Genomic DNA, 71268 nt, shown 5'->3' on the forward strand with positions numbered 1-71268 from the left:
TGGATGGGACATTGGTCTGATGTTTTCAGCCCTAAATTGTGCAGCTTTTGTCATGGGGCTTAGTGCTGTGTTCCAAATCTGAGTCTATACTGCTCGGTCCCTGTTACATTTAGGAATGTGATTGTGCTTTTTTAAGAGGCAACGAAAGACCAATGACTGAAACTCCGAAAGCGAAAAGGGAAGCAGCCCTCCTAGATCTTGCCAGGTTGATTTCCTCCAGAGCTTTCATCTGCATTCCATTCACCTTGTGGAGTTTATTATTTTAGCCTCCAAACATCGCTGTTTCTGCTCTTGCCTCAAAACGCTCCTTCATCAATTATACGGTATTTTGAAAAACAAGGTTTCTGAGGCTGCCGAGCCAGTTAAAACAGGAGCGGAATTCAGATCCAGAAACACACCCTGGGACAGATGTGATATTATCTGTGACTCCTTATCCTTGAGTTACCCTCCGGCAAGAGAAGGTGGGTTACCTGGGAGTAAACAGCAACTGCTGAGCCTGGTTTGGATGAAAGGAACTCTTGATGATGAAGGTGCCAGGTAAAGGGAAAAGGGCACAGGGGGCAGATCCTATACAAATAGGTGTGGACGAATCCAAGAAGTTTGGTTTCTTCCAGTTTCTCTCCCCCCCCCCCCCCATTCTTAAGTTCAGTCCCTCACATTTCTATATCAGATTGCTTTTTACATTGCAAAATTCAGAGAAGCACAAATTTCAAAGGACAGCAGTGATTTGGTTCGCTCGTTGTTCTGTAAGGTGCAAATTACACAGGCTCCTATTAAAATCTGAGCCGAACCAAATTTCTGCATCTCTACACAAAAGCAACTTCTACAGGGGACCCTTGAAAAGTGGGGTGAGGTAGAAGGCAGCTATGGGAAGACATAATCTCTCCACCCAACCTTCCACAGCCTCCAGAGTTTCCAGAGTTAACACTAAATACATTGATGATGATGATGATGATGATGATGATGATGATGATTAATTGAATTTATATACTGACCTATACCCAGAGGTCTCATGGCGATTCCCAGAAAAGAGCAACACAAAAACCAAAATATAAATAATCAAAATACAAAGAACAACCCAATAACACCCCTCAACACATATTCTAAGGGCATAGGATGTCAATCAAATCAAACAAGGCCTGGTTAAAGAGGAACGTTTTTCCCTGGCGCCTAAAGCTGTACGATGAAGGTGGCAGTCGAACTTCCCTGGGGAGAGCATTCCACAGATGAGGAGCCACTGCAGAGAAGGCCCCGTTCTCGTGTTGCCACCCTCCGGACCTCTTGAAGAGAAGGCACACGAAGAAAGTAAATGGGCCATCATAGCCTAGGGCTGCCATGTTTGTGTGGCAACTTTGTAAATAAAAGCTCAGCAACTTTGGGGTTTTCCTTCAAAAAAAGCTCAACAGCTTTTGGAGTGTCCTGGTAACCCTACCATAGCTGCTAGAGGGTCGTGAAAATTTGTGTCCTGGGCTTTTTAGAGTCATCTACCCATGTAGTCGAGGGACGCAGGTAGTGCTGTGGGTTAAACCACAGAGCCTAGGGCTTGCCGATCAGAAGGTCGGCGGTTCGAATCCCCGCGATGGGGTGAGCTCCCATTGCTCGGTCCCTGCTCCTGCCAACCTAGCAGTTCCAAAGCATGTCAAAGTGCAAGTAGATAAATAGGTACTGCTCTGGTGGGAAGGTAAACGCCGTTTCCATGCGCTGCTCTGGTTCGCCAGAAGCGGCTTAGTCATGCTAGCCACATGACACGGAAAAACTGTCTCCGGACAAACGCCGGCTCCCTCGGCCAGCAAAGCGAGATGAGCGCCGCAACCCCAGAGTCAGACACGACTGGACCTAATGGTCTTGTTGTTGTTCAGTCGTTCAGTCGTGTCCGACTCTTCGTGACCCCATGGACCAGAGCACGCCAGGCACGCCTATCCTTCACTGCCTCTCGCAGTTTGGCCAAACTCATGTTAGTAGCTTCGAGAACACTGTCCAACCATCTCATCCTCTGTCGTCCCCTTCTCCTTGTGCCCTCCATCTTTCCCAACATCAGGGTCTTTTCTAGGGAGTCTTCTCTTCTCATGAGGTGGCCAAAGTACTGGAGCCTCAACTTCAGGATCTGTCCTTCTAGTGAGCATTCAGGGCTGATTTCTTTGAGAATGGATAGGTTTGATCTTCTTGCAGTCCATGGGACTCTCAAGAGTCTCCTCCAGCACCATAATTCAAAAGCATCAATTCTTCGGCGATCAGCCTTCTTGATGGTCCAGCTCTCACTTCCGTACATTACTACTGGGACCTAATGGTCAGGGGTCCCTTTACCCTTTACCCATGTACTATCTGAAACCAAGGGGGTGCTTTGGTTGCCAGAGGTGCCCCCCCAGCTCTCCAACCCCATTAGTGCTTCCACAGATGGAGACAGCAATGCTTCCAAATGCCAGTTTCTGGAACCCACAGGAGGGGAAAGTTGCTCTTGGGCCCAAATCCAGCTTGCAGGATCCCCAAATTGGGGCATCTGGTTGGCCACTGTGTGAAGAGGATGCTGGGACCAGATGGGCCCCTGGCCTGATCCAGCGGGTTCTTCTCATGTTCCTGCTTTCCCAAAGGTTGCAGGATGAGAAAGGCCAAACAGAGCTAGAGCATTCATTCACTCCATAGTCCTTTATACCAGGATTACTCATTGGCGCACAGTCTAATAAAGTGGTCAGTCCACCACATTAGAGTAAATAAAATACGGCAACAATGTTCAAAGACGGCTGTGATGTGCTAGTCATCTGGCCTTCTGACTTCCTACAGCAGCAAAATTAATCTGAGGTACGTGGAAGATTTATTTTCAGCAGCTAAAGGGACAGTGTTTCTTTTCTGGAAGCTGTTTCTGTTGAATGAATCGCCCTTCATTGCCCCCCCCCCCCCCGCCCTTTATGGGGTTGTTTAATACTTGGTTAGCATCAGATGCTGAGAGATGTCTTTCTTTTGCTTCTGTGGTGCAAAGTTTGGAGAAAGGTGAACTTCAACAGACTTCCGGGTTTCAGCTTGTGTCTTGTTATATACATACTACCCAATGTGGAGAAGCTCACAGCATTAACAGCCCAGAAGATCTTGCTTCTCCCATAGTCACAGCCTTGGAATCCAGCTTGGCTCTGTGTCTGCGGCTCAACACACACAAAACTCCTGGCTTCTAGATTCAGATAAGTAGCCGTGTTGGACTGAAGCAGTTGATATATGTATATATATGTATACAGTGGTACCTCAGCTTAAGAACTTAATTCATTCCAGAGGTCCGTTCTTAACCTGAAACGGTTCTTAACCTGAGGCGTGCTTTCGCTAATGAGGTTTCCTGTTGCCACTGCGCAACTGGCGCGCAATTTCCGTTCTTATCCTGGGGAAAGTTCTTCACCTGGAGCAACCACTTCCCGGTTAGCAGAGTTTGTAACGCAAAACGTCTGTGTCAGGAGTACGTGCAGGAGCCAGGCCCTGGGACCAGCAGGTCTTTGCAGGACTGGGGCCTTCTTCGGCTTGTTCTGGACAGGCAGGGCGTGGCCCCACAGGTGAGGCTGCTTGGTAACTCACTGCACCTGGTGGCAAGAGCTGGCAGGGGATATAAGGCCAGTTTTTCCCCTCAGCTCTTTGCCACAGTAATGCATTCCCTCCCTCGCTGTGTGCCGCCTTGCTTCTTGACGTGACTTCGTGCTTCTGGTGCCTTGATCCTCGGACTGTGGCTTCGTGCTTCTTGTTTCTTGACCCTTGGACTGTGACTTCGTGCTTTTTGCGCTTCGACACTCGGACTGTGACTTCGTACCGCTTGATGCTCGACCCTCGGACCCCTGCTCTTCGGACTCTCGTTCCTGCCATCTTGCCCCTGGTCCTGATGTGCCTTGCTGGGAATTGTTCGCTAACAGCCAGGATTGTGACAGTCTGTAACCTGAAGTGTCTTTAACCCAAGGTACCTCTGTGTGTGTGTGTGTGTGTGTGTATCCAGTAGCACCTTAGAGACCAACTAAGCTTGTTATTGGTATGAGCTTTCTTTTTTCTTTTTAATAATATTTTTTATTATTTTATACTATACTACAACAAAAAAATCAAACATACATTCACATTCATTATCCAGTTTTGGCTAACATAGCCGTGACTTCCCTCAGACCTTCCATATGGCTTTCAAAATTATCTTAGTATTATACTTCTTTAATCAACCATTGCTTACATTATCATAAATCTCATGCATACTCTAACTACCATACTTACAATAATATTTCTACACATTAACTACAAAACTTCTTGAAGTCCTATTAGCGTATTCAATTGTAAATTATTTTTCAAATAGTTTGTAAACTTTAACCAGTCTTTGATGAATTTCTGGTCCCGCTGTTCCCGGATTCTTCCCGTCATTTTGTCCAGTTCTGCATATTCCATCAATTTCACTGTCCATTCTTCTTTCGTCGGTAATTCTTCTTGTTTCCATCTTTGTGCTAGCAAAATCCTAGCTGCAGTCACTGCGTATTGGAAAAGCTTAATGTCATTTTTTTCAATGTCTGTACCTACAATACCTAGTAAAAAAGCTTCAGGTTTTTTAACGAAGTTATATTTCAACATTTTTCTTAACTCATGATATATCATATCCCAATATATTCTCACCTTCTTGCACTCCCACCACATGTGATAAAAGGTACCAACATTTTCCTTACATTTCCAACACTTATTATCAGACTTATACATCTTTGCTAGTTTAAGTTATTGGTATGAGCTTTCGTGTGCATGCACATTTCTTCAGATACACTGAAAGAGAAGTCACCAGACCCTTATATATAGTGAGAGGGTGGGGAGGGGTATGACTCAGAAGGGTAGTAGGAGATGGGTGAGTGGCTCAATGGGTATGGTCAACCTGTTGATGACTGTTAACATCTGCAATTAGTCCTACAGGAAAAAGCAAGGGATAGTATGTGGATGATTAGCATATGTAATGAGACAGGAATCCAATATCTCTATTAAGACCAGGTCTCTCCATAGTTTTCAGTTTAGTGATAAGTTGCAATTCCCAAATTCAGAATTCAGTGTATCTGAAGAAGTGTGCATGCACACGAAAGCTTATACCAAGAACAAACTTAGTTGGTCTCTAAGGTGCTACTGGACACACACACACACACACACACACACACACACACACACACACCTCTTGACTGCTGTGTTTCTAGTATACTAGGCAAGTGAGAGTCCCATGGACTGCAAGAAGATCAAACCTATGCATTCTGAAGGAAATCAGCCCTGAGTGCTCACTGGAAGGACAGATCCTGAAGCTGAGGCTCCAAGACTATGGCCACCTCATGAGAAGAGAAGACTCCCCGGAAAAGAGCCTGATGTTGGGAAAGATGGAGGGCACAAGGAGAAGGGGTGACAGCGGATGAGATGGTTGGACAGGGTTCTCGAAGCAACCAGCATGAGTTTGGCTAAACTGCAGGAGGCAGTAGAAGACAGGAGGGCCTGGTGTGCTCTGGTCCATGGGGTCACGAAGAGGCGGACACGACTGAACGACTGAACAACAACAACAACAACAACAGGCAAGTGAGGTGGGTGGGGTGCCCACACCTTAGCCTGGAAGGCACCATCAGTCAGTTGTAGCCCTGGCAACCCAGCTCCTTCTCTTTGGATACTGATTGTGGTGCCAACTGCCTTTGTTTGGACAAAGGAACTAATGGCAGTGTTTAGGTGGCCAGTAGAAGCCAATGATTTTTCAACATCAACTTTGTTGGACTGGTCATGTTGTTTGGATGCCTGATTATTGCTCTTGAACTCGGGACACGAGGGAGAAACGTGTTAAGAGGAAGGCACACTTGACAAACCCTCACCGTGATCAACTTCTGCCCGGAAACCTATGCCCTTGCTGTGGAAGGATGTGAGGATCCAGAATTGGCCTCCACAGTCACTTATGGACTCACTGTTAATGGCGTGTTCATGGAAGACAATCTTGCTACGAGGGACCGCCAAAGAAGAAGATGATCACGAAGAAACTGGCCAGACCAGTTCTAGAATGGATTCCACCATTAGATTTTAACCCTTGCTGGACCCCAGGAATTAAAAGGGACTCCGGCATCTCACAACAGTATTGTTTTGAAGGCGCAGATTAGGGAGGTCAGCGCTGCAGGAACACAGCACAGGAATGAATTGCCTTGGGCTAAAGAGAGGAGGGGGCATCTCTTGGGTGGGCATGTTGACGGTAGAGGCAGGGGGCATGGAGAGCAGCTGTCTGAAGCTGAAATGAAAACAACCTGCCTTTGAAGCTGGCCTTGAGATGGGATTCCTTCTCCATCAGCCCCCGGGCAGTAAAACCCCTCGAAATGTCCCCCCCTCCCAAACCCCTGAGATCATCTCTCCTGTAGGCCCTGCGAGCTACCCTGCAAGGTACTTGTGCCCAAAGGAAAAGGTTATTGGACCTCAGAGCAGAGGTCTATAGGAAATAAATGAATACATTATATCCTGGAAGGAGAGTCTTCCTAATAAGAATGAGTTGAGCGCTGTCTATTTGACAGTAGAGCAGAGACCCTTGGAAGATGCCTGGCTCTCCTCCTTTGGGGGTTTCTAAAGTGAGGTTGGATGGCCGCCTGTTAGAGATTCTCGAGCTGTTATTCCTGCAGGGCAGGGGGCTGGACTAGATGACCCTTGGGGGTCCCTTCCAACTCTATAATTCTATCTTGGAATGCTATAAAAAAGTTTTCTGGAGCAGAAAAAGTCACCTTGCACAGATCTGCTTTTGTGCAGCACCCTGGTGTTCAGAGGTAGGAGCGTGCCTGCAACAATAACCATGAAGCTAGCAAGGGGGTCTCTCTGCCAGCATTTGGGCTGTGATGCTGGGATTTGGGGTGGGGGAGAGAGGCAATTCTTGGCACACAGAGCCATGTTGTATTGTTCTTGATATTCGGTTGAAAGCCGCCCAGAGTGGCTGGGGAGGCCCAGCCAGATGGGCAGGGTATAAATAATAAAAATTATTATTGATTGATTGATTGAAGTTTTTCAAAGCCCATAGCCAGAGGGAGACTGAGTAAGTCATTGCAAAGAACATTTCATCTGCTTTCATCCATCATCTGCTGATGGATGGAAGGAAGGTGTCATCTGACCGGAGTCTTGCACTGGGAGTGTGGAGCGAGGGGGCAGCCTGTGCATTATGAACGGCAGCAAAAGTGGAAACTGGTGACTTGGAAGCTTCTAAGCCTCAGCTGAGCACTCTCCGTAAGGGCCGCCTGGTTTGATTATTCAGTCGCTGAAAAGGATGGAGGAAAACTGCTCTTCCTCGGCTGATAAAAGAAAGGACTTCTTCGCACAGGGCATTGTTAAACTATGGAACTCATTCCTGCAGGAGGCAGTGAGGGCCACCAATTTGGATTTCTTGAATGGAGGATTGGCCACATCCATGGAGGAGGAGAGGGCTACTGATGGCCACCAGCCAGGATGCCTATGTTCTGCCTCTTCAGTCAGAGTTTCAGATTCTTCTGAATCCCAGGTGCTGGAAACCGCAGGAGGGGAGAGTTGCTCTTGTGCTCAGTTCCTGCTTGTGGGCTTCCCATAATGGGTACTGTATCTTGTTGGCCACTGGGAGAACAGGATGGTGGACTGGATGAGCTAGTGGCCTGATCATAGAATCCTAGAGTTGGAAGAGACCCCAAGGGCCATCCAGTCCAACCCCCTGCCAAGCAGGAAACACCATCAAAGCATTCCTGACAGATGGCTGTCAAGCCTCCGCTTCAAGACCTCCAAAGAAGGAGACTCCACCACACTCCTTGGCAGCAAATTCCACTGCCAAACAGCTCTTACTGTCAGGAAGTTCTTCCTAATGTTTAGGTGGAATCTTCTTTCTTGTAGTTTGAATCCATTGCTCCGTTTCCGCTTCTCTGGAGCAGCAGAAAACAACCTTTCTCCCTCCTCTATATGACATCCTTTGATATATTTGAACATGGCTATCATATCCCCCCTTAACCTTCTCTTCTCCAGGCTAAACATACCCAGCTCCCTAAGCCATTCCTCATAAGGCATCGTTTCCAGGCCTTGGACCATTTTGGTTGCCCTCCTCTGGACACGTTCCAGCTTGTCAGTATCATTCTTGCACTGGGGTGCCCAGAACTGGACACAGTATTCCAGGTGAGGTCTGACCAGAGCAGAATATAGTGGTACTATTACCTCCCTTGATCGAGACGCTATACTCCTATTGATGCAAGGTCTAATCCTAGATCTGGAAGGTCTAATCTTGTGTTCTTATGCATGTAAAATGAATGGGGCAGCTGCTTGTACTTTGATTCTTTCTTTCTTTCTTTCTTTCTTTCTTTCTTTCTTTCTTTCTTTCTTTCTTTCTCTCTCCTGAGCAGATCTCCCTCCAAGCGTTCCCCTCCTCCTCCACACACCCAAGAAAGCCCCTTTACTGCAATGCCGCATTGAGGGGTGGCGGAAAAAAACCGACCGAGCTGCTGCTCAGCATCCTCCAATAGATTATTTTGGGTCCTTTTCTTTTCCAAAAGGCGGTTGAGTCCCTTTGCACCCAGACGCCTGATTCCAGTTACGCTTCGGAAGATGTGACCTCATGGTGTTTGTATTTGTGCTTCTCGCTCCCCTCGCCCTCCAGCCTCCCCCACCCCCAGCATCACAAAGCGACTTGTTTCAGGAAAGCCCCCCCCCTCCGCCCCCTGCAATGTGGTCACCATGAGGTCATGCTTCTGGAACGCTGGCTACCTCTGAGCTGCTGGAGGAGATCAGCTTACTTCTCTCTCTCTCCCTCTTTCTGCATTTGAGAAGAAGCCCAAAGAAGGAGGTGCTGCTGGAGGAGACTCACCAAGAAAAAGAAAGCTGCTCTCTGCTCAAACACCATTCATTCATTGATTCATTCATTCATTCATTTATACCCCACTCAAGGCAGCTTAGAGATAAAAAATGAGAACAGCTAAGAACATTGGCAGGAGATCATTAAAAAACGCAAAAGAGTGATGGCAACCAACAAGGGATTGGACTAATTCGAGGAGAAGGAGGAGGCTTTTGGTGGCTCCTGGCAAGGGTCAGGATGCTCTGCCTCCAGAGTCAAAGGCAGGGTACTTGTGAGATGCTCTCCCCAGGGAGGTTTGCCTGGTGCCTTCATTATACTCCTTTAGGCGCCAGGCAAAAAAAACCATTCCTTTTCAAACCAGTCCTTCGGATGTTAATAATCTACAGTATCTCCCTTTAAAGTATGGTTGTGCGTGTGTTTTAATGTATTTCCCCCAACTTGGTTTTAATGACTACATGGGTTTTCGTTTCTTGGTTTTTTGGTTCATTTTGTCTCTCCAAACACCCTTAAAGTTGTCTGCGGCAAGATAAGGTAAAGGTAAAGGGACCCCTGACCATTAGGTCCAGTCGTGTCTGACTCTGGGGTTGCGGCACTCATCTCGCGTTACTGGCCGAGTAACTGTTCTTTTTTCTTTAAAAAAAAAATAATATTTATTAATTTTTCTGCTTTAACAATCCAATAAAAGACACATTAAAACATTCCAAATTAAAACACAATCAAAAGGACCAAACTTTATGCCAAATTGTATGTCTTTGGGTGACTTCCCCTGCTCTGAAGTTCAGGGAGTGATGATCTCACATTGTATTGCATTCCTTAATTAGTCCAGATAATATAATAAAACATTCCCGATGTCGATCCTTTGTTTATTTTTTACAGCCTCTGAATTTGTTTCGCAAGCGGATTACTCCTATGTAGTTCTGTGGGATATAAGTTTTTCTTCTTTAGTCATGATCCTTTTCAGCGCTGTGGTGACACCTGGTGTCCTTTCCAATTATTTCAGCATCCCCCAAAAAGTGCTCATATCGGATGGGCTTAATAACCGATGATATTCCCCAAAGACAAAAAGAACATATTCCTCTACGGCAGTGTTTTTCAACCACTGTTCCGCGGCACACTAGTGTGCCGCGAGATGTTGCCTGGTGTGCCGTGGGAAAAATTGAAAAATTCAAGAGAATTACTTTATATATAGTCAATATAGGCACAGAGTTATTTTTTTAAACATTTTCTAATGGTGGTGTGCCTCGTGATTTTTTTCATGAAACAAGTGTGCCTTTGCCCAAAAAAGGTTGAAAAACACTGCTCTACGGGACAGCAGCGGTGAGACGACTAGTGGCAAAGAATTGGAGAACAGGAAAAATATCAGGAATGTCAGAATGGAAAATCAAGATTTGCAAATTTATGGCAATGGCAAAATTAATGGCAAAAAGTTTTAAAAAGAGTGGGAGTGTGTAGAGGCATATATGTAAAAATATGGAAATTGAAATAAGTTTTAGTATAATTATAAAAGAAATCACTCGCAAGGGTACAGGATAATATTACAAAGGGTAGAATTATTAAGTACATACAATTGATAACACAACAAGAAATGACATGGTGGGTGGACTCTCCTTCCTTGGAGGTCTTTAAGCAGAGATTGGATGGCCATCTGCCAGGGCTTCTTTAGCTGTGATTCCTGCATTGCAGGGGGTTGGACTAGATGACCCCAGGGGGTCCCTTCCAACTCTACAATGCTGGTTTTTTTAATCAATTTATTTATTTGGTTTTTCAAATTGAAATTTTACAATCACATATCCAACATACAACATAAAAATAAGATTCCAAAGAATCTCCTGGACTTCCTTCCTCCCCTATGTGGGTCCTAATGTTAGTCATTTCCTCCTGCATCTTTTGTAACAATCCAGATCTTTTACATCTCCATTATATCCAAAATTCACCATTAAACTATTCCAATCCACAACTCTATCATTCTGATTTCCCGTGGAGTCTTGAGCCGAAGGTTCTCCATGAAGAGTTTTCTGATCGTCTTTTTAATAAGGAAGTTAAACAGAAGAATAAAAATATTCTCTCTCCCCCCCCCCTCTTTTCTGGTTTAGTGGGGTCTTTGTCACAAATATGGCTTTATTTGGTTTTCTAGCAAGACAAGAATTCAGGGCAGGTTACAACAGAACAGAGGGAGCTTGAAATGCCCCACAAGATTCAAGAAAAGCGACAGGTGAACCTGTTGGATTGGAACAAAAAATATAAAAATTCCTTCCAGTAGCACCTTAGAGACCAACTAAGTTTGTTCTGTTGGATTGGAGTTATGCAAGATCATTAGGAAATAAGGGGTGTGTGGGTTGGGTTTGGGTTATTTGTGAAAATGTCATGCTGAGGATATTTTCCCCCAGCAGAGGGCGCTGAAAGCACACGTTTTCTTTCTTTCTTTCCTGCCTCCCTTCTTCATTCAGGACTCAGTCAATGAAGGTGTGAAGCCAGGGGCATGAGAAAAGGGGTGGCGGGGGTGGGGTGCCCAATGTGTATTCTCTGAGAGTGGTGACAACCCCCCCTGGGCGGATCGGCGGTGCCCCCCTGGGCGCCCCCCCCCCCAACAGAGGTTGGATGGCCATCTGCCAGGGAATCTTGAGTTACAATTCCTGCAATTCAGAGGATTAGACTAGATGTCTCTTTGGACATCCCATCTGATTTTATTATCCAGTGGTACCTTGGTTCTCCAACTTAATCTGTTCCGTATGTCCGTTCCAAAACCAAAGCGTTCCAAAACCAAGGCACGCTTTCCCATAGGAAGTAATGCAAAACAGGTCAATCCGTTCCAGACTTTTTTTAAAAAAAAACAACCCCTAAAACAGCAATGTAACATGAATTTTACTTTCTAAGGAGACCACTGATCCATAAAATGAAAGCAAGAAACAATGTACTGCAGTCACACGACCCATCCTTCAGTTGCTGAACTGGGTTCCACACAGTCACAAAAGCAAAACGAAAAAGAGCCGCAGAAACAAAAACGTAAAATAAATAGCAAAAACAGACAGACATCGGCTTAACACTCAAAATGGAAGCGTGGCACTCAAATCAGAAGTGTAACTCTCAAAACGGAGCACATTAGGCTTCCAAAAAAGGTTCGCAAACCGGAACACTTCCTTCCGGGTTTGCAGTGTTTGGGTTCCAAGTTGTTTGCATACCAAGGCGTGGGAGAACCAAGGGACCACTGTACACAGTGATTTTTGCCATCTCACTCCTGGAAACAGGAGGTGTGAATCAGGAGCTCATCGAAACCCAGAACGAACCGCTTCACGCTTCAGATTGCCCAGCTGGTTGAGGCTCATTCGTAAGCAACCGAGTCGAAAGAGCGATTGGGATTCTGGACTGAGCCCAGGAAAATATGTGTCATGGACAGCGCCTCAGTTTCTGATGTGTCAAAATGTGCAAGATGCCCCAAGGGCAGGGCAGGGAACTCGGAAGGAAAGTGGGTCACACAAATGGGCATATTTGCCCCCTGAGAAGAGCACCTGGTTGGGCCACAGCATTTTCTTCTTCCAGCCAAATTATCACCCTTCAGATAGAGGCTTCCAAGACACACACACACACACCCTTGAATTGTCTGGTTTTTCTTCCAACCTTTCTCCGTCTCTCTCCTCTCTGGAATTTCAGGTCTGGAATGCGTTGCTTCATGCTAGGACTTGCTTAAGGAGCTGGGAAGCGACTGGGTTGGGTTCCCAGACATGCCAGTCAAGGAGACAGAAAGAGAGAGAGAGAGAGATTTTCTGCGGGAGCCAAACACACGGCGACGGCCTTCTTCTTGAGAGGGGGAAACACACAAACAGATCCCGACCTGGTTTAGATCCCGAACTGCTGGGAAGGTGTACTGAGGAACACAAAGGATTCCAATGCACTCCTGTGGAATATTTGCTGCTCATAAAAGGAGGCCACAGACCTCTGAAGGAAAAAGCACAACATGTTCTTACAGCCACAGCAGAACTCCAAACGGCTGCTGTCCTAGGTGGAACGGTGGAACTCACCGCCACAGGAGGCAGTGATGGTGCCAACCGGGATGCTTGTTGTGCTCCAAAGTAAAGCAGGGCAATGCATTACGCACCAGCTGGTCTGCAGGAGTTGCCCAAAGGAGAGGTACCAGGTGCCACCCAACCTTCTTAGGGACTCCACTCCAGATCTGTGTAGGGTTTGCTCTTCAGCCTTTGATTCTCCAGGAGATATCCCACAAGGCAGGAGAGGTTTAGGGTCAGAGTTTTCCTTCTCCTAGATGGGTTACTTTCCCAGGTGGACGAGCCCCATCTGCCTCTTACTCCCCTCTATGGCAGGCATCCCCCCAAACTCGGCCCTCCAGATGTTTTGGGACTACAGTTACCATCATCCCTGACCACTGGTCCTGTTAGCCAGGGATGATGGGAGCTGTAGTCCCAAAACTTCTGGAGGGCCGAGTTTGGGGGTGCCTGCTCTATGGCATGGGCAGAAACCACCTTCTTGACTGTTGGACCCACTCTTGGTCTTGCCACTCGATCTGCCAGAGCCTGCCTTCACATGCAGGGGAAATCACCCCCCCCCTAACACTGCATTAAAATAAAATAAAATAAAATAAAATAAAATAAAATAAAATAAAATAAAATAAAATAAAATAAAAAGTCTCATGGGACAAGCTTATAAAACCAGACATTCACAGAATTGTAGAGGGTCATCGAATGTAACCCCCTGCAATGCAGGAATCATTTTGCCCAACGTAGGACTCGAACCCATGACCCATGGCTCCTGGACATGTGATGTGATGTGGGTAGGGGCCAGATTCAGGTTGCAAGCCAGAAGTCTTGGTTTTAAAAGCCAGGAATCTGGCTGCTGTGTCTTGGACCTGCTGAAGTTTCTGCATCATCTTCTAGGGCAGCCCCAAGCAGAGCACATTGGATGTAGTTATGCTGTCTACCATAAGGAGAAGCTGCTAAATCACGTCCATCTGGTCAAGCAGCCTTTTTCCGGCACTGGTGAAAGAAATGCCCAGATGAGGAGTTCATGAGTTGGGCAAGCAGGGCGACACACTCCCAGGGCTGCCCCCTCCCCAAAGCGTGTGGTCACTTATACAATGCTGGACTTTCCGGAGCATGAAATGTTTCCTTGGAGCAGGAAGAAACCTTTGGGGTGCATCTCCTGGTTTCCCTTTTGCTCCTCGCTGCAAGATCCACACCCATCCAAGCTGCTGGAAAAGTCTTGGTGTGGCGCCAGGAAATATCAAGTACCAGGGTAGTCTTCTTTGATGGTTTGGAATAACAAACACTGCAAACCATAAGGGACAGAGCTATGCAACACTTCTGGGTCACACAGGAAGAAGGCAGCGTGCTCTTTCTCGGGGGTAGGGACCTCACTGTCCGCAAGCAAAGGGGAGGCACGGCTGGAGATCGGAGGCATCGGGGCAGCCTTCAGGTCACGGGGGAGGAGGAAGAGAGGCTCAACAAATACCATTCTGCCATGAGAATTGCTGCGTTTGGTCACTTAGAAACATAGAAATCTAAGGTTGGAAGAAACAGCAAGGGTCAACAGGACTATTATCATTTTACTTATTACATTTATATACCACTGTTCATCTGAGGAACACAGGGTGACTGAAGGAGTGTTTACATCCCCATCGTTCAGCCCGGACACTGAGGTCCTGATCCGAGGGCCTTCTGGCAGTTCCCTCCCTGCGAGAAGCGAGGATACAGGGAACCAGGCAGAGGGCCTTCTCGGTGGTAGTGCCCGCCCTGTGGAACGCCCTCCCACCAGATGTCAAGGAAATAAACAACTCTCTGACTTTTAGAAGGCATCTGAAGGCAGCCCTGTTTAGGGAAGATTTTAATGTCTGATGTTTTATTGTATTTTTAATAATCTCTTGGGAGCTGCCCAAAGTTTTTGTTGTTGTTGTTGTTGTTGTTGTTGCTACTGCTGTTATTTTCACACACACACATCTTTAAAAGACCATAGAAGGCCTGTGAGAAGAGGAATGTTTTTGCCTGCCGCCTAAAGATATGCAAGGAAGGCACCAGGTGAGCCTCCCTGGGGAGAGCATCCCACAAACGGATGGGGTGCCACCACAGAAAAGGCCCCGTTCTTGTGTTATCACCTTCTGGGCCTCTGGGGGAGGAGGCACATGGAAAATGACCTCAGGTGATGGTTGTGGGGTCTAGGTCAGTTCATGTGGGGAGGTGTTGTGGCCCTCAGCCATTTAAGGCTTTATGGGCACTTTGAATTGGGTCCGGAAACCAATTGGCAGCCAGTGCAGTCGAGCCAGGATTGGTGCAATAGGCTCAAGCCATCTTGCCCCGAGGAGCAACCTGGCTGCTGAATTCTGTGCCAGCTGAAGTTTCCAAATCATCTTCAGAGGCAGCCCCATGTACAACGCTTTGCAGTAATCCAACACTGGGCATCCAGCCCCCTGCAATGCAGGAATCACAGCTAAAGCATCACTGACAGACGACCATCCAACCTCTGTTTTAAAAACCCCAAGGAAGGAGAGTCCACCAGCTTCCACAGGAGTTCATTCATTCTTGGAAGCTTCTTACCATCAGCAGATTTCCCCCCGAACGTTTAGTGAGAATCATCTTTCTTGACCTGCTCTGTGCCCAGACAACGAGAAGCCCTTCATCAAAGCAATAGTAAGTCCACTGTTACACCAACTGGTTTAAAGTAGAAATGTTTAGGAGAAATAAAAGATAGCCCTTCCTGCAGTGCTAGATAAACTGTGGAACTCCCTGCCACAGGAAGCTGTGATGGCCACCAAATGGCATGGATTTAAAAGAGGACTGGGCAGATTCATGGCAGAGAAAGGGACCGATGGCTTCTAGTCATGATTTCTATGGTCTGTTTCTGTGGTTCGAGGCTGTATGCCTCTGAATAACAATTCCTGGACACTACAGGAGGGGAGAGGGCTATGGGGGTCCAGTCTGGCTTGTGGGTTCCCCAGAGACATCTGGTTGGCCACCATGAGAACTTGATGCAGAACAATGTTTTTTAATAGTCATCATTTCTATATGATGTCTGTGACTATAAATAAGCACATGACGAATTGTACAATTAAGTCTCTTCCTCCTCCTCCTCCTCCTCCTCCTCCCCATCTTCTTCTTCTTCTTTTCCTTCTTCTTCCTCTTTTCTCCTAGGCATTTCCTCTTCCGAAAGGACAGTCCAGTAAGAAAGAACCTGATTCATCCAGACTTTCTCATGAGTAGACGGGTGGATGGCCGTCAGGAAGAACACCTCCATCCTTTCTTCACACAGCAGTGGATGCCGTGCACCCGGGGGGGGGGGAGCCGCCCAGGGGGGCGATTGGCGCGTCGATCAGCGCCCATTGGATATGCAGGAAATATTTAAAATAAATTTTTAGGAACTGCAGAAAGAGGGGGGAGGAAGTCAACTTTCGAAGCGTTAAAATGACTGTAAAATTACTTAAATTACTTAAAAAGTACCCCTGCTCACCCAGGTCTCGGTCTGACACTCTAACCACTAGACTACACAGCCTTTCAAAATTCTACAAATTGGTTTCAGCGGAGAGCGGGAGGGGGGCAAATCTTTTAAATGTTCTCAGGAAAAAAAATGTACACTCTGATTTCAGCTGACATCTGAATCGGCTATCAGGGGAGCAGAGAGCTTGAGTGCAGGAAGGTTAAGTTTCTCAACTGGGAATTCTGGGATGGATGTTCCTGTCCTCGGCCGCCCACGAAGCCTCCCTCAAGGAGCAGGAAGAGCCTGCTAAGCCAGACAGACAAGTTCCACACCTGCTGGAGCCCAGAAGCAGAGCTGCGTAGCCTCTTCCCAGATGTGTGTCTGTGTGCGCGCACACAAACACACCTTCAGACACATCAGCATCCCCCCCCCCCCGGCCGCCCCAAGAAACACCGGGTTTGGGAAGCTGAATAAAGCCTGTGAAAACCAGGAGATTTCCCCTTGTAATTGACGACCCAACCTGCCTGGAATGAAAATGAAAAATAAGAATAGGAAGGATAATGGGTGAGATATGTGACATTGCGCTATGATGGAACATTCTGTCTGCGGTAGCATTTCAACTTGCCAGATGGAGTGATCTGCCCTCTCCCCCAGTGCTGGATTTACATATAAGCTAAACAAGCTCTAGCTTAGGGCCCCACTCTCTTGGGGGGTCACCAAAAAATTTGAAGGGGGGGGGAAACTCCTGGATGTACATTTCCAAAATATAAAATAAAAAACTAATAAAATAAAACCTGCATAGAGCAACAGTGTTTTGTGTTGTGTAGGCTCCTATGATGTAAGTCATGGGCCCCGCCTGCTAGCCTGCTCCCTCAAATATCCCTGGTTTGCTCCTTTCTATATATAGGGTGCCTCCATTCTGCATGGACTGGTGGCATGGCCACATGCGCAAATGGCTTGAGATACCTATTAAGTCCATCAATTACCATTTAGCATATATTCAACACAAAAAACCAGCAAAGGACAGCTGGACATAGAAAGGGCCCCATTACCTTCAGGAGGTAGGGCCTCATCAAACCTAAATCCTGCCCTGCTCTCCCCCCGCCTTGTGTTATTCTGGGGGGCAGAAGCAATTGTGGGGGATATAAGAGGAGGGGGCATGGAAGCCCCATGACATTCATTAAATATCTAGAGGGAATCATAGAATTTTAGAGTTGGAAGGGACCCAAGGGTCATCTTGTCCAACCCCCTGCAATGCAGGAATTGCATCCATGACAGATGACTATCCAATCTCTGTTTAAAACCTTCCAATGAAGGAGAGTCCACCACCTTTCGAGGGAGTCTGTTCCACTGTCAAATATTTAGTTGGAATCTCCTTTCTTGTAAGGTGAATCCGTTGCTTTGGGTCCGACCCGCTGGAGCAGGAGAAAACAGACTTGCTCCCTCTTCCACGGGGCAGCCCTTGAGATATTTGAAGATGGCTCTCCTATCTCCTCTCAGTCTCCTCTTCTCCGGGCTAAACATACCCAGCTCCTTCAAGCAATCCTCATAAGGCTTGGTTTTCCAGACCTTTCCAGCCGCCCTCCTCTGCACACCTTCCGGACCATCAGTATCCTGTTTAAATCGCGGTGTCCAGAACTGGACACAGCTATTTATTTATTTGGGACATAGTGGAAGCAACATTTTGGATCATGTGAATTGGGTCAATTTAAATGCAAAGTGGATCAAAGGTCTCCCCTTCCCTCCTGAAAGGGGCTTGAGTTTGGGAGAATGAGCAGCCTTGGCACACACCTGGGCAACAAATGACCTTGGGGGACCCTGCTAGGCAGCTGCCATCACTGCCAAGCGGTAGAAGAGGAGGGAGGCTTTCTGGAGCCCCCGAAACGGGTGGGTCTGGTCTTGTGCAGATGAGGAGCCTCTTGCCAGGAAGGGCTGGGTGGAATCCCACTCTCCGCAGGTGTCTGCTCTGACTTGCTGTTCACCCCGACAAGGCAGGCCACTCCTCGAGACCCTTTGTGCTGTGCTGCATTCCCCAATTCCCACAAGCTGCGTTGAGGCTTGCCTGTGTGTGTGTGTGTGCAGATTGCAGAAGTGGGCTCGGCCAGCTCTTCTCCGAGAGGGAAGTCGGATGCGGCAGGAGGTCTTGGCGCTGCAGGGAAGATGAAACGCAGGCTTCTGTCCAATGGCAGGCTCCTGCGGAGAGAGGGGGAGCAGGGAGAGAGAGAGCCTGGCTCGGGGGAAGGCAACTGCATTCTCCAAAAAAAAGGGAAACACACAAGGAAGGTGGAGAACCTAAGAAGTGTTAAGATTTCCTACTCACGAGTAGGACCCTGGCAGAAACACATGCCCGAGTGGCATGTTCCCTCCTTCCTGGTCGATGGTTCGGGAGCTTCGAAAGCTTTCTTCAGCCTGAACATCACAGCGACTGATGCCAAGAAACATCAGCACACTTACGGACCCGCAGATTTTGCGCAGTTGCGTAACAGAACTGATCAACTCAGCGTTTTGGCTAATCTGCTTTTATTTACATATAAACACACACAGAGCACTGCAGCGTGGGTCCCTCTCTCTCTAGCATCAGAAAGCAAAGAGAAAGGACAAAGGACAACAGTCCCACTTCACAGAACACAGTAACACAAACATCCTGTCTCCGTCACTTCCCACTGTGGAATGAAAACATACACCGTCATGTGACAAACAACAATCCCATGACTACAGCCACGGGGAATGAATCTCCAACAAGAAGGTCCTGCTGCATCAGGTCAAAGGGGCCCCAGCTGGTCCAGCATCCTGTTCTCACAGTGGCCAACCAGTTGCCCATGCAAAACCCACAACCAGGATTTTATTTTATATTATTTTTATTTGTCCTGTTAGCTAGGGATGATGGGAGCTGTAGTCCCGAAACATCTGGAGGGCCGAGTTTGGGGATGCCTGCTCTATTACTTCAAACACACACACCCAACTCAGTTTGGTATCAGGAAAAGAACTTGAAGTGATGAGATAGAGGTTTCAGGGATAGCTTCAGAGGCCAGCTCTTCTGGGCATCTGCGAAGGTCGACACTTAAGCAGGAGCCCCAGCGCTGACCTCCAGAGCCCTAATTACTAAGAGCTCCAATTCCAGCTACGGCTGACCAAACCAAAGGAGAACTACAGGCCTTGTCTGGGCTAGAACATCTCATTCTGATCAGACACTCGTTTCGTGAATTTCCACGGGTGCTGCAAAGTGGCAGAAGAAGGGCAAGAGACTTTCTCAATAAGGAAGATATCTCTGGATAATTGTCTGCAGATATTTCTGGCCAATTGTTCTGGCCTTCTTGCCTGCAGCAAGGGAGCTCTCTGGGAAGCAGGGACTTTCCAGTCTGTTTCTGCAGCTTTCTAGACTTCTCCCTGTCTGGAAATCAGAATGCAGAAGTGTCTACTGCGGTGGGCAGATTGCAGAACTGGCTACTGCGGTGGTTGGTTTGGTTGCCAGCGTGGCACCAGAAGGGGGCTCAGGAAATGATGGAAGAAGCCTGGCTGAAGAGGGTGAGAAATAGAAGAATCAGGGGTGCCACACCACCCTTATTCCACCCCCTGCAACTTGAAATGGGGTTGAGGTTGGGGAGGAAATGCTTGCTGCACAGAGAAGGAGTCTCAGATCTCTGGGGACTGCAGCCCTGAGCCAAGCTATGAACTCAGATAGCTTTAAAAGAGGATTGGACAAATGTGCAGGGCTGTCTTAAGTATATGCAGCGGCCTGGCGCGAAGAACCCTCCAGCGCCCCTCGCGCTCTGCCGGGCAGGGTCAGGCTGCGGACATGGGGAGGCCATCGGCAAGCCTCCCATGAGCGTGGCAACCAGAGCTCCCTGTACGCGAGTTCGCCATCCCCACCTGCCGCACCTGGCCCTGCCCTGGCTGCTGCGCCGGCGGGAGGCTCACCGACAGCCTCCCCGCGTCCGCAGCCCGAGAAGCGGTGGGCGAGGACGGCGCTGCCGGCGGGGCTGGAGGGAGGAAGCACCCTCTAGGCCATGGTGCCCTGGCGCCTTGCAGCCAGTAGCCCCAATGGTTAAGATGCCTCTGTGTTGCCTCCACAGGGACCCTCATACCTACGGGACTGCCTCTCCTGGTATGTCCCACGGAGGACCCTATGGTCTGCTAATAACAACACCCTGATGATCCCGGGCCCCAGGGAGGTCACACTGGCCTCGACCACAGCCAGGGCCTTTTCGGTCATGGCCCCGGCCTGGTGGAACGCTCTCTCACAAGAGACCAGGGCCCTGCGAGATTTGACATCTTTTCACAGGGCCTGCAAGACGGAGCTGTTCCGCCAGGCCTTTGGCCAGGGTTCAGTCTGACTCATTTTCTCTTTGTATAAGAACAAGCACGAAGGAGGTTTCCCAGCCTGCTCACAGCTCCTTATAATATCAGTGGAAACAGTTGGTCCTGGCGAATATTAACTGCTTTCAATTTAACCTGAGGACTGCCATTTGTTTAGTTTAATTTTAATTTATTTGAATTAATTTTGGGATGCATTTTAATCGATTGATTGCTTGTTTTATGTATATTGTGTTATTAATATGATGTTAGCTCCGGCAGGGGAGGGTGGGATACAAATAAATTATTATTAGTAGTAGTAGTAGTAGTAGTAGTAGTAGTAGTAGTAGTATTCTGAATGCCAGTTGCTAGAAACCGCAGGAGGGGGGAGGGCTCTTGTCCTTGGGTCCTGCTGGCGGGTTTCCCAATAGAGTTTCCCAATAGAGTAATCTAGTTGGCTGCTGTGAGAACAGGATTCTGCATTTGATGGGCCATTGGCCTGATCCAGGAGGCTCTTCTCAGGTTCTTAAAGGAACCAGCATCTCTTCGTCACGCCCCCCCCCCCATCTTCCTTGCTAAGTCTGCTCATGGCCACAGAAAGGATGGCCATGGACGGACAGGCTCCAGACCAGAGGGTTGCCCCTTTAGTGATTTCTGCTCTCCTGGAAGGTGGGCAAGTCAGGCTGAAGAACTACGAAAGTGCTCAGTTGGCACCTGGCACAGTATATACTTCAATCTGATGTCCTCCAGATGTTTTGGATGGCAAGACCTCTGCTCCTCCCAGAGGGGAGGCGTTGTGAGCAGGAGCCGGTTCCCGCATCGGCAGGGGAGAGTTTCGGCCCCCTGCCCTGTTGTCCCAGCTGCCGCACCACGCCCCCTGCAGCCAGCCAATAGGGCTAGTTCGGGGGCGGGGTTTAGCCGCACTTAAGCAGCCGCGGCAGCCCACTGCCCACATTGTGCGCCGGTTTTTCTTCAGATCACCCTCCCTTTAGGTCCTTTCCACGCACTTGACATTGCTATGGACTTCAGTTGGTTGCCTTGGTTGCCCAAGGGGCCTGCTAAGAATTTTTATCCATTTGGCAAATTGGCTCCAGCCTCTTGGTTTTTTGCCTACCTCGTAGCAAATTGTCACAACTTTTCTGGTATTGGCGGTTAGGCATTGGAATATGTGTGGTGTATTGGAGGGCAAGGCCTCCATTTTGGGGGTATTTCGTTATTGGGATCCGGCGGTCGTGGATCCTGTCTGATGCCCTGCTGGTGGCTAGGGCCATGGCACGACCCCCGAACTCCCCGGTAACATCAGGGGGAGCTTCCAGTTGTATTTGCATCAACAGGCTCCACCTTCTGGTTGTTAACCCTTGAATGACTCCCCGCTGAGCGGGCTGGAGTAATGTATAGCTTGCTTGATCCAATGCCTGAGCCAATACCACTCACATGCTGCAACCAATAAAAGATGTGGCCTTTTTTCGCCCATTAACATTGTGTCCTCTTGTCTTTCTTTATTCAAGCGGGGGGCTGATCCTCGACTCACAACTCTCATTAGTGGGCTATGCTGGCTGGGCTGCACTAGCCCTTGTGTCTCTTCCCTGAGATCTGTCCAGGGTTCTGAAGGACCTGTCTTGGACTCCACTCTTTCCTCCAGACCAGTGGTCTTTGAGTCTTTGGTCTTCTGCTCCCTGCTCTGACTCTCTGCTTCCCTTCCATCCTGATCTGCTTCCTCCAGGCCTCACCTTGGCCTCAGCTTATCTTTCCCCCCAGGTTCAAACATTGGGTCAGCTCCTTCCACCCTGTTTTAGAACAAGCGCTGACTGGGACTAATGGACTGGGACTGGTCCAACCACATTGGATCACAAGCCATTGTAGGCTACGGCAGTAGTGCTCAGTACAGTTCCCTGTAGATGACCACTGGCCATGTCTGGTGAGGTAGGCTTCCTTTTTCCTGTCTTAATCTACTGCAAGGACATCTCATGGGCCAATTTCCTAGTCAGGCTACTTTGCAACTCTAGAGGAAGCCACCCAAAGAGTGATTTCCCAACAAAGTTTGATTTCTTTTTCTTTTTTTATTCCCTCTTCAGGTACAGGTATATATATATAAAAAAATAAGTAGCAAAACAGAGACATGGTTTCTTTTTTAAAAAAAGGGAAAAGGTTACATTTATTGAAAACAGTCAACACTTTATACAACATCCTCATAGATAAGCCCCCACCCCACCCTGCCAACACACAGGCAATGAAGTTCGGCCAATTAATACAGACAGTCGGGGAGAAATTTGGACTGAACCACAATCACAAACCGGGGAGGGTTAGGAGGCAGGCTTTGATCGAGAGAGAAGGGAAGCAAATCCCACTGGTGTCAAGGGGGTCTACTCCCAAGTAGGCGCACGTAGATCTTCCGTCTTTATCACGGTCACCCAGGGAGCTTTATGAGAGACATGGAAGTGTCTGAAAGGCTTTCACGTGGAAGATTATTATTTTTATATGATGGATTATATAGGTATTCTATAGCTGTGATTCCTGCATTGCTACATGACCCTTGAGGAGGGTCCCTCCCAACTCTACAATTCTATGATGCTGGACCTGAGACATCCATGCCCCCTTCTTGCCCTTGCCCTCAGACAGCAAAACCTCAGAGTCCACCCCCTTAGGGCCACTCCTTAGCCAAGTACCTTGGGGAAATTCAAACACGGTCAGGTTCTCTGACCAGAGGCCTTCTGCCTTACTTCTGTGCATGCAGGGAAAGCAGGAGGACCGGGGATGCTCTGGGACCCAGCTAATCCTTGGCAAAGGCTTGAGGGGTCGGGGAGAGCAACAGAAACCAAACGTATCCATTCATTCAAACGGATTCTTCAAGCAGAGCCTCATTCAAGGTTTTGAAACCTCTGGCCTCCTGCGCTAGACCTGTGCCCCTTCTGCCGCTTCAGCATCGAAATATATACAAAGGAAAAGCAGAATGAGGTGGCAGACCTATGCATGAGTGCCCTAACATAGGAAGGGAATAAAGAGGGGATACACAAACAATATTTGGGAGGAGCTGGTGGGGCTGCCTGTCTCATACCCTCAAGGAAAGGGAGATACATTTGGTGCCATTTCACAGCAGTTATGTACATGTTTTGGGGCCTCCTCATCTGTTGGAAGGATGGGGACGAATTTGCCCATGCAGGAGCAGAAATGGCTACACATAGATGGCATCGATATAAATATACGCATTTGTTTTACGCAAGGGAGAGCTGGGCGGGGGGCGAAGGCCCATGCCCTGCTTTCCGAAGGACAATGAGAAGTCAGCGTCCCTTTGGTTTCTTAAATGCCAAGGCAATTTTTCTCCGTCTCCATTCCGGGTTATACGTAATCTTTCCCGGAAGAGGGGGCACACTTGGGGTACGGCCGGCTCGGCGGGTAGGTGGTTTCGCGGCGGGGGCAGGAGCAGCACAGGAAGGCCCCTCCCAGGATGGTCAGGGACGCAGCTGCCCAGCCGATGAAGAGAGCGGGTCCAAATTCAAATCTGGGAGAAGAGGAGAAGGGGGAAAGGAAAACAACAATGAATCTCCACCAACAATAGCTAACCATTAATTGCATTTCCCTTTCCAGGCATTGGCCGTTCCCCACAGTCAGCTACTGAAATTGATGCAGCTTTGGTACTGAAAGAAACAAGGTCCCTGGACTCTCTTCCAGCTCTGCAGGAGGAATGTGCACGGAGATCCACACCACTACTTCATGGTTTGCCCAGCCTACAAGGGCTTAAGAGAAGCCTTGGTGAAAGGTTTAAATCTCTCAGTTGAGAGATCAAATGGGAATCTGATTAGCTTCTTATTGGGGGACAGGGCTCCCTTTACACTTCTGGAAAAGCGGCCTGTTTTAAGGGGGGCAGTTTTAAGGAGAAAAGTCAGAGGGAATGGTAAGTTAAATTCTTCAGGGGACCAAGCTCTTATCTCACAGAATGCCTGGTTTAAATACAGGTGGAACTTGAAGAATTAGAATATGGTGGAAAGGTTCATTTCTTTCACTTAAAAGGTGAATCTAATATATGAGATAGACTCACGACATGCAAAGCGAGATATGTCAAGCCTTTATTTGTTATAATTGTGATGATTAAGGCGTACAGCTGATGAGAACCCCAAATTAACAACTTTGGGGTTTTCATCAGTTGTATGCCATAACCATCACAATTATGACATGCAAAGGCTTGACATATCTCGCTTTGCATGTCATGAGTCTATCTCATATATTAAACTCCAGTAGCTAATGAAAACAATTGCTTACATAAATGGACTTTTCCACAATATTCTAATTTTTCGAGTTTCACCTGTAATTATTTTAACTGTGCAATGCGATTTGTTTTGTTTTGCGTATTATGGCTTTTTGGAACAGCTTCGGCTATACAAATAAATAATATTCCTATTCATAACTCCACATATGTTTGTGTGTGAGGTGGCATGGTCTCCTCGCTTCTGTCTGGGACAGCTGGATATGTACTTCTACGTATGATAGCCACTCGGGTCTTTCACAAGCGTCCTGAAAGAACCTGCAGTCGTTTCAGGGGCAGGTGTTGTGATTCAGTTACAAGGCATGGGTCTGATTCATCTGCTTTAATACTCTGATCCTAAATGATCGGCCATGTATGAGGGAAGGTATGAAAACTTGCTCCAGCATTTGTGCCAAGCGACATTCCCTTCGGTTTGGAATGCGGACTGGGTCACAATGAATCCCTTAGTTTGGGATGAATTGATCTTAACATGCAAGATGCAAGTTGCGAAGCCACACAACTCTCTTTGGCAGGCGGGATGTACAAAAGGAAGAGGAGGTTGTCCCTCCCTCTTGGTTGCAGTGTAATGTTTCGCCTGCCTACAATCCCTATTTCTCCCTCTCTCATAACACAAGGACTCATGGACATCCAATGAAGATGACGGTTGGAAGTTTCAGGACAGATAAAAAGAAGGACTTCTTCACTTGTTTTTCTCTAAACGGCCTCAGCCCAGTATGCCTGAAGGAGCGTCTCCACCCCCATTGTTCAGCCCGGACACTGAGGTCCAGCTCCGAGGGCCTTCTGGCAGTTCCCTCCCTGCAAGATGCGAAGTTACAGGGAACCAGGCAGAAGGCTTTCTCAGTAGTGGCGCCCGCCCTGTGGAATGCCCTCCCACCAGATGTCCAGGAGATAAACAACTACACAACTTTTAGAAGACATCTGAACAAAATTAAAAAATCCTTCCAGTAGCACCTTAGAGACCAACTAAGTTTGGCCAAACTGCGAGAGGCAGTGAAGGATAGGTGTGACTGGCGTACTCTGGTCCATGGGGTCACGAAGAGTCGGACACGACTGAACTACTGAACAACAACAACTTCTTCAGATACACCGAAACAGAAGCCACCAGACCCTTATATATAGTGAGAGGGTGGGGAGGGTCTGGTGACTTCTGTTTCAGTGTATCCGAAGAAGTGTGCATGCACACGGAAGCTCATAGCAAGAACAAACGTAGTTGGTCTCTAAGGTGCTACTGGAAGGATTTTAAAAAAATATATTTTGTTTTGACTACAGCAGACCAACACAGCTACCTACCTGTAACTAAGACATCTGAAGACAGCCCTGTATCAGGAGGTTTTTTAATGTTTGACGTTTTATGGTGTTTTTATATTTTATTTTTTAGAAGCCTCCCAGAATGGCTGGGGAAACCCAGTCAGATGGATGGGCTACAAGAAATAAATTTGTTGTTGTTGTTGTTGTTGTTGTTGCTGCTGCTGCTGCTGCTGCTGCTGTTACACAGAGCATAGTTAAACTATGGAACTCCCTCCCCCAGGAGGCAGTGATGGCCACCATCCAAAATGGATTTAAAAGAGAACCAGAAAAATTCATGCAGGAGAACGCTTGGGATGTCTGTTAGCCACAATGGCTTGGCTCTGCCTCCACAATCAGAGGCAGAAATGCTTCTGAATCCCAGTTGCTGGACACCACAAGAGGGAAGAGTTGCTCTTGTGCTTGCTGGTTTCCCATAGGAATGCTGGACTTCAGGGGCCACTGGCCTGATCCAGCCAGCTGTTCTTATGTTCTTATGATCCTCTCCTGTGGTTCCCAGCCCCTAGAATTCAGAAACATTGCTACCTCTTCACATGAGCTCAGCAAATCCTGGCAAGCTTAGATGGGGCAACACCTTTTTGCCACCCGAGTCCCGGAAGCAAACGAGAGACATCGGCACACCTTTAACCCAGCACGATTGCATGAGGGCAGCATTTACCTGGTGTTGACGGGCGTGTAAATGTCGAAGAACTGGCGTGCGACGTCGTTTCCATACCAAGAAGTCCCCACCAGGGCAGCAAATCCTGTGGATGGAGATGAGATTTAAAAAGGCAGGCAGTGAAGAAGAGTTTGAATTTGATATCCCACTTTATCACTACCCGAAGGAGTCTCAAAGCAGCTCACATTCTCCTTTTCCTTCCTCCCTCCCCCACAACAAACCCTCTGTGAGGTGAGTGGGGCTGAGAGACTTCAGAGAAGTGGGACTAGCCCAAGGTCACCCAGCAGCTGCATGTGGAGGAGCGGGGAAGCAAACCAGGTTCACCAGATTACTAGTCTACCGCTCTTAACCGCTACACCACACTGGCTCTCAACAATCTTGCAGTCTTCCCCTCTCTTTCCATCTCTGGTGACTTCCCCATCCAGTTCCCCCTTTCCCTCGAGAAAACAACTGTCCGAAGGGAGTGAGAGGTGCTACTGACCTGCAACCAGGAAGAAGATCCCTCCAATAACGGCCATCCTCATCTTCTGAACCTGGTCGTCCTCCATGCATTTCATGCACTTCATTCCGATTAAGGAGACGGAGAAGGCAATGAGCCCCAAGAGGATAGAGGCCACCATCAAAGCCCGAGTTCCCTGGAGGATAGCTGCAAAAGAAGACAGGGAACCACTTAATGCCGAGTCCTGCAGGACAGAGCTAAGGGTGGCCACCAGCCATGATGGCGATTGTTCTGCCTCCAACACTTGGAGGCAGCAACGCTTCTGAACACCCATTGCCAGAAGCCTCTGGAGGGAAGAGGGCTCCTCCAGGACCACCTCTCCTCATATGACTACCGACCTGGACCCTGATACCATCCTCTGAGGCCTTTCGCCATGTGCTTCCTCTGCAAGAGGTCCAGAGTGTGGCAATACCAAAACGGGGCCTTTTCTGTGGTGGCACCCATTTGTGGGATACTCTCCCCAGGGAAGCTCGCCCGGGACCTTCATTACATATCTTTAGGTGCCAGCCAAAAACATTCCTCTTCTCCCAGGCTAAAGAATCTGCGGCCTTTGAAACTGGGTGTGTGGTGGGTTATAGTTTTCACTGTTGCTGCAGCAGTATGCTCCGTTGTGTTTTTATATTGTAACCCGCCCTGTTATTCTCGGAGGAAAGGCAATATAGAAATTGAATAAATAATAAAATAATAATTGTGCTCGGATCCCGCTTGTGGTCTGGGTGGCGACTGGGAATGCAGGATGCTGGCCTAGATGCACCATTGGCCTGATCCAGAACAGGATCTTCTTATGAGTCAGACCGCTGATCCATTTATGCCATGCAGAATAGCATAAGAAAGTGGCAAAAACCCTGCATCTAGAGTCAACATTATGGCTTCGAGGCCCCATATTGGGCAAAGGATTCCTGCATTGCCGGGGAGGGCGGGGTTGGACCCCCTGGGATGACCCCCCCCCCCTTGGTCCCTTCCAGCTCTATGATTCTAGGATTCTATGCTTTTAAGGTCCCGTCTGCAAGCGCACCGAAATCCTTCATCCTATTTCGCAAGAATCTCAGCAACCGCCAGGTGACTTGCTGGAAACCGACTAGACGTAGATTCATAGAACTGCACAGTTGGCAGGGACCCAAAGGGCCATTTAGTCAAACCACTGGCAGTACAGGAATCACAGCCAAAGTCCTCCACCCAAGTGTCCCTGACCTGCCACCTCTCCACCCCCAGACTAAATTTATTACTGTGTGTCACGCTGCCCCGTCATGGTAGGACTTTCCTTATTATAGTAAAATATCCCCTGGATGAATCCCAAAATTCATCCCAAAATTGGCTGGGATGGATGAATCCCAAACCGGAATTAAAATTGCCGGAAAAAATATCAACAACCTCAGATATGCTGATGATACAACCTTGATGGCAGAAAGTGAGGAGGAATTGAAGAACCTTTTAATGAGGGTAAAAGAGGAGAGCGCAAAATATGGTCTGAAGCTCAACATAAAAAAACTAAGATCATGGCCACTGGTCCCATCACATCCTGGCAAATAGAAGGGGAAGAAATGGAGGCAGTGAGAGATTTCACTTTCTTGGGTTCCATGATCACTGCAGATGGTGACAGCAGTCACGAAATTAGAAGACGCCTGCTTCTTGGGAGAAAAGCAATGACAAACCTAGACAGCATCTTAAAAAGCAAAGACATCACCTTGCCAACAAAGGTCCGTATAGTTAAAGCTATGGTTTTCCCAGTAGTAATGTACGGAAGTGAGAGCTGGACCATCAAGAAGGCTGATCGCCGAAGAATTGATGCTTTTGAATTATGGTGCTGGAGGAGACTCTTGAGAGTCCCATGGACTGCAAGAAGATCAAACCTATCCATTCTCAAAGAAATCAGCCCTGAGTGCTCACTAGAAGGACAGATCCTGAAGTTGAGGCTCCAGTACTTTGGCCACCTCATGAGAAGAGAAGACTCCCTGGAAAAGACCCTGATGTTGGGAAAGATGGAGGGCACAAGGAGAAGGGGACGACAAAGGATGAGATGGTTGGACAGTATTCTCAAAGCTACTAACATGAGTTTGGCCAAACTGCGAGAGGCAGTGAAGGATAGGCGTGCCTGGCGTGCTCTGGTCCATGGGGTCACGAAGAGTCGGACACGACTGAACGACTGAACAACAACAACAATCCCCTGGATTTTCCTCCTGATGCCATTTTAGGCTGGCACAGATAAGAAACCAAATTCAGGCCGGCAGCTCCTGTGAGATTAGATAAGGCAGGAGGGGTGATACTGCAGGATGTGGACAATTGCCCAATGTTGGAACAGCGCGAGGGCAACAGGTGTTGCTCCAGACTCCGAGAGCACCTTTGAGATGCCTTCATCGTCCCATTTGTTCCACATGTTGATTCAGCATTCTGAAGGCAGATTCCCGATACCTGGGTGCTTGCTTCAAATGCACCCGAGGTCCCGAGCACGTAATAATTACTCAGAGAGGAAGTTGCATCTTCACAGATACTCATCCACGGTCATGCTTGCGGAAGGGGTAGCTATTAAAACAGGCCTTATATAAGTGAGTGATGTGCTCACGGCCATCCTAACCCTTAGGCACAGTACACCAGTGATGATGGCTTGTCAACTTAACAGCGCAATCCTTTTTATTATTATTTTTAATAATATTTATTAACAGGTAGGTAGCCGTGTTGGTCTAATATTTATTAAGTTTTCCATATTAACATATTTTCCATATTAACAATCCAATAAAAACCACTTTAAATACAATCCGAATTATAATACAAGACCAAATTTTATGCCAAATTTTATATCTTTGGGTGACTTCCCATGCTCTGAAGTTCGGGGTGTGATGATCTCACATTGTACTGCGTTCCTTGGTCGGTTCGAAAAGTCCCAATAGAACATTTCCGATGTTAATACTTCGTTTATTTTTAACAGCCTCTGAATTCGTTTAGCAAGTAGCTTAATCCTTCAACAGCGCAACCCTATCCACGTCGGCGTACAGGTAAGCCCCACTAAATTCAATGGGGTTCACACCTAGGTATGCGAATCTAGGACTGCAGCCACCGGCTGTATTCTGATATGAGCTGCCCTCTTTGAAGTTTCAGGAGCCAGGACAAATTTCCAAGTCAATGAGCTCATCACTAGTGGAGGTGGATCAACCACCTTCCCATTAGAACGAAGGAGAAACTGAGTCACTGTTTGCCTACGAAAGCCCTGCAATGATACAGACTATATCAACAGCAGTGCACCAGAAGCCATTCTCTCTCTCTCTCTCTCTCTCTCTCTCTCTCTCTCTCTCTCTCTCTCTCTCAGATTCAGACCTCCGCTTACAAAGGGTCTACTCGTATTCCCTCGTATTCCCATACTCTGCGACAGCAGGGGAAAGAGGGACCTTCTGGGATCAAATCAGAAACCAGGGTGGCTTTTGTAATTCCAGGAATATCCCTGGAAAACAGAGGCACTTGGAGGGTTATGGATGGCCTCTGGGGGTCCCTTTCAACTCTACCGTTCTATAATCCTAACACGTTAAGACAAATAAAATCCTGCCAGAATACAGCAGCAGTGAACTGGATAAAGCCAAAAGTTCTCTTTCGGCCTTCTTCCATTCCTCATTAAGAAAGTTCATGTGAGAGGGGCTTGTTAGCCCATCCTGCGGTTTAAGAAAAGTACTGACCTAGCTACTTGAGGGACTGGTCATCTTGACCTGGTCAGCCCAAACATTTAGGCAACCCAAGAGGTTTTTTTTTGGGAGAGGGACAGCAACCACCTTTGGGTGTGTGCCCCCCGTGAACTCTTGAACGACGGCTGTGAACCTGCCAAGGTACTCGGTCCCTCTCAACTCAGTGGGGCCCATTTCTGAGCAAACATGTTATGGGGGGTGGTGGTGTATGGGGAGCAATTTATTTATTTTTTAAAAAAGCAGGGAATGCCAAACTTGTATCTGGATTCCTTGAAGGCAGACACCACCCTTTCTGAGAACAAAATTCTGCCTCTGGCCTCTTCTGCAGCTTTGCCTATAAAGGGGTTTGGACTTGTTTGGTTCACAAGATCCGGTTCATCTTGTAAAAAAGTTTTATTTGCTATGAGTTTGTTTTTGTTTAGGGTGTTGGCTGTAAACTGCTCACTTCCAAAAGATGAAAAGGCGCAATGATCCAGAGGATTTCAGCAGCTCAGACTGAACCCAGTGGGAGTCTGTTTCTGCATGCACTCTGCATGCTGCTCTGAGACCTCCTTGCAGGAAGGATGGGGTGCAAATGAAATCACATACCCTCCATCGTCCTCATCATTTGCCAGCAGTGGGGCTTTTGACCCCAACAATGTCATCCCTGATTATACATACACACACACACACACACACACACACACACATATTATTAATATTTATTATTATTATTATTAATATACTGCCCTATACCCGGAAGTCTCAGGGCAGTTCACAGAATACATAATAAAAACTAAAAACTACAACCCAATAGCTCCCCTCTACAATTTTTTTTTTTTAATAAAAGTGCATAGGATATTAGCTGGGGGAGTGTGTTTGACCTCACACTGACCCTGGAAAGAAGCGTAGAATGGTAGAGTTGGAAGGGACCCCCCCCCCCCAAGGATCACCTATTCCAAGGGTAGGCAAGCTAAGGCCCGGGGGCCGGATCCGGCCCAATTGCCTTCTAAATCCAGCCCACCGACTGTCCGTGAATCAGTGTGTTTTTACATGAGTAGAACGTGTCCTTTTATTTAAAATGCGTCTCTGGGTTATTTGTGGGGCATAGGAATTAGTTCATTTCCCCCCTTCAAAATATAGTCTGGCCCCCACAAGGTCTGAGGGACAGTGGACCGGCCCCCTGCTAAAAAAGTTGCTGACCCCTGACCTATTCCAAATCCTTTCAATGCAGAGCCACAGTTGAAGAAGAAGAGCTGCTTCCGACCCTCCTGGATGGAAGAGTTAGGTGGATGCCCACGAGAGGCCAAAAGGAGAATCGGGGGGGGGGGGAGCTCAATTTATAAATTAACTCCTCTCCTGCCTCTTGCTTCTGTTTTATAGCACCTTCCCACCCTTCTTAGACTATGAAGTAGGAATTTTGTTGCAAGGGCAATTCCTTATTGACTTTAAAGTCCCTCTTTTTTTTCTTTTTCTTTTGCCTATCCCACACTGTAGGGACAAATGCAACTGGCGTTTAGGTAATTGTGTAGCGTGGCAGCTTACTGCTAGCCATAAATATGGGCAGGTAAGGATGCGGGAGGGGACCCAGGGGTGGCGCTGTGGGTTAAACCACAGAGCCTAGGGCTTGCCGATCAGAAGGTCAGTGGTTTGAATCCCAGCAACGGGTGAGCTCCTGTTGCTCAGTCCCAGCTCCTGCCCACCTAGCAGTTTCGAAAGCACGTCAAAGTGCAAGTAGATAATAGGTACCGCTCTGGTGGGAATGCTGTCAGAATGCTTTGATGTGTTTCCTGCTTGGCAGGGGGTTGGACTGGATGGCCCTTGTGTTGCTTCCAACTCTAGGATTCTATGATTCTAAACGGCGCTTCCTGTGCGCTGCTCTGGTTTGCCAGAGCGGCTTTGTCATGCTGGCCACATGACCCGAGCTGTACACCGGCCCCCTCGGCCTAGTAAAGCGAGATGAGCATCGCAACCCCAGAGTCGGACACGACTGGACCTAATGGTCAGGGTCCCTTTAACCTTTTTAAGGAAGCGGGAAGGAAAACAGCAGGTAAATGAGGCACGATTGGGTGGAGAGCACCCTTCAGCAATCAGGCATGCCTGGTGGACTGTGCAGTTGGCTCTTTACTGCCCTTGCCAGCTTCATCTTTGAGGTTCGCAGAGCAAAGAGGAAGTTATTTCTTCCCCGTCCTCAACGGGGAGCCACACCTGGTGGCTGCATTAGCTGTGATTCCTACAAAAGAATGTAATAAAAGCCCGCTGGGGTCAGACCATGGACCCATCCTCTTCTCACTGTAGCCAAAGAGTTGGCTGTGGGAAAGCAGGATCCGAGCACCAGAGCCACTCTCCTAGCCCGTGGTTTCCAGCAACTGGCATTCGGAACACTATTACCTCTGCCCGGGGTGGCAGAGCAGAGCCATCCTGGCTAGTAGCCCACCCATAGCCCTCTCCCCTCCATGGATTTGTCCATCCTCTTCAAAGCATCCGACTTGGGGCCATCACTGCCGCCATTGGGAGGGAGTTCCTGTTTCACTATGCGGTTAGACTAGATGACCCACCGGGTCCCTTCAACTCTACAATTCTCTGTTCTGTGCCAAGGTAGCTAGAGGGGTGTTTCCCTGCTGGAGTTAGCAAAGGCCTCGTCTGCTTGCAGCTCTCTTATTTGGTTAATTAAATTCTGTTAATTTGGTTAATTGCTTGCATGCAGTTCCTCCGACTTGTTATGGCTTAATGGAGGTAACCTTTTCTCCACTTACGTCTGAGAGTCTTTTTTTTTTGGCGATTTTTAACCCAAGTGATTTGCAATGCAGCAGGAGGAGAAGGAGGAAGGGGACGGATTTTAAAGTTATCATCACCCATCACCTCCTTATGGCAGAAATGGTGCTTTCCCCCTACCGATGCCACAAGAAACACCACTGATATCCAACTAATGGCAATTTTTGAATCCCAGATGTTCCACAGACCTAGAGGAACAAGAGTGAGAATGTGCAATTCTCATTGTTGTGTTTTTTTTAGAGCTGTGATGGGAACCGCCTTGAAAATCGTAGAGTTTTGGAATGTTTCATTGGGTTTTTTTAATTATTATTAAGAATTTATTGGATTTTCAAAATAAAATACACAAAATACAAACACTACACAAACTACACAAATACACACAAAAAAAAACCAATTAATTCCTCATCCTTATCTTCTTTATAATCCTAAACTTGGGACTTCCTCACTCCTCTCTTTTGCGTTATTTCTAATCTTCTTTAGTAACTTTGTAACATTGTAAAATCTACTTTCTTACATCTAATCTTAATCTTACAATTATAATCAATATACTTAACCTTAAGCCTTATTCTTATCAACATATCTCAATCTAAATCTTATTTTTGTCAAATAAAGCATCAAATTACACATCTCAACCTCTTTTATCCTCTCTTCACTTAACTTTGTTATGCTGTGGCCTATATTTCTTCTGATTCCAATTTCAAATATAAAAAAAAATCACATTTTAACAAGTACCTAAATATTTCTTCCATTCTCACAGTCGTTTTCCCTCTGGTGTCGGAGTACCGTGGTCAGCCTTTCATTCCCCAATAATTCATACTTTACCCACCCCTCTCCTGTCCATCATCACCCTTCCCTTTACCTTTCCCATCCCCCACCAGTCTCCCCCCAACATTCCACCAGTCCAGGTTCTCCTTCTTCTATATTTCTTCATGTTCAATTTTCCTTCTTTTCCTTCTGTTCTTTCCTTCAGATGTAGCTTCCTCTTCTCCAGAATGTAGCAATCTTCTTGATAAGTAGTTGCAATAAGTTTATCACAAAGTGTCTTTCCTCCACTCTCAACTTCTTGTTGCATTTTCCATGGTTGTTGTTCTCGAACCTCTGGGCTGCCACCCCAGGAGTTCATTATACTGTCCACACTGAGGGCTCCCCGCCTCTCACGTCAGGGAAGCCTTTCTTGTTTACCAGCTTGTGTATATTCCTCTTCAAAAAATTCCACTGGATCAGCATTCTTTCCATCCTTTCTATGAGTGGATATATAGTACAGTTTTTCAAAGTAGCTCCAATCTGGGTAAACTTATAACATTCTGCTGAAGTAATTGTAATTCAAACAATAGCCTTTCCTGGATTGGTGTCATTGTGAGTCTAAGGAGACTGTGGGATTTGAGTGGGCAGGAAGTGATGGGTTCAGTATTTTTCCAGCTGCGCCAGCCGGTCCACAGCCGCCATTCCCTGCCTGACCTAGACTCCTTGGCCAGAGGGTTAACAGTGTCTCTCTTTTACTTTATAATCCTCAAGAAGAAATCAATCAAGCTCTCAATCTTGCCCCCCAAACAGGGTTTTCTAAAGTATACAAAATCAGCGTTAAACTTTAAAGTAAGTCTTAAGCGGCTCCAGCTCCATTGACATACTTTGATCTTGCCGCTGTCAGAGAGAGACGGACTTCCTCATTTTAAGTCTCTCCGTAAGCCAAATTTCAGCCTTTTAGATTCAAATTAAGCTCCGTACTTACAGAGTCCTTGTTTTAGATCCAAATTGAGGAAAAGCGGAGCGCTCAAAATCGGCAGTCCCGCTGCTTCGTGCCTTCGGTTAGAGGTGGCTTCTCAGCGCCATCCTGGAGCCCCGGCTCAAGCCCCCCTTTTACAAGGGTTGCTTGAGAGGGGTCGGACATCTGGCACCCGCTAGAAACCCAGACGTGGACGCTCTTCCCGCGGTTTAACGGAGCGCAGCGCGGTTGCGGTAGCTCCAATCCCCGAAGACACGGAGCTGTCTCTAGGAGCCGAGACAGCTCCCGACTGCTCAGAATGGCGCTCACACCAGAAGTCCTGAATGTTTCATTTGGGGTCATCATATGCTGATGACACAACCTTGATGGCAGAAAGTGAGGAGGAATTAAAGAACCTTTTAATGAGGGTGAAAGAGAGAGTGCAAAATATGGTCTGAAGCTCAACATCAAAAAAACTAAGATCATGGCCACTGGTCCCATCACCTCCTGGCAAAGAGAAGGGGAAGAAATGGAGGCAGTGAGAGATTTCACTTTCTTGGGCTCCATGATCACTGCAGATGGTGACAGCAGTCACGAAATTAGAAGACGCCTGCTTCTTGGGAGAAAAGCAATGACAAACCTAGACAGCATCTTAAAAAGCAGAGACACCACCTTGCCGACAAAGGTCCGTATAGTTAAAGCTATGGTTTTCCCACTAGTGATGTATGGAAGTGAGAGCTGGACCATAAAGAAGTTGATCGGAGAATTGACTTTTGAATTATGGTGCTGGAGGAGACTCTTGAGAGTCCCATGGACTGCAAGAAGATCAAACCTCTCCATTCTGAGGGAAATCAGCCCTGAGTGCTCACTGGAAGGACAGATCCTGAAGTTAGGCTCCAAGACTTTGACCACCTCATGAGAAGAGAAGACTCCCTGGAAAAGACCCTGATGTTGGGAAAGATGAGAACACAAGGAGAACGGGACAATAAAGCATGAGATGGTTGGACAGTGTTCGAAGCGACTGGCATGAGTTTGACCAAACTGCGGGAGGCAGTGGAAGACAGGAGTGCCTGGCATGCTCTGGTCCATGGGGTCACAAAGAGCGGACTGACTGACTAAACGACTAAACAACAACAAGTCTAACCCCTGCAATGCAGGAATCTCAACTAAAACAGTTTTCTTATCTTTGAAGCTGAGCTTTATACTCCTTAGGAAAACAAAGAAGCAAAACACACAACCAAAATGCCTAAGAAAACCAGAACAACCACTTTTCGAGAAGGTAAGCATTATCAAAACAACAACCCCGGAAATGAGTTATGGGGCAAAAACTGTTAATTGTAGGCAAACCATCTTTTAGAAATGGCTTAAGGCCGAACCTAATACTTATCATACATACCTAAGTCCTTTGGGTGAGCAAATCGGGGACCAAATGGGCTGCTTCCTATAACACCTGGGTAAACAAGGATCTCCAACCCTCCAGATGCAAAGGAGGCTCAGGCTACCCTAAGGCCACACATGATGCTGTTGGTCAGTAGCAGAGATCTCTGGAATTCTGACTTCCTGGGAAGATGTGCAAAAATACCACCCACATAATAGCTACACTTTGGCAGAAGACACGGCTGAGGGATTAAAAGCAGATCTAAAGTTCTCCTGGAGTATAATAGAACTGCAGATTTGGAAAGTTATTCGAGGGGTCATCTAGTCCAAACCCCCCTGGAATGCAGCGATCACAGCTAAAGAACCCCTGACAGACAGTCTTCCAACCTCTGTTTACAAACCTCCAAGGAAGGAGAGTCCACCAGCTTCCAATGGGGTCCGTTCCACTGTCAAACAGTTGGAATCTCTTTTCTTGTCATTTAAATCCCTTGGGTCGGGTCCTCCCTCCCAGAGCAACAGAAAATGAACTTCCTCCATCTTCCATGTGCCAGCCCTTCAGATATTTGAAGATGGCTATCATATCACCTCTCAGTCTTCTCCAGGCTATATACGCTCAGTTCCCTCAACCGTTCCTCATATGGCTTGATTTCCCAAGCCCTCGATCATATTCCGTTGCCCTCCTCTGCAGCCATACGCAACCATGATCTTAAGAGGGATTGCCTTGGAGGTTAAAAAAAACACAACCACTACAAAAGGAAGCCTCTGTATGTGGGTGATATAGAACTCACAGGAAGATTCTTCAATGAATGTGCGAGGATTTTGAAGGAGCCATAGCTCTCCAGTCAACTCAACATGAGCCAATCATAGTCATAGATGTGTGAAGGCAGGTCAAAAACACCAGGGAAAGTGAGGGCACGAGTAGCGATGGAGGAAAAAAATCAGTTTGGTTGGCATTTAATATGAAACTAACGAATTGGAGAGCGAAACATTGTTCTCCTCTCCACGCTAGAACTTGGAGAAATCCAGCGAAGCTGAACTTTGGGAGATTCAAGATGAATAAAGGAAGGACTTCTTCAGGCTCTGCAGGAGGCAGTGATGGCCACCAAGAAAGGCAGGACTGGACAAATATGGCGGAGGAGAGGGCTATTGATGGCTCCTAGCCAGGATGGCTCTGCCCTGCCTCCACTGTTGGGGGTGGTAATGCTTCTGAATCCCAGTTGCTGGAAGCCAGGTGGGAGCCGCTCTTGTGTTCAAATCCTGATTACCACTGGAAGGACAGATCCTGAAGTTGAGGCTCAGTACTTTGGCCACCTCATGAGAAGAGAAGACTCCCTGGAGAAGACCCTGATGTTGGGAAAGATGGAGGGCACAAGGAGAAGGGGACGACAGAGGATGGGATGGTCTCGAAGCGACTGGCATGAGTTTGGCCAAACTGCGGGAGGCAGTGGAAGACAGGAGTGCCTGGCATGCTCTGGTCCGGGGTCACAAAGAGTCGGACACGACTGAACGACTGAACAACAACATCCGATGAGAGCAAGTTGCTGAACTAGATGGGCCACTGGCCTGATCCAGCAGACTCTTCTTATTCTCTTGGAAAGCCAAGGTGAGAACCTCCTAGAAGTGCTCCAGGTGGTCTTTCTGAGGTCTCCTTGAGGTTGCCAGGCGGCCACAGGTGCTTCTGCACCTGCAAGCTGCCACATCTCTAACCGCAAAGCCCGAGACTTCAGGAGGAGGGCTGGTATTGCCCCAGGGCAACACAGGACGGATGAAACCAGCCAGGGATATGGAGATGCAACTGATACTGCCAGGAACAGAGGCGAGGAGTCAGGATGAATCACGGCGCAGCCAGCTCATGTGGGAATCTCCAGCCAGAAATGTTTTTGGATGGCAACATCCATGGGGCTTTCCGAGGACTGAGCCAGATGATACTTGCAGGTGTGCATAACTAACTCCAGTCTTAAAGAAACACACACCTGAAACACAGGTGATTTTTTTTGGGGGGGGGAGTTCAATTGAGAGCCCAATGGTTGTGGAGGGAGCAGGAAGCGCTTAATGCTTTTGCCTGCCAGCGGTTTCTTCCACTAACCCCCCCCCCATTCAGGCATGCGTATCTTTCCCCCTGTAAGGAGAAAGCAGATTGGAAGAGGTTTCGTATTTTACTCTGGCCCTGCCAACCACTGGCCTGCAGCCCCTGGAAGGTTGCCTATGACAGAATGCGGGCATCAGATTGGCAAAGGTTGCCCACCCATGAACTAGACCAGGCATGGGCAAACTCGGCCCGCCAGATGTTTGGGGACTACAACTCCCATCATCCCTAGGTGACAGGACCAGTGGTCAGAGATGATGGGAGTTGTAGTCTGGAGGGCTGAGTTTGCCTATGCCTGGACTAGACGTTCCATTGTGTGTAGTCTATGCTGTAAATAACTTTAAACTGTGGAACTCACTCCCACAGGAGGAAGTGATGGCCAGCAGCCCAGAGGACCAGAGATGCCCATTGGCCAGGATGGGTCTGCTCTGCCTCCACAGTCAAGAGGCAGCAATGCCAGTTTCTGGATACTACGGGAGTGGAGAGGAAAGGGCTCTTGTGCTCAGCTCCTGCTTGTGGGTTTCTCATTGAGGCACCTGGGTGGTCACCGTTGAGAACAGGATGCTGGACTAGAGGGGCCTTTGGCCTGATCCAGGAGGCTCTTGATAGGGGGGTGGGAGCATCTCTTGAGCCAATAGCCCTATCCCAAACCCCAACAGGAAATCCAGTTCTGCATTTTACATTCCTCCAAGTGTTGCACTCAAAAGCCTTTTGTAACACGGCGTGTGACTCTTAAATCTGGAGCGCTGCACGCCCTCCTGGTTCATCAACACGCTTCCTGCCTTGCCCCAAACTTATTGTTGTCATCAGCCTGGATGTCCCAAAAAAATTATTTTTGATGTGGTAATTTTTCCTGCTGTTACCCACATCCTGCGTTACTCCCTCCTCTTCAATAGAGACTGAAGGCAGATTCCTGCTCAAAGGATAGCTGCTTGCAAAAGATCTCTTGCACAGGGCTGGCTCTGGAGAGTGGCCAAAGGGTGCAGCAAATTCTGCAAAAAATAAAAATGAACCCCCAGCCGCACCCTGCCTCTGTCCCGTCAATGTTTTCCAGGCACAATTCAAAGTCTTGGTTAGTGCTGAGAAAAGCCTAAATTTCTTGTTGTGCTACCATAAAGGAGAAAAAGCACACGGGGTGGCCTTTCCAGATCACACCTCCTTACCTAGGACTGTGTTTCCAGCTATGGGCAAAGAGGACCAAAATGGGGGGGGGGTCATTCTTCGCATTTGCCCCCTGCCTCTAATATCCAAAGGCCTCCTTCAGCCTTCCATTTAAGAAATGTGAAATGTTTCATAGCCAAGTTAATAGTGAGCAGCTTTCCTTCGCAACAGAGCATCCCTAAACAGCGCCTTCTGCTTCTACTGGAAGTAAGTCACGTCTGAACACATCCAGGTTGTTGCTTTTTGCGAGTGGGATTCAGCCACACACCAGCGATTTCACATGAAAGAAGAGTCTGCTGGATCAGGTCGGAGGGGGTCCATTTAATAACAACAACAACAACAACAACAACAACAACAACAAGAAGAAGAAGAAGAAGAAGAAGTATGTAGCCTTGTTGGTCTGCCATAGTCGAAACAAAATAAAATAAAAAATCCTTCCAGTAGCACCTTAGAGACCAACTAAGTTTGTTCTTGGTATGAGTGCATGCACACATCTTCAGATATAATTTATTATTTCTACCCTGCCCATCTGGTTGGGTTTCCCCAGCCACTCTGGGCGGCTTCCAACAAAGATTAAAAATACATTAAAAACCCGGCATCCTGTTCTCACGGTGGCCAACCACATGCATGTGGGAAACCGGCAAGCGCAAGACCATTTCCCCCATTGTGGGATTCAGAACCATTTCCTTCTCTGAACTCAGAGGCAGTTGTGCAAGGCTGAACAATTAAAGTGGATCGCTCCCTTCACCAAAACATACTAATCAGACTTTTTTTGATCAGGAAAGCAATGGCACAGGAAAGTGTGGGGTGGCAATTGCTGGATGTTGTATGACCTGAAAGCAAACAAGGCAGAACTGATGCTCAAGAAATGGTGGCATATATAATAATAATAATAATAATAATAATAATAATAATAATAATAATAATAATTTATTTATACCCTGCCCATGTGGCTGGGTTTCCCCAGCCACTCTGGGCAGCTCCCAACAGAATATTAAAAAGACGATGAAACAAAAGGTGTTGCTTCCCTGAACAACTTATGCGAACAAATTGGGATAAATGCTCAAGAATGTGGTCATCTGGAAGTAGAGTGAGGGAGGAATTCATGAACCACAGCATTGTTGAGTTGGACAGGACCCAAACGATCATTCACTCTAACCCCTGCAGTGAAGGTATCACAGCTGAATTAAATTCTGTTCACAATTAAGCTATGGTTTTCCCAGTAGTGACGTACGGAAGTGAGAGCTGGACCATAAAGAAGACTGATCGCCGAAGAATTGACGCTTTTGAATTATGGAGCTGGAGGAGACTCTTGAGAGTCCCATGGACTGCAAGAAGATCAAACTTATCCATTCTTAAAGAAATCAGCCCTGAGTGCTCACTGGAAGGATGGATCCTGAAGCTGAGGCTCTAAGACTTTGGCCACCTCATGAGAAGAGAAGACTCCCTAGAAAAGACCCTGATGTTGGGAAAGATGGAGGACACAAGGAGAAGGGGACGACAGAGGATGAGATGGTTGGACAGTGTTCTCGAAACAACCAACATGAGTCTGACCAAACTGCGGGAGGCAGTGGAAGACAGGAGTGCCTGGTGTGCTTGGTCCATGGGGTCACAAAGAGTTGGACATGACTAAATGACTAAACAACAATAAAAATTAATTTCCACTTTCTAAACCAACACAAGAACTGGAACACAGCCATCCTTTGAAATTCACACTTCTCTGAATTTGCAATGCCTTTCTCCAGCCAAGGAATACGTGTAATAAATGCATAGGCACAGAATGAGATGTCCCTGTTGCCCAACCCTCCCACTCAATGATGCAGGAAATCCAGAGCAAAAACACCCCCAATATATGTCTTGCCCAGTGCGGGGGAGACCACAAGCCCTTTAGATAATTTGTTCCATTGTCAACCTTTGGCTATACCTTACATATTTTTAAAATTAAAAAAACAACAACCATGAGCATATGTAAAGTGCATTATACTATCAATAGCATTGCACAAAAATACATGCAGTTCCTTAGAAACACAGAGATACACACTATAGTGTGTTCTGCGGGGTAAAGTTGGAAGAGGTTCTAAGACAAGATGGATAAATGCAATTGTCCTTAAGTTGCCACAACAGGGCATTGTTGTTTTGAGAGAGAGAGAGAGAGAGAGAGAGAGAGAGAGAGACCTGCCCTATCCTCTCCAGCCATGATGTTTACCACACAGCCAGGGAACAGACCCACTACAAAGGAAAAGCTCCAGTCGAGACCCCACCCTAAATTCCATCGCTGGCAGAGGCCACTGGAAGAGCAGGCCTTTGAAGAGTGCACAGGACGATGTTCGGGGAAGGGAGAGGAACAGGCTTGGGGTCTGGATGCTGAACAATATAAAAAGCTTGTCATTCCACAAGGAGGTGTTGCCAGAAAGGCAAGCAGAGGCTCGCCTGGCCACCAGATTGCACAAGATGAAAGTTCCTCATCCTTGGAAGAAGATCACAGAAACAGAGCGTTGTAGAGTTGGGAGGGACCCCAAGGTCACCCAGTCCAAACTTCTGCAATGCAGGAAACTCAATGAAAGCAACCCATGGCATAAGGCCACCCAATAGCTGGTTAAAAACCAGGAGAGTCCACCACCTCCCAGTGAGTCTGTTCTACAGTTGAACAGCTCATGCCCTCAGAAAGTCTTCCTAATGTTTAGTTTCAATTTCCTTCCTTGTCATTTGAATCCAGTGGTTCGGGTCCGCCCTCCAGAGCAGCAGAAACAAGCAGCTCCATCTTCCATGGGAAAGAAGAAGAAGAAGAAGAAGAAGAAGAAGAAGAAGAAGAAGAGAAAGAAGAAGAAGAAGAAGAAGAAGAAGAAGAAGAAGAGTTTGCATTTGATATCCTGCTTTTCACTACCCGAAGGAGTCTCAAAGTGGCTAACATTCTCCTTTCCCTTCCTCCCTGTGAGGTGAGTGGGGCTGAGAGACTTCAGAGAAGTGTGACTAGCCCAAGGTCACCCAGCAGCTGCATGTGGAGGAGCGCGAGACGTGAACCCGGTTCCCAGATTACGAGTCTACGCTCTTAACCACTACACCACACTGGCTCTCAGATATTTGAAGATGGCTATCGTTTTGCCTCCTCTTGTCAGGCTAAACATAGTCATCCTCTGCACACCTTCCAGCTTGTCAACATCCTTCTTAAACTGTGGTTCCAGAACTGGACACAGGACTCCAGGTGTGGCTTGACTGAGGCACAGTGCTATTACTTCACTTGATCTGGATACTAGGAAAGCAACCTAGTGGAAAACATACCTCAAGGACCACGTCCCTTCGTACGAACCTATCCAGATCCTAAGATCATCCTTTGCAGCCCTTCTTTGTGTGCCTGCTCCATGAGAGGTCCAGAGGGCAGCAACATGAGAACGAGCCTTTTTTGTGGTGGCTCCATTTGTATAATGCTCTCCCCAGGGAGGCTCACTAGCACCTTCATTGTACACCTTTAGGTGCCAGGCAAAAACGTTCCTCTTCAACCAGGCCTTTGAAAATGCTTTGTGGAAAGGGGATTATTGGGTTGTCTTTGTTTTTATTATATGATGTATATTGTAATTTTGTGTTGTGAACCACCCTGAGATCTACAGATATAGGGCTGTATACAGATTTAATAAAAAAAAACTGAGCTCAAATTCTGACTTGGAGGCAGAGGGGGTGGCCAGATGCAGAAGGTCAGCAGCACCAGAGGGAGAGGTGCAAAAACCAACCTTGATCCCGGCATCTGGATCAGGCCTGAGCCACAGTCCAAAGCTATCTGATCTGGGGCTCATGAGCCAAGGAGCCCCCAGTCAGCCCCTATGGCATCCAAGCACATGAATCTGGTACCCTCCGAGGAATCAAGTTCCTCCGTATTATTTTATTTTAACATTCTGTTGGAAGCCGCCCAGAGTGGCTGGGGAAACCCAGCCAGATGGGCGGGGTACTACCGGAACTGCCAGGGAGGAGCAGCAGGAGAAGGCATCCTACAGAGTCCGGCTCATTTGAGGCCTTCTGCCACAAAGAAGGGGCACAGACTGGAAGGAGAAAAGACACCTGGAGCTGACCTTGGTGCTGAAACACCTGTCTGCCTTGTCCCACTGTGCCCCATGGGCTTCTCATCAAGAGCAGAGGCAAGAGTCCACTTAAGTTTTGTTCAGAGTAGGGCTACTGAAATATCAACCTCAGGACAGGGCATCAACTCTTTCTGCAAGCCAGGACTTCCCCTCTCCTGCCTTTTATCAGACACCCTACGCAATCTGGACCTCCATGATGAGCCAAGAAGACAGAGTTGGGGCAAGAGCAGAACATGAATCATGCAAGAGGGGCAAAACACACTCCAGAAGAAGCCCAGAGCAGCATGTGGGAAGACCGACGTGCTCCACAACACCCTCCAACCCGCTCTTGGCATCTCCTCAAATGTGGCAGAAGCTAAAATTTGGACTGACCTGCAGTTTTGGCTGCGCTCAGGAGCAGTGGCGTGATTGCTTTTGCTGAACTCTGCATGGATACACCCAGATTCAACCCACAATCATGGAGCATCCATTTGGTCACCGAAACCTGACTTTGGTTAGCCATTCCCCCCCCCCCAAAATAAACATTGTGCAGTTGCAAAGTGCTAAGTATCAGGCAGAGTGAGGTCATCTGGTTACCTCTGCAGCTGTGACATAGACCAGTTTGGAAATCCGGTTTGCTCAAGTGCCTGTTAAATCATTCGTCATCATTTTTGCCACACCCATCTTCAAGGATCTTGGCACATCTACCAAATCCATATTCAATCAACTAGCAAAATCCTAGCCAGAGCAAATAAATGGCATCCACTTCTCCTCGACTCCTTCAGTCCATTTTGGCTTGATCCATACTCCTTGGCAACACCAAGGGTCAGCGCTCAAGAAAGTGGGGAACAGATGCATGGATCCATGCAAAAATCAGCCCATGCTTCCTGGGATTTTGTGTGTGCTCCATCAAACATTCACCCAATTCCATCTGCAGAAAGAAATCGGTGCTTTCAAAGGAGCAGAATGTTCACATTCAGACTCACTGCTGTCTTCTCCTTCCCTGCTTTCTGCTACTTTGCATTTTTTCCTTAATATCCCACACTTTCGACACAGATTTATGTGATGGAAGTTTATAAAATGGCATGATAGTAGTTTTTAAATTGATGCGTGGCATGGAGAGAATGGACAGAAATCTCTCTCTCTCTCTCTCTTCTCTCTCTCTCTCTCTCTCTCTCTCTCTCTCTCCTAACACTAGAACTTGTGACAGAATGTTGGAAGATTCAGGGCGTGGAAAAGAATGTCCTTCTTTACAGAATGTGTAGTTGAACTGTGGAACTCTCTCCCACAGGAGGCAGTGATGGCTGCAAGCCTCAATGGCTTTTCAAAGAGGATTAGACCAATCCATGGCTTTCGATGCTTATGAGCTATGGTGACTCTGCTCTGACTCCACAGTTGGAGGGAGCAATGCTTCTGAATACCTGTTACTGGAAACTACAGAGAGGGAGAGCTGCTCTTGTGCTCGAATCCTGCTTCCTGGTTTCCCACAGGGGCATCTGGTTTGCCACTGTGAGAACAGGATCTGGACCAGATGGGCCACTGGCTGATCCACTTACTTCTTAAGTAAGCTGTTCCCCACACACAAAAAAAAAAGTGTTATTATAGAGATACATAATTTCCAGAGAGATAGGGAGAAAGTTTGGGAAGCGTAAGGAGCCTTAGGGTGAGTTTGGGCACACTCACAAAGCATTTAAAAGCCATTCCCCAAAAGTAAAAATAGGATCAAAACAGAGGCAGCCTTTTTCCAGGGCAGGAACCAGACTAGGCCTCATAAACAGGGAAAGGCAGGGCGTGAGTGCATTGCCAGGGGTGGCCCCGGCATGGAGACAGGTTCTGCCTGAGAATCACTTGTGAAGCTATGGGATGTTGGGTGGCAACACCCAGGCACAGAGAGGATGGCGGCTTACTGAGCAAATAAACCCTGCATCCTATTAATGCTTGCAAATGATACCTTTCCTCAGACCCAGGGAGAAACTGAGTGACGATCCCTTTGCAGAACTCAGATGCAATGCGGGTGCAGGGAGTGGTTTTTTTATTACCCTTGCATGAGTGTCTCATCCAAAGAACAGAAAGGTCATCTTGGCAGGTTGAGTTGCCATGTTCTCATATTTTGGGGGGCAGAGGTTTCAACCTTTTTGAGTCCACAGCTCCCTTGACCAACTACCTTCTTTCTGCAGCTCCCCTGTAGGGCCCAGGAGCCCAGTTATGTCACCCCTTGCCTGCAGAGCGGGCAGCCTCTCCTTTTTCAATAGCCTCCCTTGTGGAGTGTGCCCTCAGCCTAGCCTCTTTGGGAGTCCTCTGGGCATCTGCTGCTGCTGCCCCTGGTCTCTGAGCTGCCCCCTGCCTGCCCCAAAGAGAGGTGCCTCCTCACACTGCCCACAGGGCCTAGGACTTGTCTGTCCATTCCCAACAGTAAGGGCTGGCAGACTGGGCTCCCTCACCCATTTGCTTGCCTACTCAAAGGCCACCTCACCTCCTGGCAACCAGCACCCCCTGGCCAGCCCAGAGGCACCATTCACCTGGGGAGTTTGTAGCCAGGGCTGCGGCAACAAACAGCTTGAGGCAGAGACTCAGAGGGCATCCGAGAAGGGAGGCAAGGAAAGAGGAACAGAGGACAGTGTTGCCCACGGCACCCCTGACCAACATTCAAAGCACCCAAAGGTGCCATGGCACACTGGTTGACAACCACTGGTGTAAGGGAATGTGGCTTAAGTTGAGGTGTGGCTCAAACCCAGAATCTGTTCCCAAAGCAGTGTGAAACAATAAACAAAGGAAAGCATTCTCTGAACATGGACAGAGTGCATTACGGAGCCCAGATTGTGTAGCAGTTAGAGTGTTGGACTAGGACCTGGCAGACCAGGGTTCAACTCACTCCCCGCCACAAAGCTCACTGGGGCATTCATGACCTCTCAGCCTAATCTACCTCGCAGAGTTGTTGTAAGCATGAAATAGAGGGGGGTGCATTGTTGTATAGCACCAGCATCACCATGCATACATGGGATTAAAAGCCTCAACACCTTAGGCCAGACTTTGCAAGTACATTTTCATAGCACCATAGCATGGTAGTGTTGGAAGGCACCCCTGGGGTCATCTAGCCCAACCCCCTGCAAATGCAGGAATCAAAGCTGTTTCACCTTCTTCTCATTAGTCGTTCAAGCATCCAAAGTATCCTTGACAAATTCCCGAAGGGGAGCCACACCAGCCAGCTGCCCGGTCCAGTTGCAACTGCAGCAAACGTGACACAAGGAGCTCCTGACACCTTCAACGCCTCGGAGGCCAGGGGTGTGTTTGTGGCTTGAATCCACATCGCAAGACGTACCTGAGAAGCTGGTGGGCGCATGCCCGCTAAAGCTTATGCCACCATGCATTTGTCAACCCTTTGGCAGCCACCTGACGAGTCGGCTTACCGGTTCAGGCAGAGCTCGGCAGGAAACCGTGAGGGATTTGCTGAGCGAGAAGGTTGCTAATCAGATTGTGGCACCAGCTACACACACAGGAGCCAGAACAGTGGTGCTTTCTGACGCCCGCAGAATAGCTGAGCGGTTTGACTCTGCTGGAGCAGGGCTTAATTAAAAGATCAGACCCAGCACCACTTTTCAGTGCCAAAGCTCAGTGCTGGGCACGGAGGGACAAACATGAAGGCAAGGATGAGCCTCTGAGGAAGAACATTCTAATGATGAAATGGCCCAGGTCAACCTGGACTTTGTAGCCATCTAGGATCAAGAAGGAAGAAGAAGAGTTTGGATTTGATATCCCGCTTTATCACTACCCGAAGGAGTCTCAAAGCGGCTCACATTCTCCTTTCCCTTCCTTCCTCCCCCACAACAAACACTCTGTGAGGTGAGTGGGGCTGAGAGACTTCAGAGAGGTGTGACTAGCCCAAGGTCACCCAGCAGCTGCATGTGGAGGAGTGGAGACGCAAACCCGGTTCCCCAGATTACGAGTCTACTGCTTAACCACTACACCACACTGGCTCCCAAGTGCCCAAGATCATGTTGCTTCCTTCTGGGCAGCGCTTACCCCCAAATCTCTTGCTTTTAAAAATGAGATTATCAGGAGAGGCTTCTGGGTCAGACCAGTGGCCCATCTAGTCCAGCATCCTGTTCTCACAGTGGCCAACCAGGTGGCTCTATTGGTGAAACCTGCGAGCTGGATTCTCCCTCCTGCAGCTTCCAGAAACTGGCATCCCTAAGCACCTACTGCCCTCCAAAAGTGGAACTAGAACATAGCAATCCTGGCTAGTAGCCATCAATAGCCCTCTCCTCCTCCATGAATTTGTCCAATATTCTTTTAAAGCCATCGAGATTGGTGATCATCACTGCTTCCTGCAGTGAGTTCCAGTTTGAGTATGTGCTGCCTGAATTTCTTTTGTCTTCTGTCCTCAACCTTCCAACATTCCACTATCTTGGAAGTCCCTGAGTTCTAGTGTTATGAGAGAGGGAGAAAAGCTCCTCTCTGCCCACTTTCTCTGTGCTATTCAAAAAATGTATTAACTGGAATGGCTGAAGTTGAGCTAGAAGAAATCCATTAGACTCAAATAATTGTAGTGTTGGAAGGGGCCACCAAGGGTCATCCAGCCCAGCCCCCTGCAATGCAGGAATCACAGCTAAAGAAGCCCTGACAGATTACCATCCAAACACACACAGAAAAACCCTGTGAAGGAGAGCGCACTACTTTCCAAATGATCAAGCACAAACTCTAAATCTTCAAATCAGAGCTTTGAAATTTTTCCTATCCGGATATCAGTGTGTGTGTGATGGGAGGTATCTCCTGTCTTTCCAACTAACCCCCCCCTCAAACTCATGCTTATTCCACCCACTCCTAGAAAGGAGAGCTGAGCTGGCGAAAGCACACACCAAAACACCACACAAACACACACGTACCCAAACGCGCACAAAGGGAGCGATGCCCAAGCCATGACTCCTGGTTTGGAGTGATTCTGGGCACACCTCGTTCCACTTGCGCACACGCTATCTATCCGCAGGCTGTTGCCTGAATGCCAGATTTGAACTCAGAGACCACTGCGCCCCGCGGAGGGTGAACGGGCACCGCCTACATTGTGCGCCCCAATTAATTTCAGCTCTAGCAAGAAAGCCAGCCAACAGGTTCTTTCTAGGAACAGCATGAAAACATTCGCAGGAAACCCTCGCCAAATCTCTAAACCCCAACCTCTGCTAATTGTGTCCACCCTTGCTAAATCGTCTCCGTCCCTCCGCCCCCCAGAAACAGCGGACTGTGTTCAAAAATGCGCTTGCCAAGCCAGCCTCGGCATTTAATCAAATCAAATTATAGTCATTATTCTTTTCTTCCTTTCTTTCCTTCCAGATACCCAGAGGAATAAAGAGTTCTGTTACATGATACGGACAAGTTTGTCGTGCTACAGTAACAGTCAGTAGCCGCTGCTGAAAAGTGGCTTCTGCGTCTCAGCAGTGAGCCCTCAAGCCTTTGGGCTAACTTCCAGGACTCTTAGCAAAGCTCCCTGGGACCAAGCTTCAGTTCCCAATGCTGACGTTTGAACCATAGAGTTGGAAGGGGGCCCCCAAGTGCCATCTAGTCCACCCCCTGCAATGTAGTAATCTCAGCTAAACAATCCCTGACCGATGGCCGTCCATCCTCGGGTTTGGGGTGCATGTTTTGGGTTGAGCAAAAGGTATAAGGAAAAGCCAAGATGTCCACTTCTTTCTCATTCAGTGTCTAAAATCATCCATACTGAAACCCAGGGAAGCAGTGATATCTCACGATTGTGGCTATATCTGCCTCTTTAGAGGTGAAGGAAAACCTTCCGACATATTTGAAGTTCCTCAACATTTCAGTTTGGCTGCTCACGTTGCCGGAGGCACATTCTCACACGAAGGCAGGATATGACTTTAAGAATAAATAAATAGAAAATTTGACATTCAAAACGAAATCATAGATTCATGGATTTGTAGAGTTGGAAGAGATCCCGAAGGACATCTAGAAGATTGATTGCCGGTATGCAATTGCCCTTAAAATGTGGACACTTCAGACTTGCTGTTTCAGGGCTGTTGTTGGGCAAAACAACATTGCACAGTGTTTCTTGAGGGCCTGATTCCGACAAACCCTGGTGAATCTCATGACCTATCATCTGTTACATACTGTCAAATACAAAATACCATTGAATGTCACCTCTCAAATCTTCTGAAATAGATCTCGAACATTGGCAAATTCTAAACTTCTGTCAAGCACAAATAAGTAACTCGAACTGTGAAAAACGCTGCCTGTGAAGAATCAGATTTTCACATGTACACGTGTCAGTTTTAGTTTCGTAAAACTCCTGTACTTTTAATAACTGCCCTCTGGAACCTCAACACACATCCCTGGTCAGGGAAGGGAGAATCACAGATGTGAGTCAATAGGAACCAATAGTTCAGGTGAAAAAGTAGTGTGCTTTGGAACTAGACAGATCTCATCAGAGAGGAATGAGTTATGTGAAACTCCAAAGCTGGCTACCATTTTTTTAAAAATTATCCAAAATAGATACCACATAATTACTGTCCTCACCCTTGTGAAAAGCAACCTGGAGGATTTTCAAGTGTATCTTGAACAAAACCTACAAGAGGAATTTGCATCCCTACCAACAATTTCCTACGTGCATTAGCAACTGTTTTCTCACTACGAGGAGTCTTTTGCAGAGACAGGGCAGACAGAACAGCTCCCACCTCCACTGAGCAGCCTTGAGAAAACTGCCACCTGCCAGCCTCAGTTTCTCATCTGTAAAATGGGCATGTGCGATCGACCTCACAGAGCTCTTTGTTGTGAACCAGCCTGATACTGCTGTGCTAAGGCAATGGTAGCCGGAAGAGATTCCTGTCTGTGGGGTATGGAGTGTGTGTTTGGGGGGTGGGGTGGACACACACATACAGATGTATACATTTAAGATGTGTGAGCAGTAAAAGAAAGCATTGAAAAGCCAAGTGGCCTTTGAATTAGAAAAGAGCGAGGGACTTGGTTGATGCTCTGTGACCTTGCAGAAGCCTGAGAAATGCCTCTGTAGGCTGAAAATTCTTTTCCTGAGTCTGGCTAAGAAGTTTTCCCCGGGAAAACCAAAAGTTTCTGTCTTTAAGGCTGCACGCGACACGCAGATGCCTGCCTTTTTTTTTGCTGAGGTGTGTAATTTGACAACTTGTAAAAGTTAACCTGTCCTCTTAATAATAATAATAATAATAATAATAATAATAATAATAATAATAATTTATTTGTACCCCCCCATCTGGCTGAGTTTCCCCAGCCACTCTGGGCAGCTCCCAATGGTGTTAAAACAATACAGCATTAAATATTTTTAAATTCCCTGAACAGGGCTGCCTTCAGATGTCTCTTAAAAAGGATAGCTGATGGAAGGGTATTCCACAGGGTGGGCACCACTACTGAGAAGGCCCTCTGTCTGGTTCTGCCTTGGAATTCTTAATCCCCGTATTGATGATCACCAATAAAGGCAGTTTATTGACACCACAATCCTGGCGAGCTGAATGAAGAGAAATCCACCGGCCCAGCACCGAAAGGAAACTAGCAAACCACTTACTTGGAAGGCTGAGCAGGGTGTCGAAGGCTTTGCACTGCATCTGCCCTGTGCTCTGTGTGACGCAGTTCATCCAGAGACCTTGATAGATGGCCTGGGCTGTCACGATGTTCTCCCCGGCATAGGCGTTAATTTTCCACTGGGGCATGGCCGTGCTGATGACCAAGCCCACCCAGCCGACGAAGGCCAGGATGAAGCCCAGCAACTGCAGACCACTGTTGGCCATCTCCTTTGCACGGCAGCACCGGAGCTCCTGGGAAGTTTCCGAAGGAAGCCGATTCCTCGCTCGGAGCTTTGGGGATCGATCAGCGCCGGAGCCCAGCCGATTCTTTGAGCAACCTTGACGAAGGAGCAAAGCGAGCTTCTGCTTGTCCTCCTCCGCTTGTAATCCAAGAGATTTCAGAGCAGATTGCTGGATGGAGGAGCTGCCCAAACTAAAGCCGGCTGCACCTGTGGCTCACTATTTAAACCAGAGAGCCTCGGAGAGCCCCCTGGTGGTTTCGCTTGAGTTTGCCAGCGCATCCTGACTGCTCCCAATGAAAGTTAGGCACCACCAAAAGGTTAAACCTGGGTATTCCGGGGTTGCTGTGTTTTTTGGTGTGAAAAATGCAGCCATTTCATCAACTGCAGAAAGATGAAAGGGATCTTTGCTCCTTGCAGAGTCAGAACCAGCCATGCGCCTCCATTAGCCGTAGCATTCTTCGCGCGCATGGGCACACCATGCATTCCATCGCTTATGACGTCTTCATTGTGGGATCCACCCTGTTCCCTTGGCCGTTTTTACTTTTAAGGGCACAGCAGTGGCAGGGACGAGAGATTACTGATGCTGCAAGGATACACCATTAAAAACCAATGACTCAATAGCAGCTTACTATCATGTATACATCGAGTGTTGAAATCCTTTGTGTCTCGTGTGTTAACTTTATTGCTGTTTTGGGAGAAGACTCATCATTCTCCAGAGGTACCAATACTTCTGTAAGGGAAGTATTGCTACCTCTCTATTCTGCTTTGGGATGAACCCACCTGGAGCCCTGTGTCCAGTTCTGGGCGCCACATTTTGAGAAGGACATTGGCAAGTTGGAACGTGTGCCGAGGAGGACAACCAAGGTGGCCGAGGATCTGGAAACCAAGCCTTATGAGGAACGGTTGAATGAGTCAGAGGTGGAGCTAGCTGCTCCGGCATCCAGGGGGCAGAGCTAGCTGCCTGTGGGGGGCAGGGCTAGCCACCACGGGGGCAGGACGAGCGTCCCAAGGGGTGCCGTCCCGGAGTGGCGCACATGCCGTGCACCCAGGGGGCAGAGTGAGCTGCCCAGGAGGGCGATTGGCATGGCAATTGGCACCCATTTCGGGTCATCGGTGCAGCGACTGGCATCCAGGGGGCAATTGGTGCAGTGATCGGTGCCCAGGGGGCAGAGCAATCCGCCCGGGGGGGATTTTGTCACCCCCCTCATGGATGACACCCAGGGTGGGCGGCCCCCACTGCACCCCCCTTCCTCCGCCACTGGAAGGAGTTGGGGATGTTTAGCCTGCAGAAGAGGAGACTGAGGGCCCCGTCATCCGATATCTAAAGGGCTGTCTCGTAGAAGATGGAGCAAGCTTGTTTTCTCCTGCTCTGGAAGGGAGGACTCGAACCCATGGCTTCAAGTTATAATAAAGGAATTCTGACTAAACATCAGAAGAACTTTCTGATAGGTAAACAGTGCTGTGAACTATATCCAACGCATTTTAAACATTTTTAGCATATATGTGAAATACCAGGTTGAGTTTTTCTCAGCCTGTGTCCTACTATTCCAGTTTGAGTTCAATTTTATTGTGATTTGTTAGAAATTATATTTTTTATTGTTAACATTTTTGTAAACCACCATGAAATCAATTGATATAAGGGCAGCACCCTTTTTTAAGGCCCAAACACTCAAATAATATGTAATTGGGTTGGTTTACATGTATTCTCGTGTAGTACATTAGTCATGACAATGAGCCAGTTGTTCTCTATCCATTCAAATGCAACCTTTCTTTTCTTTTCTTTTATGAGCCAGTGTGGGCTAAGACAAGGGAGACCAGGGTTCAAATCGCAGCTCGGACACGAAGGTAGCTGGGTGATCTTGAGCCACTCTGCCCACGGAGTTGTTGTGGAGATTAAACGAGGGAGGGAAGAGAAAACCATGCATGCCACCTAGAGCTTCTTGGGGAGAGAGAAAAACTGGGATATAAATACAAACAAACAAATAACAAAAGGGGCCAAACTCTGTGCCAATCCAGTCAAGCAGGCAGAACTGGAATATTTGTGGAATGGAATGAATGCTGAGAGCATGGGTTTCTGAAAAATAAGTCATGTCAGACTAACCTGATCTCATTTTTTGACAGAATTACAAGCCTGGTAGATGAAGGGAATGCTGTGGATATAGCCTATCTTGATTTCAGCAAGGCCTTTGACAAGGTGCCCCATGATATTCTTGTAAAGAAGCTGGTAAAATGTGGCTAGACAATGCTACCATTCAGTGGATTTGTAACTGGCTGACTGACCGAACCCAAAGGGTGCTCATCAATGGCTCCTCTTCATCCTGGAGAGAAGTGACTAGTGGGGTGCCACAGGGTTCTGTCTTGGGCCCAGTCTTATTCAACATCTTCATCAATGACTTGGATGGTGGGCTTGAGGGCATCCTGATCAAGTTTGCAGATGACACCAAATTAGGAGGGGTGGCTAATACCCCAGAGGACAGGATCACACTTCAAAATGACCTTAACAGATTAGAGAACTGGGCCAGAGCAAACAAGATGAATTTTAACAGGGAGAAATGCAAAGTACTACACTTGGGCAAAAAAAATGAAAGGCACAAATACAGGATGGGTGACACCTGGCTTGAGAGTAGTACATGTGGAAAGGATCTAGGAGTCTTGGAAGACCACAAACTTGACATGAGTCAACAGTGTGATGCAGCAGCTAAAAAAGCCAATGCAATTCTGGGCTGCATCAATAGGAGTATAGCATCTAGATCAAGGGAAGTAATAGTACCACTGTATTCTGCTCTGGTCAGACCTCACCTCGAATACTGTGTCCAGTTCTGGGCACCACAGTTCAAGAAGGATACTGACAAGCTGGAACGTGTCCAGAAGAGGGCAACCAAAATGGTCAAAGGCCTGGAAACGATGCCGTATGAGGAACGGCTTAGGGAGCTGGGTATGTTTAGCCTGGAGAAGAAGGTTAAGGGGTGATATGATAGCCATGTTCAAAAATAACAAAGGATGTCATAGAGGAGGGAGAAAAGTTGTTTTCTGCTGCTCCAGAGAAGTGGACACGGGGCAATGGATTCAAACTACAAAAGAAGATAGCTGTTGGACAGTGGAATTTGCTACTAAGGAGTGTGGTGGAGTCTCCTTCTTTGGAGGTCTTTAAGCGGAGGCTTGACAACCATCTGTCAGGAATGCTTGGATGGTGTTTCCTGCTTGGCAGGGGGTTGGACTGGATGGTCCTTGGGGTCTCTTCCCACTCTATGATTCTAGGATACTAGGATTTTATGAGATGCAGTTTGCAAGAAGAAGAAGAAAAGAAGAAGAAGAAGAAGAAGAAGAAGAAGAAGAAGAAGAAGAAAAGGAGTTTGGATTTCATATCCCACTTTTCACTACCCGAAGGAGTCTCAAAGTGGCTAACATTCTCCTTTCCCTTCCTCCCTGTGAGGTGAGTGGGGCTGAGAGACTTCAGAGAAGTGTGACTAGCCCAAGGTCACCCAGCAGCTGCATGTAGAGGAGCGGGAACGCGAACCCGGTTCAGCAGATTACAAGTCTATCGCTCTTAACCACTACACCACATTGGCTTTAGGTGGGAAGGTTGAGACCCTGTTGTTTTCCTCAGTCCCTACAGATTTGGATCAAGGACCGTCTCCGAGTTTTAATTTCCTGCATCTGAAATCCAGATGCAATACCTAGGTTGGCTCAAGTGTATATTGGTCTTAAATCCAGCCCTCTCCTGCTGTCTATATCTCACTTTAATTACATGTTTGCTCAGGGAGTGAGAGAGAAGCTTAAGGGTGCTGTTTAGTGCCAGATGTGAGGTTCTAATCTCAGTACCATATTTCCAAAACCCATAAATAGTTTGTGCATTGGAAAATAACTGTTTTCTTGTTCTTCTGCAGCTGCCAAGTCCCTCTGTGGTGTTTGCACCGCTCCTTAATCCTCCACCAGGTAATTCTCAGACAGTGTCCACCCTAATTGTTCTGCTGTTCAAATCAAGCGAAACCACAACTTTTGCAAAACAAGGACTTCTCTGATATGGGAGTTCAGCTCATTGTTTTCATGCTGAGGTTGCCTCATCCTGATGACTCCGTGGATTCCACCCGGGCTTCGCTGAGCCCTTGACAAAACAGGGCTGCTAAAGTGGTGATTTACCTGTCAAGGCTGGCTTAACCACGGAGGGGATCCAATCGTGGAGAAAACACAGCAGCAGAAGAAGCAAACAAGACAGGCTCCATAAACAGGAGAACGGTCAAGATGTTTTGGCCTCCACCGCACCTATTGGTTTTTCTTATCCCTGGGATCGGCTGGGATGCTTCCAATATGTGCCCCTGAAAGAGCAGATGCGCAGCCTGGGAGTCATTTTGGACTCACTGCTGTCCATGGAGGTGCAGATTAATTCTGAGTCCAGGGCAGCTGTCTACCAGCTCCATCTGGTACCCAGGATGAGACCCTACCTGCCCATGGACTGTCTCGCCAGAGTGGTGCCAGAGTGGTGCATGCTCTGGTTATCTCCCGCTTGGACTACTGCCATGCGCTCTACGTGGGGCTTCATTGGACTGGTCATGTTGTGCAGGTGCCTGATTATCGTCTCCCAAAACAACTACTCTATTCCGAACTTAAAAATGGAAAGCGTAATGCTGGTGGTCAACAAAAGAGGTTTAAAGCTGTCTCAAGGCAATTTTTTTTTTTAAAAATGTAGTATAAACACCAATAATTGGGAAACACTGGCCTGTGAGTGCTCCAACTGGAGAACAGCCTTGACCAAAGGTGTCATATGGGTTTTGAAGACTCTCGAACTCAGGACGCAAGGGAGATACGTGCTAAGAGGAAGGCACGCTTGGCAAATCCACACCGTGATCAACTCCTGCCCAGAAACCTATGTCCCCACTGTGGAAGGACGTGTGGATCCAGAATTGGCCTCCACAGTCATTTACGGACTCACTGTTAAGACTGTGTTTATGGAAGACCATCTTACTCAGCTACAAGGGATCACCAAAGAAGAAAAGGAAGAAGTGGTTTGAGTGTCACACTAGGATCCTAGAAACCAGGGTTTGAATTCCCCACTTGACGATGTTGCTCACTGGGTGATGTTGGGCCAGTCACTCACTCTCAGCCTAATGTGCTTCATGAGGTTGTTGTACGGATTAAATGAGGGGGGGGGGAGACCATGAATGCCAGCTGTGGACACATTTTAATCAGGCCTTAATAACTGTGTTCTCGAAGTGACTAGCATGAGTTTGGCCAAACTGCGGGATAGGGGTGCCTGGCGTGCTCTGGTCGATGGGGTCACGAAGAGTCGGACACGACTGAACGACTGAACACAACAAATAGTAACTGTGAAAACGCAATTGAAATCAAGAGGGCATGTTCATTGCAAGGGGTTGGACTAGATGACCGTTGGGGGTCCCTTCCAACGTTACATTTCTATGATTCCATAACAAAAGCTTCTACCCTGGGAGCCTGCAGCAGAAATTGCAACAGGGGAGTGGAAGAGTAAGTGTGAGTGAGGATTGTGATGCAGAGGTCCTCTTGGTTTCAATTACATCTTCACAGTTTCTAAGGCCTGGTTGAAATGTGTCAGCAGGTGAGCAAGTGCTTACCTGAGAAATTCACACATCCTCATCCCCTGGCTCATTTAAATCAAGCCACCCTGTAGGTGAAATGAGAGGATCTGTCGCCTGGGCAGGAGCTGTTACATTACCCAGAACCAGCCAATCACCAAGTTTAAATGAGGCACCAAGAAGGTTTCTTCCTGTTCATTTCCGGCATCACACTGAAACTGAGCCTGAGTCACAGGTAACGTTTGTCTAACCTGCTGATTCAGATAAATGGACATAAATCTGACATCAGGAATCACAAGACCAGTAGGAGAACACTTCAATCTCCCAGGACATTCTATACAAGATCTCAAAGTAGCTGTCATATTACCAAAGAATTTCAGAAATAAGACTGGAAAGAGAAGTTGCTGAATTACAACTCATTACCAAACATAAAACCATGGGAGATCTGGTCTGAACAGAGACATTGGATTCTTATCTCATTATACATGATGAAGCTATTTTTGGCCACCCCTGGCTTTTTCCTGTAAGACCAACTGTAGTCGTTAACAGTCGTCAACGGGTTTTCCACACCTATCAGCCAATCCCCCATTCCCACCACCCTTCTGAGTAATACCCCTCCCCACCCTCTCACTATATATAAGGGTCTGGTGACTTCCGTTTCAGTGTCTCTGAAGAAGTGTGCATGCAGGGGCGGAGGAAGGCTCCGCGCTACCTGGGGCGGTGAAACAAGGCACCCCTGGGGCAGGGCGCCGTGATGTCACATTGTGCACCTGCGCAACATTTCACGCAGGCGCACTCCGTCGCCAGGCCGTGCGCTGCTGCTCCCGGGGTGACGGAGGAAGCGGCGGCGCATGGGGGTGACAAGCGGCGGCCCCTTCCCGTCACTCCCCACACACCGCCACTCGCTCCGTCACCCCAGGAGCAGCTGCGCTGCACAGACAGGTGGCGGGTGGCGGGGAGCCTTGGGGAGTGGCGGGAGGGGCTGTCGCTTGTCACCCCCCCTCCCCTGGCACCCGGGGCGTACCGCCCCTACCGCCCCCCTAGCAACGCCCCTGTGTGAATGCACACGAAAGCTCATACCAAGAACAAACTTAGCTGGTCTCTAAGGTGCTACTGGAAGGAATTTTTTATTTTTTATTTTGTTTTGACTATGGCAGACCAACACGGCTACCCACCTGTAACTAAAATAAAGATCAACATTCATTCATTCATCCCTTGATTGCTGCTTGTTTTGTACAGTGGTACCTCTGGTTACGTACTTAATTTGTCCCGGAGGTCCGTTCTTAACCTGAAACTGTTCTTAACCTGAAGCACCACTTTTTAGCTAATGGGACCTCCCGCTGCCACTGTGCCGCCAGAGCACGATTTCTGTTCTTATCCTGAAGTGTTATTTCTGGGTTAGCGGAGTTCTTAATTGAAGCGTATGTAACCTGAAGCATATGTAACCTGAGGTACTACTGTACTTCATTCTATACTTCAATTTAACATGACCTCCGATCTTCCCATTATGTTCCCGAGATAGATTCCTTGGGAACGCACTTGACTTTATTTTCTCCCTATTATTTAACTTGTTTTTAGATTTTTCCAAATGGTCCTATTCGCACAATCAATACCTGCCAACAGATTGATATTTTGTCAATGTTCTTTTACATAGACTCTCTATATATATCCCACTCCCCGGTCAATTTTTCATCTGTAACATCTCGTAGCCTTGCTGATACCTCGCCAATGCCGCAGACTCTCTTAATTTGTTTTGCCAGTCTGGCTTGGATGGGATAGTTTCTCCCTTCCAACCTTTTGCAATTAAAATTCTGGCGGCAACTGTAGCATACGTAAAGATTCTCGTAAACTTTCGTTGGAATTTCATTATCCATGATTCCTAGCAGGAATCTCTTAGCTTCACCCACCTCACAGGGTTGTTGTGAGGATGAAATTGGGGGAGGGAGAGAGAGAATCACGCACCACCATCTTGAGATCATGAGATCTTAAGATCTTGAGATCTTTGGAAGATAAATATTAGCAACAACAACAACCTCTGCTAAGAAAAAACAGCTCCGGTGAAGGAGAGTCCACCATTTTCCGAGGCAGTGATGAAACGAGCCCCGCTTCCCATCTCTCCCGCTGAGGGCAGTATGATGGGATGGCTGCCCCCAGGTGACAGGTGATGGAAGAAGAGGCCTGGTGGGGCCTGCCTGGTTACATCCAAGCTGGTGGAGAGAGTTCTGCCTCCCATTTTTCATACAGGAGAAGATTTTCTCCCCCAGTTCCTAAAAGCAAGGCTATCCGAGAGGCTCTCCAAAGTCTTTCCTCTGGGTCAGAAAAGTAGGGAATTCCATGGAGAAATGAATGGGGTGGCAGAGCTCACACAGACACCCCTGTTTTTAGCCGGACCCCCGTGGATCACATTCTCCTTCCCCTTTCCCCCTCCCTCTGCCAGGTGGGGGCCACCCGCTGCACTGAGCTTAACTCTGCTTCTCTGTTTACTTCTCCCCAGACTTTGTTGTTTGGGATAAACAGCCCCGTGGCTTTGAAGGCTGCAGGTTGGGGCAGACCCACAGCGTGTCTCTGCAGACACCCAAACATGCTTTGCGAGCATGAGATCAATGTTTTTGGAGGGTCTCCAGGTGAGATTATTTGTGGCTGTTGACTCATAGGCAATTGTGGTCTGGTGAGATGGGGGGGAGGGAGGGAGAGAGAGAGAGAGAGAGAGAGAGAGAGAGAGAGAGAGAGAGAGAGAGTCACATTCCCTTTTTGGAGAGGACAGTGAAGGCAGAAAAAAGCCACCCAAGGGCCTCTGTGTCTCTACGTATTGAACAAAACTAAGAGCAATACCATCAAGAAGGCTGATCGCCGAAGAATTGATGCTTTTGAATTATGGTGCTGGAGGAGACTCTTGAGAGTCCCATGGACTGCAAGAAGATCAAACCTATCCATTCTCAAAGAATCAGCCCTGAGTGCTCCCTGGAAGGACAGATCCTGAAGTTGAGGCTCCAGTACTTTGGCCACCTCATGAGAAGAGAAGACTCCCTAGAAAAGACCCTGATGTTGGGAAAGATGGAGGGCACAAGGAGAAGGGGACGACAGAGGATGAGATGGTTGGACAGTGTTCTCGAAGCTACTAACATGAGTTTGGCCAAACTGCGAGAGGCAGTGAAGGATAGGCGTGCCTGGCGTGCTCTGGTCCATGGGGTCACGAAGAGTCGGACACGACTGAACGACTGAACAACAACAAGAGCAATACAGGATTTGCTGCCCAATCATGTGCCACCTAAACTAAAACCCTCTTTTAATTGTTGGGAGGTTAAAGTTTAACATGCCCATTAGTGGCTCAGTGGGTTAGTGTGTGTGGCTGTTAACCAGAAGGTTGGTGGTTTGAGCCCACCCAGACGCAGTTGTTGCAGGGGGTTGGACTAGATGACCCTTGGCGGTGCCTTCCAACTCTATAATTCCATGATTGACCCCTGATTGATTCCTGCATTGCAGGGGGTTGGACTAGATGACCCCAGGGGGTCCCTTCCAACTCTATAATTCCACGATTGACCCCTGATGATTCATGCATTGCAGGGGGTTGGACTAGATGACCCCAGGGGATCCCTTCCAACTCTAAGATTCTATGATTCTATAACCCTTGCTGGAGTCCCAGCACCTCCTGTGCCTGAACTGTGCCAGCTGATCAATATCGGAAAAAACTGTTTAGTTTTGGTTTTCCTCTTCCCTCCCTGTCCCCTTTTCCTTGTGTGTCTTTAAAAAAATATATTGTAATCCTGCAGGCAGAGACTGTCTTGTTTGGATTGCATGTAAGCTGCTCTTTTTGGCTGAAGCGCAGGGTGTAAATGAATCAGCATCCAAGGACTTTCGCTTCAGGGTCCCTGGGAAAGAGGATGTTTTGGCGGTGGTGGGTAATATCACAGCCAAAGGATGCTCACGTGGTACTGTGGGCATTTCAATGCCCTCCAAAAACTATTCAAGCTAATTAAAAAATGTTGTTGTTTTTTTAAAAAACACAAATCTGTTCCATTTCCCTGTACTTTTAATGAGCTGTAATGAACTTTTAATTAGCAGCATTTAGTGTTCTGTTTTGTTTTGGTGGTGGTACTTTATGTGTGTGAGAGGGAATGAATAAACCAGGTAAGTCAAAAAACTGATCCGTTTATATTATTATCACAATTTTTAAAAAAAACAACAACACAAAAACAAATGCAATGAGAACACAGGGAGGAGAGAAATTTGACTCGATTCGGGGTTTTTATGTCAACCTGCCTAATGGGAAATTCTGGAACCAGCAGATAAAGTGAAAGGCACACTTCTCTGAATTTTATGATACAGTTGTCCAAGCAACTAGAACTCATGGACATCCGAAGAAGATAAATATTGAAAAATTATTATTTTAAAAATAATATTTATTGCATTTTTTTTAAAAAAAAAAACCAACAACAAACAAAACACAACATGCAAACAAAACACAAAAATTGCACAATCCATCACATTGCAATTTTCCATTGTGTGGGGACTTCCCTCAGCCCCCCCTCTCTGAGCTGCATTGTCCAATTGTCTCCTATAGCAGCTTCCTCTTCTCAAATCTTAAATTTTAATAAAAAGAAAATCAGTCGATTCTGTCCGAAAATTAAATCACATATATTACCGAAAACCTATCTGCACTTCCATAAGGATACATTATGTATTACAATACTTCTTCAGATACTCTCTAAATTTCTTCCAGTCTTCTTTCACCTTCTCCTCTTTCTGGTCACGGATCCTTCCAGTCATCTCAGCAAGTCCCATGTATTCAAACATCTTTATCTGCCAGTCATTTATCGTAGGCATCTCTTGCGTTTTCCAGTGTTTGGCTATTAATAACCTAGCTGCTGTTGTGAATATTGGAAAATTTGTTGTTGTCGTTGTCCAGTCGTTCAGTCGTGTCCGACTCTTCGTGACCCCATGGACCAGAGCACGCCAGGCACGCCTATCCTCCACTGCCTCCCGCAGTTTGGCCAAAGTCATGTTAGTAGCTTCGAGAAAACTGTCCAACCATCTCATCCTCTGTCGTCCCCTTCTCCTTGTGCCCTCCATCTTTCCCAACATCAGGGTCTTTTCTAGGGAGTCTTCTCTTCTCATGAAGTGGCCAAAGTACTGGAGCCTCAACTTCAGGATCTGCCCTTCCAGTGAGCACTCAGGGCTGATTTCTTTAAGGATGGATAGGTTTGATCTTCTTGCAGTCCATGGGACTCTCAAGAGTCTCCTCCAGCACCAGAATTCAAAAGCATCAATTCTTCGGCAATCAGCCTTCTTTATGGTCCAGCTCTCAATTCCGTACATTACTACTGGGAAAACCATAGCTTTAACCTTTGTCGGCAAGGTGATGTCTCTGCTTTTGAAAATGCTGTCTAGATTTGTCATTGCTTTCCTCCCAAGAAGCAGGCGTCTTTTAATTTCCTGACTGCTGTCACCATCTGCAGTGATCATTGAGCCCAAGAAAGTAAAATCTCTCACTGCCTCCATTTCTTCCCCTTCTATTTGCCAGGAGGTGATGGGACCAGTGGCCATGATCTTAGTTTTTGGATGTTGAGCTTCAGACCATATTTTGCGCTCTCCTCTTTCACCCTCATTAAAAGGTTCTTTAATTCCTCCTCACTTTCTGCCATCAAGGTTGTATCATCAGCATATCTGAGGTTGTTGATATTTTTTTCCGGCAATCTTAATTGGAAAATTAAGGACAGATAAAAGAAATATACTTGTTTATGTCGTGTGTAGTGGAACTGTGGAACTCCCTCCCACAGGAGGACGTGATGGCCCCCAAGTTGGATGGCTTTGGAAGAGGATTGGGCAAATTCATGGAAGAGGAGAGAGCTTTCAATGGCCATAGTCATCAAGCCTAACTCTGCCTCCATAGTTGGAAGCAGCAATGCTTTCTGAATACCAGCTGCTGGAGACCACAGGAGGGGAGAGTTGCTCTTGTGTTCGAATCCTGCTTGCTGGTTTCCCTTTGGGGCATCTGGTTGGCGACTGTGAGAACAGGAGTCTGGACAAGATCGGCCACTGACTTGAAACAGCAGGCGATGATGTTTTTTTTTAAAAAAAAACGCACACAGAAATGCACCTATTAAGGTGAAGCATGCCTTTAAATGCCCGTGTTACTGAAAATACAACTAACAGGAGAAATTGCATGCGCAAAATGTGTAAAATTGAACACAAAAATGCTGCCAATTTTCGGACGGGTTTTAAAAGATATATCTCACAAATTTCCTTTTTATAGACCATTTCCTATGAAACATCTTGAAGGGACTGAACAATAAAAAACAGCAATAAATAAAAAGGAACAATAAAAAAAGGAAAACAATTTCATTTATTCCAGTTACAGGTGGGTAGCCGTGCTGGTCTGCCATAGTCGAAACAAAATAGGAAACAAAATAGGAAATTCTTTCCAGTAGCACCTTAGAGACCAACTGAGTTTGTTCTTGGTATGAGCTTTCGTGTGCATGTGTGTATCTGAAGGAAGTGTGCATGCACACGAAAGCTCATACCAAGAACAAACTCAGTTGGTCTCTAAGGTGCTACTGGAAAGAATTTCCTATTTTGTTTCCTATTTAATTTCATTTATGAAAACAAAACAATACCCCGTATAAAACCAGTTAGAAGAACAAACTTAGTTGGTCTCTAAGGTGCTACTGGAAGGATTTTTTTTAATTTTTAATTTTGTTTTGACCATATAAAACCAGTTTTAAATCCAATGTGGGTACAGACTGGGTTAAGAATATCTACTTTAAAGACTTATAAAAAGAAGAAGAAGAGGGGAGTCCTCAGTAGGGGCTGGACAATAGGTGGTTGAGTAACTTCATTTGCAAAATGATGCTAGAATGTGGCAAACGGAAATTGAGATGAGAAAAAAATTGAAGCAGAGCGAATGTGATTGGTTTTTTGCTTGTCTGCACTGTCTAGGCACGAATCCAAGAGGTTTTGCCCTCGCCCTTCCGCTTTCCCCCTGGAAAACCCACTCTTTAGTGCTAAATTGGAACAAAAGCAAATCCTGGAAAACCCGGATGCCACTTGATCTGATTCAGTGCTAAACCGTGGGTTTCCCTGGTGGAAATCAGCAGGGCAAAGAGAGGTGTGGATAAGCTTATGGGAATTTGAAACATGGGTTGATCCTTTGGCTAAGACCAGGGCCATAGCTATCAACTTTCCCTTTTTTGCAGGAAATTCCCTTATTCCAGCGCCGTTTCCCATTGCAAAAAAAAGGGAAAGTTGACAGCTATGGCCATTTCCCAATGCAAAAAAAAGGAAGGTTGACAGCTCTGACCAGGGTCGGATTTAGGTTTGATGAGGCCCTAAGCTACTGAAAGTAATGGGGCCATTTATATGTCCAGTTGTCGTTTGTCAACAACAAATTGTCGTTATTTTGTGTTGAATATATGCTATATGGTAATTGATGGACCTAATAGGTATCTAAGGGTGTGGGTGGCAATGTGGTCTAAACCACAGAGCCTAGGGCTTGCCGATCAGAAGGTCGGCAGTTCGAATCCCCACGACGGGGTGAGCTCCCGTTGCTCAGTCACTGCTCCTGCCAACCTAGCACTTCGAAAGCACGTCAAAGTGCAAGTAGATAAATAGGTCCCACTCTGGTGGGAAGGTAAACGGCGTTTCCGTGCGCTGCTCTGGTTCGCCAGAAGTGGCTTTGTCATGCTGGCCACATGACCTGGAAGCTGTCTGCGGACAAACGCCGGCTCCCTTGGCCTATAGAACGAGATGAGCACCACAACCCCAGAGTTGTCCACGACTGGACATAATGGTCAGGGGTACCTTTACCTTTGCCTAATAGGTATCTCAATCCCTTTGCACATGTGGCCATGCAACCAGTCCATGCAGAATGTAGGCATCCTATATACAGAAAGGAGCAAACCAGTGATATTTGAGGGAGCAGGCTAGCAGGCAGGATCCATGATTTACACCATAGGAGCCTATGCAACACAAAACACTGTTGCTGGATGTAGGTTTTATATTATTTGTTTTTTATCTTATATTTTGGAAATGTACATCCAGGGTTTGTTTTTTCCTTAATTTTTTGGGGGGGCCCCAAGAGAGTGGGGCCCTGAGCTAGAGCTTGTTTAAAGGTAAAGGGACCCCTGACCATTATCCGACTCTGGGGTTGCGGCGCTCATCTCACGTTAATGGCCGAGGGAGCTTGTTTAGCTTATACGTAAATCAGGCACTGTCTAGGACCCTACAATGCATCTTGGGTTGGCCTCAGCTGCCCTTGAGACATGAAGGGGCAAAGCGACACAACAGACCAGCATAAGAACATATGAAGAGCATCTACTGGATCAGGCCAATGGCCCACCTAGTCCAGCATCCTGTTCTCACAGTAGCCAACCAGAGGCCTCTTCCGGGAAACCTGCAAGCAGGATCTGAACACCTGGCTAGGAGCCATTGACAGACCTCTCCTCCTCCATGGATTCATCCAATCCTCTTTTAAAGGCATCCAGCTTTGTGGCCATCCCTGCCTCCTGTGGGAGGGAGTTCCATAGATGAACTGTGTGCTGCTTAAAGAAGGACTTTCTTTTATCTATCCCAAGCCTTCCAACATTCAGCTTTATTGGTCGGATGCCTGATGATCGTCTTCCAAAGCAACTACTCTATTCCGAACTTAAAAATGGAAAGCGTAATGCTGGTGGTCAACAAAAGAGGTTTAAAGACTCTCTCAAGGCAAATCTTTAAAAATGTAGTATAAACACTGACAACTGGGAAACACTGGCCTGCGAGCGCTCCAGTTGGAGAACAGCCTTTACCAAAGGTGTTATGGGTTTTGAAGACACTCGAACTCAGGACGCAAGGGAGAAACGTGCTGAGAGGAAGGCACGCTTGGCAAACCCTCACCGTGATCAACTCCCGCCAGGAAACCAATATCCCCACGTGTGGGTCCAGAACTGGCCTCCACAGTCACTGACGGACTCATTGTTAAGACTGTGTTCATGGAAGACAATCTTACTTGGCTACAAGGGATCGCCAAAGAAAGAGGAAGAAGAATATTTGTTGAATCTCCTCTTTGTTTCTATCTTTAGAGGAAATGATTCAGCTTCAGAAGCTTCCAAGACGACTTTTCTTTTTCTGAAAAGAGGAGCGAGCGAGCCTCGGCTCAAGGCTTGCTGGCGTAAGGAGCCAAACATAGTTGTTTTTATTTTAAAAACATCAACGCTTCAGAGTGTGTGGGTGGCTGAAACAAAGTGTTCTGAGTCAGACCAAACACAACAGCAATTTCACGGCAAAGCTGCAATTCAGTCAGAAGGGATTGTAGCGATTAATGGGGAGGAATTAAGGCGGAAAAACAAATGGCATGTCTGGGCGAAAACTTTACACACGTGCAAAGCTCCTGCTTCTTCAATAACAGCAGACTCTGCTGCTCAGTTCAAGCTGGTAGCGGCAGACATCTTTGTACGGGAGAGGATTTCTTATGTCTCTTTTAGACATTTCACTCTCTCCTCTTTAGTTGTTAAATTGGGCCAGCTTATTTTTAAAATGTCTTACATCATATTGTACACATTTATTTATTGTATTTCTGTATCCATTTATTTACATTATGGTCACATTCACACCGTGCATTGGAAGCGTGTTTGAAGAGCAACTGAAGTTGACAGAATATGCGCAGCTTGCGGACTTAACATATAGACCAGGGATAGGCAACCTAAGGCCCAGGGGCCAAATCTGGCTCAATCGCCTTCTCAATCCGGTCCGCGGATGGTCCGGGAATCAGTGTTTTTTTACATGAGTAGAATGTGTCCTTTTATTTAGAGGACGAGATGGTTGGACAGTGTTCTCGAAGGCGACTAGCATGAGTTTGGCCAAACTGCGTGAGGCAGTGGAAGACAGGAGTGCCTGGCGTGCTCTGGTCCATGGGGTCATGAAGAGTCGGACAGGACTAAACAACTAAACAACAACAACAACAACAACAACAAGGTTCTGCACTTAGGCAGGAAGAACCAGATGCACAAATATAGGATGGGGAATACCTGGCTTACTAGCAGTACATGCGAAAAGGATCTTGGGGTCTTGGTGGACCAGAAGCTTAACGTGACTCCACAGTGTGATGCAGCAGCAAAGAAAGCGAATGCTATTCCAGGCTGCATCAACAGAAGTCTAGTGTCCAGATCAAGGGAAGTCATAGTCCCACTCTATTCTGCCCTGGTCAGGCCACACCTGGAGTCCAGTGGCCAATTCTGGGCACCACAATTTAAGAAGGATATGGACAAGGTGGAACAGGTGCAGAGGAGGGCAACCAAGATGATTGAGGGTCTGGAAACTAAGCCTTATGAGAAGCGGTTGAAGGAGCTGGGTATGTTTAGCCTGGAAAAGAGAAGACTGAGAGGAGATAGGAGTTGTTGTTGTTCAGTCGTTCAGTCGTGTCCGACTCTTCGTGACCCCATGGACCAGAGCACGCCAGGCACGCCTATCCTTCACTGCCTCTCGCAGTTTGGCCAAACTCATGTTAGTAGCTTCAAGAACATGTTAGTAGGGAGATAGGAGAGCCATCTTCAAATATCTCAAGGGCTGTCACATGGAAGATGGAGCAAGCTTGTTTTCTCCTGCTCCGGAGGGGAGGACTCAAACCAATGGCTTCAAGTTGCAAGAAAGGAGATTCCGACTAAACATTCGGAAAAACTTTCCGACAGTAAGAGCCGTTTGTCAGTGGAAGGGTCTCCCTTGGAAGGTTGTGGAGTCTCCTTCCTTGGAGGTTTTAAATCAGAGATTGGATGGCCATCTATAATGGCTGGTTGAGCTGAGATTCCTGCATTGCAGGGGGTTGGACTAGATGACCCTTGGCTGTCCCTTCTATGATTCTATGATTCTCCCGTGAGAGCCAAGGCAAGGCTCTCTCTGTCAGCCACTCCTGTGCCCATCCCATTGGTGTGGCCATACCTTTTAATGCCACCACTCACTGTCTGTCTGGAGGATTCAGGTGTGAGGAATTTTCTGAGGAATTCATTTCTGGGAATCCCCCAAAGCATGCGCCGCATTGCATCAAGCTAAACTACTCGGATAAAGTAACTCCTTTGACCCAGATGATGAGAGACTTATTTACTGCATTTCTACCCAACCTTTTTCTCTATGGAGCGCAAAGCTAGTTCTCCTAAACTCTCACATTTTATCCTCATGGAAACCCTGTGAGGTTCAGAGGGAGTGACTGGCCAGAGGTCACTCAGTAACACCCGGGTCTCTCCGGTCCGAGTCCAGTGCTCTAACCAGTTTCCAAAGTGGGTATCAGCAACCCCCCCCCCCCAGGAGGCATTGGGAGAACCTAAAGACAAGTGGATGTCTGCGAGGGATGCTGGAAATGTAAAATACTACCAGATTTTGAAGAATTGTTATCACCAGATCAAACTCATCAATTCTGTGGAATTAATTAAACAAAATGCGATTTATTGGGTTTTTTTTAATTGGGTTTTGAATAAATGAGCAACTCATTTGTTGCTTTTTAAAATTTTATTGTGTTATTATTTTTATTTATTTATTTATTTATTTATTTAGTTAGTTAGTTAGTTAGTTCATTCGTTAGTTAGTTAAATGTGTATACCATCCTATACCCATAGATCTCAGGGCGGTTCCTTAGTGGGTCATGCAAAGCCCTATTCCCAATAATGCTTTTTATAAGGTAGGGGGACAAGTCTTTGTAACCAAGCAGGTGGTGGCCCAAAAATGGTTTGGGAACCACTGCTCTAACCACTACACCACACTTCTCCAGCAGATGTTATTAAGCCAGTAGGTTCCCCTCTTGCCAGCTTGTAAGCTTTCTCCCCTCCCCATCCCAACCCCAAAGCAGGATATGACTTCATAGAATCCCAGAATCATGGAATTGTAGAGTTGGAGGGGACCCCCAGGGGTCATCTAGCCCAACCCCCTGCAAATGCAGGAACCCCAGCTTTCCCTTCTGCTGGCACCTGTGCAAAGCACCTCTCTCCCCACTTCCTTGGAAACTGTTCGAGGACGTTAAGCAGTTCCGGACTCCTTTCCCAGAACAGGAATGACGTCAGGACTGGGGAGGGCTGGCCACAGATCCTGACCCACCCACAGAAACCCCACCCCCTAAAGTGGAAGCTTACACCCTCATAATGACTTCCACAAAGTTGGTGACGCACACTTTCCATAGGAGGAAGGCCACAATCCTGATTCTCAAGTTTGCTGTGGATCGGGGCCTGATCTCACAGTGACAAACTCAGGAGGACTCATGTCACACAATGAGGCGAAAGCCTGTTTTTTAGGGCAGGTGTGGCCAACACTGCAGGCTAGAATCATATAATTGTAGGGTGGGGAGGCACCCAAGGGTCATCCAGTCCAGCCCCCTGCAATACAGGAATCTCAGCTGAAGAATCCCTGGCAAGTGGGAAGGATCTTCACAGGACCTGCTGTCAGGAGGACCTGCCTGCCTTGGATCAAAAGAGACTCTGGTGTCTCTCCGTTTGGGGAATGTTCCCTCCTGCCTGGCGCCAGCACTCTCTGATTTCAGGCACCATGGGAAAACAGAGTAACTCAATCTGGCCTTTGAAGCTGTGCTCTCCACATATTTCTAACAGGGCGAGGTTGAGTTGGATTTGATCCTTGTAGGTTGTTTTGACACTTGCTTTCATATCACAGAATCGTGAAGTCGGAAGGGAACCCAGTGGCCATCTAGTCCAACCCCCCACATTCATGGCTGAAGACTCCCTGGCAGATGGCCATCCAACCTCTGTTTGAAAACCTCCAAATGGGAGGAGAGTCCGCTACCTTCTGAGGTAGTCTGTTCCAGCATTGAACAGCTCTTACCTTCAGGAAGTTATCCCGAATGTTTAGTGGGAATCTCCTCCCTCGCAATTTGGATCCATTGCTTTGGGCCCTGCCCTCTGGGGCAGCAGAAAACAAGATTGCTCCATCTTCCATGGGGCAGCATTTGAGGTATTTAAAGATGGCTAACCCAACACCTCTCAGCCTTCTACTGTACAGGCTAAGCATACCCGTTCGTCATGAGTTTTGGTTTAAATCAAGCCGTCCTTCGTGTATGCGAAATGTAATCCAAGACATCGCTCACCTGGGCAGGTGCCGTGACATTACTTGGGTTAATAGCCAAGCGGCAACTTTAAACGAAGCACCAGGACCAAGAAAGTTTTCCTGTTCATTTCCGGCATCACACTGAAACTGAACCCGATTCATTTGCTTAACCCGCTGGTTCAGAAATAGGTGTGTCTCTTGCTGCTGCTGCTGCCGCTGCTGCCTGAACACACCTACTCTTGTTGAATATCAAGTTCTTTCTCAAGGGTTTGGATATCTCCATGCAGTGCATAGTTAACCTATGGAACCTTCTGAGGGTGTGTATTCCACTGTCAAGGGGCTCTGGCTCTCAGGAAGTTGAATCCATTGGTTTGTGTCCTCCCCTCTAACACAACAGAAAACAGCCCTGCTCCCTCTTCCATGTGACAGCTCTTTAGAAGGTGGCTGTCTCTTCTCCAGGCTAAACATAAACATACCCAGCTCCTTCAACCGTTCCTCATAAGGCTTGGTTTCCAGCTCCTTGATCATTTCGGTCACTCTCCTCTGCACACATTCCAGCTTGTCATCCTTCTTAAATTGTGGTACCCAGAACTGTGCAGCTGTCCAGGCAGTGGGCTCTCCCCCCCTCCCTTGCCCTCGTGCTACAGTTCCCAAATTTCAGTGGACACCACCACTACCCATGGAAAGGAAGGAAGGAAGGAAGGAAGGAAGGAAGGGGTGTTAGAGGAGGAGAGAGGTGATCTATTTGTGTGGCTGCAAATGTGGTTCGTAAGTGAAATGATGGGATCGTCTGTCTCCAGAACTTCCAAATCATAACCTTCTTTTAAGTTTTGACACCAGTATCTGAGCAGGAAGAGGCTACTGCCACCTGGTGGAAAACGTTCAGAAGACAGACATAGAAACATAGAATCATAGAATCC

The 71268-nt window shown here is 47.4% G+C and overlaps 1 protein-coding gene across 1 annotated transcript; it reads right to left on the minus strand.

Moving 5' to 3' along the window:
* Nucleotides 1-22548: 22548 nt before the first annotated feature.
* Nucleotides 22549-51982, minus strand: CLDN1 (claudin 1). Its single transcript, XM_033150929.1, has 4 exons — nucleotides 51549-51982; nucleotides 27194-27358; nucleotides 26713-26797; nucleotides 22549-23987 (listed from the first exon to the last, which is right to left on the minus strand). The coding sequence occupies exons 1-4, from the start codon at nucleotides 51769-51771 to the stop codon at nucleotides 23825-23827; spliced, it is 636 nt and encodes a 211-aa protein (XP_033006820.1). The 5' UTR covers nucleotides 51772-51982; the 3' UTR covers nucleotides 22549-23824.
* Nucleotides 51983-71268: the final 19286 nt, after the last annotated feature.

The sequence above is a fragment of the Lacerta agilis genome, chromosome 5, assembly GCF_009819535.1.
Source record: "Lacerta agilis isolate rLacAgi1 chromosome 5, rLacAgi1.pri, whole genome shotgun sequence".
NCBI lineage: Eukaryota > Metazoa > Chordata > Lepidosauria > Squamata > Lacertidae > Lacerta > Lacerta agilis.

Coding starts and splice junctions, on each gene's coding strand:
- CLDN1 (XM_033150929.1), bottom strand. CDS start 51,771: ATGGCCAACAGTGGTCTGCAGTTGCTGGGCTTCATCCTGGCCTTCGTC. Junction 27,359..51,548: donor CACCCTGCTCAGCCTTCCAA/GTAAGTGGTTTG, acceptor CTTCTTTTGCAG/CTATCCTCCAGGGAACTCGG. Junction 26,798..27,193: donor GATCTTCTTCCTGGTTGCAG/GTCAGTAGCACC, acceptor CTCCATCCACAG/GATTTGCTGCCCTGGTGGGG.